The sequence below is a fragment of the Neolamprologus brichardi genome, chromosome 1, assembly GCF_056152115.1.
Source record: "Neolamprologus brichardi isolate AB-2024 chromosome 1, ASM5615211v1, whole genome shotgun sequence".
Classification (NCBI taxonomy): Eukaryota; Metazoa; Chordata; class Actinopteri; order Cichliformes; family Cichlidae; genus Neolamprologus; species Neolamprologus brichardi.
In genome coordinates, this window is record NC_142104.1 from 28,647,694 (window position 1) to 28,719,782 (window position 72,089).

General features: G+C 39.4%; 1 protein-coding gene across 2 annotated transcripts; it reads right to left on the reverse strand.

The window, feature by feature from the left end:
* Positions 1–2,242: 2,242 nt before the first annotated feature.
* On the reverse strand, positions 2,243–59,533 carry glceb (glucuronic acid epimerase b). 2 transcript variants are annotated; one of them, XM_035909115.2, is made up of 6 exons: positions 59,368–59,533; positions 35,098–35,204; positions 24,792–25,317; positions 13,898–14,143; positions 6,903–7,195; positions 2,243–6,467 (listed from the first exon to the last, which is right to left on the reverse strand). In XM_035909115.2, exons 3-6 carry the CDS (start codon positions 25,306–25,308, stop codon positions 5,736–5,738), a joined length of 1,788 nt encoding a protein of 595 aa, XP_035765008.1. In that variant the 5' UTR covers positions 25,309–25,317; positions 35,098–35,204; positions 59,368–59,533; the 3' UTR covers positions 2,243–5,735. The 2 variants fall into 2 exon arrangements, with proteins under 2 accessions (XP_035765008.1, XP_006793930.1); XM_006793867.3 differs by having other exon boundaries at positions 24,792–25,321.
* Positions 59,534–72,089: the final 12,556 nt, after the last annotated feature.

Here is a 72,089-nt window from a genome sequence, read left to right on the forward strand (position 1 = left end):
CGAAGCGTCAGTTGACATGTACAATCTGGCACTGGAGTATATCTGGAATAACTGGGAACTAGTTAAAAGCCACTCAACCCTCTCTGATGACGGCGAATCAGAAATTAGAGATGTTAATACAGAGGATGGCAGAGCAGGTGGTTTGATTATGAGGCGCACAATTAAATTATACAGAAGGGTTTGTCGTTAGACCCGAGCAGGCAGAAATGACATTAGTGGGGTGCAGGCTTGAGTGATGGACTAAATGGTTACACGGATGATCAAATCAATCCCGCTGGTCTGGTTTCACCTGAACAGAATTTTTCGTTGCGACGCAGTAATTCCAACTTAATTAGTTTCATGCTGGGATGCAGTGCTGTGAAAAAGTATTTGCCCACTTTCAGATTTCTTAGTTTTTTGTATATGTGCCACATTTACATGTTTCAGATCATCAAATTCATTTCAATATTGGATAAAAAAAAATAACCTACAAAAACACAAAATGCAGTTTTTAAATGATGATTTCATGTGTTAATGGAAAAAAGTTACCCAAACCTACTTGTCCCTATGTGACAAAGCAGTCGCCCCCTAAACCTGATAACTGGTTGCGCCAGCAAGAATTGCAATCAAGTGTTCAATTAACTGGCAACGAGTCTTTCATAATGATGTGGAGGAATTTTGTCCCACTTTTCTTTGCAGAATTGCTTTAATTCAGTCACTGTGGAGAGTTTTCAAACACGAGGGGCGTGTTTAAGGTTTGTGTCTTAATCTGGTTTAATTCTGGACTTCCTGACTTTTCCTTTTTGAGCCTTCCAGAGTTTCCAGTAAGTCGTTCAAGTCCTGAAGCAGCAAAGCAGCCTCAGACCATCGTACTTACCACCACCATGTTTGACTGGTGATATGATGTTCTTTTTATGAAATGCTGTGTTAATTTTAGACCAAATGTGCCAGGACTCATAGTTTCCAAAATATTTTCCCAGAGGATCATCAAGATTTTTTTGTCATTTTTGCTCAGTCTATTTCTTATTGTTGGATTATAAACTCTGACCTTAACTGGTTGAAGTGAGGCCTGCACTTCTTTAATGTTGTTCTGGGATCTTTTGTGACCTCGTGGATGAGTCATTGATGCACTCGAGGAGTATCTTTGATAGGCCACTTTTCCAAGTCTTTTTCTCTATTTGTGTATAATGGCTCTCACTATAATTCACTGGAGTCCCAAAGCCTTAGAAATGACTTTGTCACCCTTTCCACATGATAGAGGTCACTGACTTTGTTTTCTGAGCTGCTTCTTTAGATTGTGAGATGATGCGTTGCGTTTGAGGATCTTTTAACCTGCTTCGCTTTCGTCAGACAGGTTCTACTTGCGTTAGATTTGCGATTTCCCTGAGTTATCACAGTTAATCACTGTATTTGGCAACTTCACCCCTTTTATCCAGAAACCAATAGCAGACTGGCCCCAAATTATTGTGGTCACAATGCATCATATCCCCCCCAGTGTAGCTGTGGGATAATCAGTTGGAGTCATTGTTGTATGGACATGGAACCTCTCGGTGTGCGCTGGGCTTGTTTAGCACATACCGTCAATCAGACGTGCATCTGGTGGTTTTTTGTGTTCCCCGACCTGCTCCTGAGATTGTAAGAGACGGCACAGCGCACGAGCTTGCTGAGAAAGCTGCTGCTGTCGGGCAATCTTGTTGCTGTGGGTGTGCTAGTCTAGGCAACATGCCAAAATAACATGAATGTCAGCAAGTGTTTGCATTTTTCATTTTCTATTCCAAAATAATACTCCTTAGGATACAATTTAGATGTGTCCTTAAGATACAATTTCAATAATTGAATATTTATAATTATAATTTTTTTAAATATAATAACTATTAATTTATTTGCATCTCTACTGATTTCCATGGATCCACTGTTCTAATTTCTTGAAGTCCATGGTGCCATCTTTACGTTACAAATATATTCAGTTGTTAATCAAATATGAGGGAAAAAAATATAAAACTGTCAGAAATGAAAAGCTACAACCAATAAATGTTTTTATATTTTCTAGAAATCTGGAAACTGATAAATGGCTAAAACTGATCACCATTTATCGACAACTGATTGATAATTGCATAAATCTATGGCTTCATTAGACATATCTATTCTTTATTAGGCTGCTGTGTTCATGTCAAACCTCTGAAAAACAAAACATACCAGGAATTTAAGAAAAAAATGCTTTTATTTATTGATTTTTTTAATTATTATTTTTATTTTTTACACCTTTAAAAAGCAAAACCTTAAAGCACAAAGATTTACTCTGTATATAAACACCTCTCTTCATTGGACTAAAAAAATGGTAGCATTTGCACATTGTGCTTCGGTTGCAAAGTCTGTACAACAACTCTGGGTCTCTCGTGGTGTCACGACCCCAGTAAACATTTTATTGCATAAATCACATTTGACCTCAGTGGCCATTTGCTGACGTGTTGAAACAAAGAGTGTAGAGACAGAGGAGAGGGTGCCACTGAAATGAGGAGAAAGAAGCTCTCATACCTGTTACACAGTGAATAACAATAGCAGCTTTCTTAATGAAGGCGTTGCACATTGTCCTGAAAAGGAAAAAAGTAATCCATAAAAGAGAAATACAACTAAACTCATGTGACGATAACCGACAGTTGTGCTTTTGTCTAACTAGAAAAACTCTCTTATTCCTCTGCAGAGGAAAAAAAGAAATAAAATTAAATTAAAAAAAAAAAAAAAAAAATTCAAGGAGAACCTGCAGCTATTGGCTCATTTCCCTTTACACAGTAGCTTACTAAACACTAATCTCTAGTTGCACACAACCCCTTTTACAATAAGCATTTACATATCTACTCAACCTACATCTGAAAAAGTAGCATTTCTCAAAAGGCAGTGTCTCTCCATGACATCTCCGAGGAGACTTTACATCATTAAATGCTGAATGGAAGTCGGTTTTTGCACAAAAATATACAAATACACTCGAATCGATGACTTTGGTATAAACAACACGGAGCTCGTTATTCTCACACAAAGACTTCTATTCCTGAACGTTACCCCCCACCCCCGCCCTCAACGGACATATTTCTGCTCATCGTGTATAAATTATGCAAGTGTTTACAGGAAGAAAAAGCCAACAGGAAGTAAAGAAAACTAGAATCAGCAAAAACAACAACAACAAAAAGAAAAACCCTAACAGATTATCCAAAGATCTCAAACATCTTTTATGGTATAAACATTCCCACAACCTATAAAGGAGAAAAATGAATAAAAATGAATATAATCATCATTTAAAAAAAAAAGATTGATGGAAAATAAATGTTAAAAAGTTATAAGGTTCCCCCTTTATTGGACACAGTTGTAACTTTTCAATTATAAAACAAGAGTACAAAAACAATAAATGACAAAGCAGGGTTATATAAAAAATAGATTAGAGACATGCTTACACATTAGAACCATTATTTTGAGAACCAAACGGTTTTTTTTGTGATTAAACTTGATGTTTAAATGTGCATTATTGTGTTCTGCCTTTCTACTCAAGTCGGGATTTGTTAATCAGTTTGGAAAAAAGGAGCTTGGATGTTCAGTGTTCCTTTGATTTTTTTTCCTGCCAGTGCAAACTCAAATAACCTGAAAAACTGGCTTTGTGGGAAAACGATTTTTGTCTCAAAAAACTGGCGTTACATTTTTAAAAAAAAAACAGGATTCAGAAGAAAACAATCTGCTGCTTCTTTAAATCTTCAAAGCTGGATCAATGAAAGCCTCATTGTTGCTGAGGGCTCCGCTTTGTGTTGTTTGTGAGTACGATGCCGGTGAACGCTGACTCATCCGTGAGCAGCGACTGTACCGTGAACAGGCTCTCCAGCCTATTAGCCGGGTGAATTGTTAGAGCACAGGCAGGCCTCTTTCTCTGCGCTCGGCGGTCAACAGGGCAGCGCTCAGATTAAAAACGCCGAGTTCATGCACTCGCAGCGGCTGAGAGGAGCAACGAGAGCCTGCTGGGACCGAGCCTTTGCATGCTCGTCAGGAATTTACCTCCAGCTTTAGTACTTCCTGGCATTGTCTATTTAAATGGTGTGAATTAACATTGTAGTGAGATGCAGCTGTGCTTCTGCTGCCCACGTTCATCTCCTCCAATACACAACAGAGACATCTACACCACCTACGCTCGTATCCCGCAATTATCATGTTCCAAATATGAGTTACAGAAGAAAGGCTTTTCAGACGAGTTCCCGAGTAAACAACGAGCCGAAAAGGTCAAAAAGGAGGAGGGGAACGAGGGGGGTGGGCACAAGAATGAATTAAAATGTGGCTACGACTGACGGTGCTGATATTCACACCAAGCAAAAAACACAGATCTGAAATTATAACGATGACGGTTCCATGGGGAGCTGGAGTTTGGCATTTAAAAAGTTTTCACATTAGCATCACCTTTTAACTGATGCCTCTTGGTTAATCTAGTATTAAACGTTTAGCTTCGTTCAGGCGTGCGATCACGCGTGTAAGTAGGAAACAGAGTTTTTCTTTTTGAAACAAAACTTTAGATTGTGCAGCTGAAAAGAAGCGAGCATTTATTCTGGTCTTAAATTCAGCCAGCTGGGATTTCTCACATGGGACACACATGTTTTAATAAACACGCTGAACTCAAAGTTAATCATATGTGAAGCTGCAACCTTGAACAAAAACGGTTACCCAGTGGTATCACTGCCTGACCATCGGATACAGGTAGCAACATTACAGAAGCTACAGCTAATTATGAGAACTTCCTCATTTTTAAGCATTATTGCAGGACTGCATTGATTTATCTCAGTGAATACCACAGGAACAATCACATTGCTACTGAGAGCTAGCTTGATTATTACTCAGAACAGCTTTCAAGCAGCTTAACAGAAGCCTCATATTTTAGAGGGGAAAAGATAAATCTACTAAAGACGTAATACTATATTTATTGGCTAACATTAATCTGTGTTTAGAGAGAATCATAAAACTTTGATTTTCTAGCATTTCCACAAAGGGATGAATTCTCTAATAAACATCTCTAACCAAACATTAAATGTGAGACACTTAAAAAAAAAAAAGGTCCTGTGTTGTAATTTAAAACAGTTTAGTATTGAAGGGTTTGCATTAAAAATGTTGTTGTGGTGAAATATTCGAATGCTTCTTATATATTGAAAAGATGCGCTTTTTTTGTTTTTTGGCAACGTTCTCCTTCAAATAATTTATAATATATTCTGTTATATACAGTTTGTTTTAATAAACTTTAATCTGAAATGACGTTAAAAAAAATACAATTGCAGAAGAAAAATGTGCTGGATGCATCGAAGAATGTCTGAAATGTGATTCACAGAGTTTTTAATCTTTCACCAATGTCATATATTCTTTTTAAAAACGCACGCACACACACACACGCACGAACACATACACACTTCCTTCCTGAATGCAGACACTCTCACTTTGAAATGAGGTTTGTGCATAACTACAAACACTAACTCAAGAGAGGGAGGAAAAGAAAAGAAACAGGGAGAGGAGAGCTACAGTGGATGTTGCAGAAATTAAAAAACCTGCAACAGAGCACACGAGAGAGTATTGAGAGCTTCAGCTGATTAAACTCATACTTCAGATTTTGGACTTCAACCAGATCTGGGACGTGCACAGACACGCGACGCGAGCATAGGCCGCTCATTCATTCCTTCAGTCGCACAGAATAAATCGATCTTCTCATCTCAGCCTTTATAGTGTGTGGGTTGGAGTTTAGTCTAATTGTGCTTGGCACGAATCCCTTTTAAGTAGGTTTTCCAGCGCTTGACCACATCCTTGAAGATGGGGGAGTTGTCTATAGATGCCAGCAGCTGTAGCTGGTTAATGTGCGTGGTGTGATAGTCCCAGCGAGCCAAGTTGGGCGCAGTGCCCAACATGAAGTGACGCAGGTCATAAATGCTCCCGGACCCGGTGTCAAAGAGCGGCAGCATGGCCTTCAGTGACTCCATGCCGCGGCTGAACAGCTGCCCTGCCTCCCTGCCGAGCTTCTCTCCAGCTGTCTCAGTCAAGTCGTAAAGCCCCAGCAGGGAGTAGATGAAGCCGTTGAGCACAAAGGAGCTGGGTGTGGTGGGGTACTCTTCATACCAGTCATACTTGTTCATGAACACAGCTTTGACCCCATGCTGTGCTGAAGGCACCTTATAAGGTCCTACTGCCTTCAGGGCAGCGTTGAGGTACGCCTGGTCCTTGGTGAGGAGGTAGGCTCTCACAAGGGTGGACATGGCCTGGCCCTGAGCCATGGCAGAGTACCAGCCGGGCTCCAGAGGTCTGAAGCCTTCGCCTAGTTTACGGGTGACCATGATAGGCCATCCGCCTCGCTCATCCTGGTTGCGCAGCAGCCAGTCGCTGGCGGCAAAGAAGGCGGCCATGTGCGCAGTGGTGGAGATGGTGATGTTGTCAACAAATCCACGCCCATGCAGGACTAATCGCACCACACGTCTGGGCATAATCTGAAAAGAGACAGTAGATAAAGGGAGTTAGGACTTGGCATTCATGAGTTCTACATACTGCAGATTTAGTCTTCATAAAGCCAAATAATTACAGTATTTAGTTCACATACATGGAGTTAAATCTAGCACAAAGAAACCCTCTGACACAATACAAGTGGCAAAGACTTGTAAGTAGCTTTGATAATGAAATGCATACATCATCACCATAAATATAACTATACTTCCTTAATGGACTGTTTTCTATAAAATGTGAAAAAGTAGTGAAAAATGTACAAAAAGTACATTAAAGGTTTTTTTTGTGGAACTTTTGCTTTTAAAATGAGAGCTGCCAGTTCAACTAATCAACTAATTATCCAAGCTGCAAGTGCATCGTCACTAGACCACAAATATTTGAGCACAGGTGCTTTTTGAACCAGCGCTTTGAGTTGAACGGACCTTTGTGGCCTTAACAGCCTTGGTGTTGGACAGCCCGACGCCCTTCCTGAGGTCGGTGAGCAGATCCCGGGTCAGAGTGCTCCAAGCGGTTCGCGGTCCAATCCCGTAGGTGATGTCACGCTCTCTGAAGGCGATGAGCTGTGTGCTGGTCACGTAGTGGATTGTGAAGGGAGGGCCCTTCTCTGTGGTTTCAAGGATTACAGACACGCTGCCGTTGGAGATAAACTTGAGGTCCAAGCTGAGGATGAAGTCTTTGGAGTTGCCCATCTGGAGGGACACGCCTTCGGAGGAGTCTGTGGTAATGGGAAGTGAGTGGGGTGGGAGAAAAAACATTTAACAACATTTACTCAAAGACACTTGGTCTCATTTGACTGACTTCTTTAAGAACTTGATGATTACTGGCTGATAACGTGCTATTTTTAGTTTACTGGAAGCTTTTTAAATCTGTCTGTCTCTTAATACACTCCTCTGGTGGTCTGTTTATATAATGGCTCATCTTTTTTTCCCCTTTTTTAATGATCAATCACAATGAGCCTACTTTAAAATCAATCACTGGTCAGAAGCTTAACATTTTCACTACCCTGGATTTTGTATTATTACCTGTGTGATGTCCCTTGCTGTTTGTGTGTGTGAGAGAGACAGTACACACACACACACACACACACACACACACACACACACACACACACACACACACACACACACACACACACACACACACACACACACACACACACACACACACTAGGACGAGCTTCTCCTGGGATGTGCAGTACGGCTGTGTCTCTACACACTGAGCTTAATAAGGAGGACAGAGAGGAGAGGGAAGACAGTGTGGAAAGGAATAGAGGAGCAGCATGAAGGAACAACAGAGTGAAAGAAGAAGTTGATATATTGCACCAACTTCTCTATTTGCATCCCCACATCTCCTCCAGTCAGAGCTCAAAGTAGAAACTCGGATGATTTTCACTTTCCACACTGCCACCTCTCACAGTGGATCACCTTTGTGTCACTATAGTTCGGCTCCGACTTCATTTCAAGACCCCGAAGCAGCGAGCGGAATGATCTCTGCTTTTGCCTTACTCTTTGGTGTGCACAGCAGAAAAACAACAAAAAAACGAGGAGAATGTTTTCTAATCGAGGCTCCTCCAAGGATAAAGAAGAGAAAGGGTCAAAAAGTCAAGGAAAAGGAGAGTAATGGAGTGATGGCTCACACAAGAGCTCTTAGAGCCAGGCCTAGATGGGAGAGGGTGAAAATGAGCCAATAGTGAGGAGACAATTGAAATCAGAAGACGGAGAGATCTCACATCACATACGCTGAGAAAGCAGAAGCAGATGAGGCCTAGTGAGGCTCAAAGACAGTCGATCAGGAAGAGAATGAAGGAGAGAGACAGTCTGGCAGGGGCCTCTGGATGACTACGGCTCTTTAATGCACTCATAAATCCATTACTTAAGGCAATGCAGAGAGTAAGTGGATTTGTACTCTGGCCCTGTGATTACTCTGCCATCAATAAAGGATGGGCAGGGAATATAGACGAGATTCCACCTCCACCGCTCGGGCTCCCTAGCTGTTTAGCAATAAGTCTGGAGACGGGGATGACACGTGGCTAGAAATACGCCCGTGTAAATCACGCTTGCGTACATGACCGAGTGTGTGAGATGAACACTTGAAAGCGTGTACAGTGCCTGCAGTACATGTGCGGACAACAAAAGACCTGACAAGTGACGAGACAACAGTCGATGGAAGTGTGATTTTTCCATCACTACAGCACACGCTCAGCTACAACAGCAAATTTAATTAAAAAACAATAATAAGGGGTGGTTTTTTTTTTTATTTTTGGGGGGGGGGGGGGGTTTAATGTATTTAGGACTGCGAACTGTTTTTTTTTTTCGATATTGATTAATCAATCAGTTTTTTCCCCCCAAACCGTGAGAAAATTCCTCTTTGGTTACTTCAGTTTGTGCAGAAAGCTCTTCAGCAGCTTTACACCTAATGCTCTGCAATTCCCCCGCACCATTCTTCTTTGAAACTTTGTGTTATTTTGCACGGGGATTGTGAGCAAACAGCATTTTTCCAAGACCCTAGAAAATCTCGATAAATACTCAGCCACGACAGACACTGTTGACTTTGATATGAAAAGATACAATTCTAAAGACTTTTTTGAAAATCACACCTTTCTCTGCAGCACCACCTCAAAGTATTTACATGCAGGATAATCTCTCCATATAGTTGCAGTCTTTTTCCTGTGATGGGTTCAGATTGCTTAATAATCCACAAAGGATTCAAAGAAAGACGTTTCACGCCTGTGACCCGGCGCCACCGCTTTTGATGTCGAATCCACCGTTTACAGTTCAGTCTCCTTCACCTCTATCGGAGCCGTTTTAAGCTGCTCAAATGCAAACGCCACATCTCTTATCTCTGCAGCCTCACATTCAGCCATCAGACGAGAGGTGGGCGACTTCTCATCAAGAGCGCCCACAAAATAGGACTATAACAATTAAAATAAAAATAAAAAAACACCAAGATTTGCAAGGATGTAATGGAGCAAAGAGCAGCTGCTGGAAGGTAACCAACCTAAATGATCCCCGCTGATCTGGGAAAAACTACTTGTTCTGTTCGAAGCATGAAATCAGATTGTGGTAGCAGTTATTATTGACTGACATATTTAATAGATCACTGACTGGGTTTGGTTGAAAAAGGAAGAAAAATACTTTAAAGGATATTTTGTGTTCATACATTAAAAAAAAGACTAAGTAAGCCGACTGTGGTTCAGTATCATCACTAAACCTCATGTAGCTGATGTTAGCTGTTCTTCCACTCCATCTACATACATTATTATTAACTATTTACTAAAGTGAAACCATGGCTCTGTACTAATCTGAGACATGTCAACCATAACGCTTATTCTACAAGCAGTGTAGCTATTAGCCATTTCTCATGAGTAACACTGTTTCTGTAGCAAAACTAGTAAGTGTATGTAGTCGCTGCTCTTTTGCCGAGGGACTAGGCTGCTCTTTAACCGATCTCAACATGACAGTAATGATACAGTTTGGAAACTCAGACACAGAAGCAGGCGAACTCGCTTTTCCTCGATTGAACAAGTGGTGAAGGGTGACTCGTTGCGGTCACAAAGGATGGCACTGTTCATGCCAAAGTTGCCGTGCAGATGGTACTGCAGATACCCACGCAGGGTCGTCTGCACGCACCACAAAAGCCATTTTTCTTTGATAGCATGATTCCACCTTATCAGGGGAACAAAATGCATTTCTGAACTATCAACCAACCACAAGGGGATTGAGAAAATAAAGGTGCTCAGTGGCAGACAGCGTTTGGGCAGGATAGTGCAGATGGTGGATGGTAGGTTATTATCAGGGGACTGACGATTGATCCAGTTGTCAGAGGCTTGGAGAGATTGCTCAACACTCGTGCCCTAGATACAGTAAGGAGGAAAGAAAAAAAAAGGACTGCAACAGGAAGAAGGGAGTAGGAGGAGGAAGTGTAGGGAGGCAGAGACAGAAAGGAAAACTGACAGCAGAGGAAGAAAATGAGGAAAGTTTGATGAGAGACAAGAATAAGGCATCAGAATGGATTGGGGAAATATGACTGCAATGTTTAGGAAGCACAGGAGTGCTGAGGGGCGATAAGTGGGTGGAAATAAGTCAACAGAGGTGGAAGACTGACAGAAATCTGGAGTAGACAGGGAAGATTAATGGAGAATGAAGGCTACTTAGTGAGAAATGATCATGATAACATGAAGTTAAGGTAGGAAAGAGCAATAATGGTGAGCTGAGCTTTAAAGCAAAGTGAGCAAGCAGCAGGGAGAAAAAAGTGGAGGGTGGTGGGAAAAAAGAAATTGGTGATGATGAGAGGTTGAAAGTGGAAGAAGTGTGTGTGTGTGTGGGGGGGGGGGATTACTGTAGAGACAGGAGCTCAGCAGAGGACGGAGAGTGTGTCCTGGAAACATCAGCAGGAGATCAGAGGAGAATAAAGACAGCTCACAGTCAGCGCTGGGTATAAGATGTTGACTTCTTCCAATCCCCAAAATAACTCTGCCAGCTATCTCCTGGCCTCGGTCACTTTAAAGCTCTAAAACTAGGCCAAGATCTCCAATCTTTACTGTAACAACAAATCTGATGAGTAGAGCTTTAATTTACCACTCGAAAGATGCACAGTGGTGCTGCATTTCCTGTTTCACAACATAATAACAGAAAACACTGTGCACTGTCTAGAGCATAGGTGTCAAACTCTGGCCTGCGGGCTTGGTATGGTATTTGCCATACCAAATTACTATTAGAACTGGCCTACTGGTATTATACAGCTAATATATATATATTGTTTAGTATTAAGCTTTGCTAGTTCCATATTCAGTTTTTCAGCAAAACGTGTTTGAGTCCATAAGAAAAGATTCATTCTTATATCTGGAGGAATAAATATATTTCAATAAATATTAATGTTAGCCCGCGACTTTGTTCCAGTTTTGAATTTTGGCCCACTGTGTATTTGAGTTTGACAGCCCTGGTCTAGAGTCTGATCATGTGTTAACAATAGAGCCTGACCAGGTTTTGACACCATTACTGATATTAAAGTTTATCTTATCTTATATTTGGCGACTTAAAAATCTCCTATCAGCTGATGGTTTTTTCCCGTTTTAGACACATGAAATAAAACATTTATCAAGCTGGTAACAGTATTTATTTGAGCATCAGTGTGAATCCCAAGCAAAAGAACACGTTTGGAGTCCCCAGCCTTAGCTGAGACCACCGTTTCATGCTCTGCCACCTTACAGTTAACCTAAATGAACATTAGTCCGTGCAAATCCTACTTTTCCTGGGAATATTATTTGTGTCAGTGGTTGATGCTTTTATTATAGAGATACTCTGCAAATGTGACTTTTATAACAGCCAGTGCACAGCTGCCGTTTCACACTGTGTATTTTGTGCTTGTTGTTAGATCATTGTTGGAATAAGGTATGCTACAGAGTGAACATCTCAGGCGCAGTGCTGTCTTCGACAGTAAAGTATAGTGTCGAGAAAGACGCCCATATTGCAGCATTCCCAAGGGATCCTCTATATTTATCATCCCCAAGGATTCTCAGACTATTCTCACACTTCCAATTTTAAACTATAAACTCTGTTATTTTAGTTTTTTTACAAAACTGAAACAATTTGAAATAAATGTACGAACATATTTGTGACAAGTATTAAATCATAAGATTAATGGTTCTGTGGGAGCATCTGTGCTCACTAGTTTTCTTTACAGTGTTAAATCCAATAACTTTGTGCTACCTGCAAGCTTATCTGAAACAAACATAAGGACGTTTGTTAATGTTTGTACTTCTACAAAGAATCTAAAACTGAGTGTAAAGCTACACAGAAGAGCACATTAATCAAGCACCAGCCGAGTCTCCTTTTTTTCTTGATTTGCTGACTCACAGGATTAACACGACATGACAAGAGTTAAGTAAATACGTCACAGAGAGTTAATAAATCATAATACAAGCTACAGTCTAAGCACTCTTAGATCAACAATTTAAGTCTAAAAATGCATATATGCAATTATTCAAGCATACGCTGAAGCAGATGTAACAGCAATTTATTTCTCCCTAAATGGCACCGCGTCTCCTCCAAGTCAACCACTCGGTGAGAATAAGAGTCGCCTGTTCAAACTTGCAGTATCTTATCCATACCCACCACATGCTGCAGCCCTCAATACAACTCTGTTTGGAACAATGTAAAAACATGAAGTGGGAGACTTTTTCCTTTTTCTTTTTTTTTTTAACCCCTTTTTATAGATCAAATTTTAGATGCATAAGAGAGAAGGCCATATGAGTGAGTGAGCTGAATGAAATTAGATTCCTCATAGTTGAAACAGTGCGAAATGGCAGCAAGGACAGCCCCATTATTCAGTCTGTTTTATTACAAGTGATGACATTCTCCATTTTCTGAAGCCCTATTAACTAAGCACTTATGGAGAAATAGGCAGTATATGTTAATATTCATCAGTCTCTGCTGCGGTTCTTACAGCAACATTCAAATCTCACTGAAACCTCGACAACAAACAAAGAAAACGTCTTCGGTGGCCTTCACTTATCACGAGCCTTCATATATTATTAATAACACATTCTGTTATGATATTGCTAGTACTGTGTTACTAAAATACATTTTAATTAAGCGTTAAAAACTAATTGTTGATGAATAAACTCTGGGCAACAGTGATAAAATCATTAATACATCACTTCTGACAGTGTGACAGTTATCTGATGACCCCTCAGTGAGACTAGCTTGCCACTGCAGCATAGTGAACTACCATTAGCTTCACAGCTATTAATGCTGGTACTAATATAGTAGGCAAATCTGCATTAAAAACAATTTGCTTTAAAGGGTTAATCTATTCTACATATGTTTATTAACACATGCAATGAAAATACCCACATACAGTCTAGTAGAAATGTACTAAATAGGCTAAAACAGATACTTTTTATACTGACTGCTACAACAGGTCCCAGCAGGAAATTATAGCTCGTTTTTAAATGGTATAAGTACACATTTGTGACTCTTGTGTTAAAAAAAAGTGACATAAAACAAGTCCTTACAAAGAACACAATAACCTATAATGGCTTTATTTTGCCTGCGACTAATAAAGATGGTGAAGTTCCATTTCAACACCTACATTTACATACTTATGTTTTACCAGAGAGGGAAAATGAACTAATCTCAAAGTGTTTTTGTATCTAACACCAGCTGCAATTTCAGTGTCTGACTAATGGGACAAAACAGGATGAAACGTGTGCTTCTTTAACCATCACACTGTCTAAGAATATCATTATGCTGTGGGTCCACTGTCAGACCAGACAGCTTGTCAGCGTACTCTCCCTGTGGCGCTGACTCACTGCAGACTATCATCCTGTCCTCAGGGTATGCTTGCTACAGCCACAGTTAACACGAGATAAGCTTCTTGCCCAGAGGCCATCTGGGCTAATGGAAGGCTTAAATACCTGGAGCGCTGAACTGCCGCACGGAGGTAGCCCTGGTCTTGTCATAGACGTGGCTGAGCCCGCAACCCTTCGGTACACTCCAGGTCGCGGCGTTGGCTCGGCTGTCCCTCTCCTCGGCCGTGTCATAGACATCAACGTGGGGAGCGCGCTCGGTCAGGTTTTTGCTGTAATGGCTCAAACCGTACTGGGAAATCTGGATGGCGTAAAAGTAGCCCTGAGGGCCCCACTGAGTGGACAGAGGCACGCCTGGGTGGAAAGAAAGGAGGAAGAAAAGGAGGATATTAATGTTAAATAAATACTGGAAATAGCCTGATATGCAAGAAGTGCAGTCGCTTTAAAACTGGCTGGAACTTTTATGAAGCACAGCGATGGTTCTTAATCTTGGCTGACATGATAAGCTGGGTTTTCTTTTAAGCTCTTTGCAGTTTATTTCAAGCAGATGTTCTTTTTAAGATGGCACTTGTCATAACATTGCCTTACTTTTTTTTTTTACTTTGTTGAAGAATGACTAAATCTGTTAAGTGCAGCATGACACCGAGTCCATAACCACAGTATAAAAAGAAACTGGTCCAAATTTAAATATTAATACAAACACTATAAATTTTAGAACTTCTCATCTCCTGGAGACTAGAGGCCGACTAGGGCAATAAAAAAAATACTCCTTTAGTAAAACAAAAACAAAACAAAACAAAAATTGTTTAAGAGAAGAAGAAAAGGGTTAGAAAATAAATGCCACCAGCTACAATAAATGATTAGACGGTGTGGTGAAATTCAACCTAATCTATTGCATTTCACTGGAGGCGAGCTTCCATGTTCATGCAGCCAAAAATAGCTCAGCCAGGAGAATCACTCTGATTAACAGATAGCTCATTTTAAGACCTTGTGACAGGGAATGCACACGTGCTACCCAAACCTCATCCTTCTAAGAAGAATGTAATAAACTCAGATTAGGGCTGACAATACGCCGCCTCCTTCTAAACTAATCACCACCGCATACATAGCAAGTCCATTTTAGTATCTGCTCTTGTACAGTGTAGAAGTCCAGCTGCCCGACACAAACTCAGGAAGGAAGCTCAATCTTTTTATGACTGAAATGACTTTTTAGGACCCTGTGCACATAAAACTCAGCTCACAAATAAGAAGGAAAAAAAAAGAGCAGGCAATTTCAACAGCAGTTAAAAAGACAATGGAAGATTATTCACGCACATAGAAAGGAAAGAATCCATTTGCACACATACAGGCACACTCTGGTCAAAGTAGGATCATGCAGCAGTCTTTCAGTTCTTACCCCCATTAAATATACAAAGAAACTCTAATTATTCTCCTTTTATTCAACACACAATTCTGCCTTTTACTTGGCAGCAAGGAGATTTATCGAAACCTCTCCTCCTCGATTGATCCTCCGCACAGGGCGCCCAAACACTGCACCAGGAGTTAATGCAGCAACAAGGACTTATTGATGTTCTATTCAAAAACACAGGTATTAGTAACCAACGGCTGCCCATCCATTACGAAGCACACTCGCAGGGGTCTGACCACATGTTCTGTTTACAGTCTACTTCTGCACGGAGAAAACTTGACACAAATAGCTCTTAAGAGATTAATAGCTTACATTTCATGGGCTGCATGTGCGTAAGTGTGAAGAATTACTTCAGAGAGAATTCTTCTTCTTAACTGCAGACTGGCAGTCACACTGACAGGCAGAAAATGTGGCACAATTTTCAGCTGCTCCCCGCAGTGTTTCCAGCGCAGCCTAGCCGCACACATTCACTCCGATCCACAGAGGATTTTCCACGTGCCTGCACTCATGGTTTCCCTTTCAAAAGTCAACGTGACATAGAAGTGGCCATCAATAAGTTGTGTGAGCAGTCCGTCCTTGCTGCAGCAGGTCAAGCAGAGCTAAAGCTCTGCCGCCAACACCCCCACCCATACCACTCAATTACGTGCTTTGAACCCTGTGAGGCATGCTTAAATTAACAGTTATGCTTTATAACAGCTTTATCACGATGCACTTCATTTTTCTTGTGTTAAAAAGTTCACGCATTAGTGGGTCGCAACATGCACGACTAAAATATTTTTAATAGCTAACATTAATCGGGGGCACACGGCTTCAATAAATACGTGCCATCTGACTGCTCCAATTATCCTCCTTCTCTTAATTTTGGATGGAAGTAAAAACAAGTTAGGAGGCTCTGAACAAGTTCATGTGGTGTCTTTGACCCAACGATGCTCTGAACTCTGTTAATAACCTGTCAGGAACTTATTTTAATGTTTAGATTTCAAGAGACAAACACAAAGGATGCAGCGATGCCCCAAGAACTGATATTTCCCTATACTGTCCATAAATAAGAGCCCAGAAAGACAGCTTGCACGCATTTATACATTCCCACACACACTTCCATGCCTTAACTCCCTGCCTGGCTTGTTACTGGCATCTCCCCTGACAACTTAAGGAAAATGACTGTCAAAATCCTAACGCTGTGCTACCCACTGCATAACACCAAGTAATCCATATGGAAATGACTGTTAAGCCTCCATATATTTTGCTGACTCCAAAGAGCAGACTTTTCTAGAAAAAGATTGGTCTGTAAATTCCAGTAGGCTCTGAGGCTCGACGCCTACTGGAATTTACACGGAGAGGAAAACTGATACAAAATGTTTTCGTGATTTTTTTTCCCTCTCATTTAAAAAACCAAACAAAAGCTTTGTTTTTGACCTCTACCAGGTCAGGAATATGTAAGCTCCACTGAGCATTTCTTTAATATTAAACAGTGAACCACCGCCGGTAATTTGTAACTTGCTGTTGTGCTGAACTTAGAGGGATTTCAAGCACTTTTGCAGATTTTAGCTTTGTCTAAATGAAATATTTTTTTTTATAAAACACCTCAGAATAACTCACTGTCAAGACAGCCAAAGTACATTGATGGAGAACATTCAGCATGTAGGAGCTAAAGGTAAAGATGTTTTCCTCAGGAGTTGGTGGTTGCCAAAAGCGGAGCTAAAGAAAATAAATATATCTGAATATTCAAGTGCCTTCTTTGCCAGTTTGTCAAAAATATGATGCCAGTGGGATTTTCATGTTGCTCCTTTTCTGCTGGGAGCTTAAATAAAGCAGAAAACAGTTACTAACAACTTAATAAATGAATGATATATTAAGGTTGTGTTTCTGTGAGGTTTTGTTGCAATTCTACTGTATGATAACGAAAAAAGGCTTAATGCAGCTTTAACTTTTGCATCATGGCTGTGTATTTGAGCTGAATACATCAAGAAGCACTTAAGGGAAATGATTTTCTGTTTATTCACATGGACATTACAATTTCTGCAAGTGTGTATTAGAACCTGCTCTAAATGCAGCATATGCTGCAGGTGGAAGGCTGGTGGATAATTACACAGATCAAAAGAATGACTCTAAACTGTATTTTGATTTAATTTGTCAGGACACAGATCAAATTGTTCAGTCTACTTGACTGAATTAGATTGTGGCTTTTGTGGAGTAACTGCCTGATACATTACACTGGTTTGCACCAATGTCCTAGATTCTTTTCAGAGAAAATTCATCCAAGTAGTAGAAGTATCTATTAGTGAGTGTGCGCAGGTGCTAGGTAAAACAGATCACCTGTCACGTACGTATGGGCACAGTGTGTAAGTAATAAAATGGCTGTTTGAAAAGGGCATAAAACGTTTAGGAATGAATATATATATTATTTTTTTATTTTTTTTTTTAAGGGCTCTTTTCTTGTGCATATATTGGAGTGACGTTGGTCTGCACCAAAACAATCAACATAGGAGAGGATAGTGGAAGGTGGAAAAAACATACCAGACAAAAATTAGACAAAACGTGATTTAAGGTTGTGTTACTGCAGAGTATTATAACTACAGTGGTGTGAAAAATTTTTGCCCCCGTCCTGATTTCCAAGTATATTGAATATTTGCCACACTGAGGGTGGCTGTAGCTTAGGTGGCAGAGCAGGTCAGCCACTAATCAGAAGGTCGGTGGTTCGATCCCAGGCTGCCTCCTGGCTGCATGCCAAATATCCTTGTCAGTGCGCCCCAGGGCAGCTGTGGCTACAATGTAGCTTGCCATCGCCAGTGTGTGAATGTGAGTGTGAATGGGTGAATGACTGAATGTAGTGTAAAGCGCTTTGGGGTCCTTAAGGACTAGAAAAGCGCTATACAAATGCAGGCCATTTACCATTTACATGTTTGAGATGATCAAACAAATTTTAATATTAGACATCGATGACAAGAGTAAATACATATTGCAGTTTTTAAATGAAGATTTCACTGATTAAGGGAGAAAAGTTATCCAAACCTATCTGGTCTTGTTTGAAAAAGTAATCCCCCCTCTTGTTAAATCATGAATTAACTCTAATTACCCACATTTTTTGGAAAGCTGAGTTTAGTTTCACTAAAGACACTCAAACCTGATTAGTGAAAGACCTGCTGAATCAAGAAATCACTTAAACAGAACCTGTCTGACAAAGTGAAGATGGCTAAAAGATCGCAGAAAGCAGCACATCATGCCACGATCTAAAGAAACACCTGGGAAACAAAGTCACTGATATCTACCAGTTTGGAAAGGGTTACAAAGTCATTTCTAAGGTTTTGGGACTTCAGTGAACCATGGTGAGAGCCGTTATACACAAATGGAGAAAATCTGAAACAGTGGTGAAACGTCCTAGGAGTGAACAGCCAACCAAAATTACTCAAAGAGGACAATGACAACTCATCCAGGAGGTCACAAAAGACCCCAGAACATCATTAAAGAACCACAGGCTTTCAAATGTCTCAGTTAAGGTCAAAGTTCATGAATCAACAATAAGAAAGAGATTAGGAAAAAGGGCATCCATGGGAGAGTTCAAGGAGAAAAGCACTGCTGACCAAAAAGAACACAAAGACTCATCTCACATTTGCTGCCCCCCCCCCCAAAAAAAAAAAAAAGAATTCTTGACGATCCCTGAGAGATCTGGGAAAATACTCTGTGGACTGATGTGACAAAAGCTAATATTGTGATAAGATATTGTGGTGGTGGTAGTCTGGGCCTGTTTTGCTGCCTCAGGACTAGGGCTGTTCGATATAACGATATATATCGGATGACGATATAAAAACATCTATCGTTTCATTTTACACTATCATTTGTTTTGTCATGTTGCAAAATAAACTTTTTACGGCAATATGTTTTTCATTGTTTTGATGGTCACTGTAGTGGCTATATTAACTTCTTAAAGTTCTCTCTTTCTCTTATATTTAATATAACCACACTACAGACCGACAAGTGCCTGTTTTTATGCGTTGTCGTTAGCAACAACGACGGTAACACCATCGCGTGTCCGCTTGTTTATGTTCCACATAAACCTTTCACAATAAAACTCAAGATCCTGTTGAGACTTTTCAAAATAAACTGAATCACATGAAAGAGCAGATTATTTACAGATGAGAAGCAAAAAGAGCCGCCAGGTGCTAAAAAATAAACCTTAGACTCAAACGTTAGAACAGGCTTTTCCCCGCAGCACGCCGTGTAATAAATACTCACAAAGAAAACGGCAGCCGTTACAACTTATGTCTAAAAATGTTTGTTTCATGCATCGGTTAAAACACTCGACTCCAGGTACACGACACGCAGCTGGAAACACTTCCCACATATCGCACAGCCCTACTCAGGACCTGGTAATGGGAAATGGTACCATGAATTCTGGCTGTCTACCAAAACATCTTGAAGGAGAATATCCGGCCATCTGTTTATGACCAAAACACACCAGTAAAGGCTGAATGGCTTTAGAAAAACTAAATGAATACTTTGGAGCGACCTAGTTAAAGTTCTGACCTGAATCCAATTGAGGTGCTGTGGCACGACCTTAAAAAGGCAGATTATGCTTGAAAACCTTCCAATGTGGGTGAATTACAACAATTCTGCAAAGGTAAATGGGCCAAAATTCCTGTACAGTGGTCCCTCCCTTGCTATAATGCGGTTCACCTTTCGCCGTCTCGCTGTTTCACTGATTTTTTTTAGGGTGGAATTTTACATGCTTTTTTTTTTCTTTCTTACAGCGCTTTGTGTTCTGCGTCTTGATTGGCTGTAGACCATTGTCAATCAATCTCATGCAGTGTCTTCTGTACAGTACAGAATGAGTTCAGCTTGTCAAATTTACATAAATCTTCGGTCGCTAGCAGTGTGACTCTGAAGTGCTGCATTGTATGTTTGTAAGTTTTCTCCCCAACAAACAACAATGTTGATGAAACGTTTTGTACCATCAAAGACAACCTGCAGGTGTCTTTGGTTTCATTCTATAATACTGGACTTATTTTTCTATGAAGGTTTGAACTTTGAGAGAGTTTAAACAAGAGAGAAAAATGTGAAAATGTTCCTGCCTGTCTGAGAAAAGTGTATAAAGTGTGTAGTGAGGGGTTCTACAGCCTTAAAACATCTAGAATAATTGAAGAAAATAAAGTTGGCTACTTCGCTTATTCCACCTATTGCGGGTTATTTTTGGAATGTAACTCCCGCGATAAACGAGGGACCACTGTACAGCACTGTAAAAGACTCTTTGCTAGTTATCGCAAACGCCTGATTGCGGTTGTTGCTGCTAAGGGTGGACCAACCAGTCATTAGGTTTAGAAGAAGTCAGTTTTTCACACAGGGCCATGTGGGTTTGTATTTTTTTCCCCCTTAATTATAAACACCTTCCTTTAAAAACTGCATTTTGTGTTTACTATCTGTAAGCAAGTAAGCCAAAAAGAATTTCCACTTGCATGTCAGGATTTATTGACGCACAACATTTAAGCAGTCTCTGTATGCAAGCAACTAAATATTCAGTCTTGAGTAAAAAAACAAAGAAGATCAGTTAATGCCTTTTAAAATACGCCTGCATTCATAGTTGGACTGTAAAATTCACCAGCATATGAAACCGGACGTTTTGTCCCAGATAGTCGTTATCTGTCATTGGATGATCGCAATTGAAGCCCTGAAACACTGGCTGTTGTCCCTTGTGGCTAAATCATGAGAGGATAGCCAATGGGTTTTGTGACTGTGTACTCTGACAAATGCATTACTTATCAATATACTCAGCTGCGTCCTCTTTGTCTTGGGCTGCAGCTGGCGACGGCAGTCAGCCATCTCATCACAAGCTGAAAGTGATGTGCTGATCGCAGTAACATCCTCCGGCACTGCAGTTAATCAGCAGAGCGGGTGGGCCAGGTCATAAAAATTAACATGATTAATAGCATCTGATTAGCAGCAGATGAGTTGTGAGTGAAATAATACAACATTAATGAGGGGGGGAATCTTGACGAAGTTACTATTCTATAACATAACAAACCTCCTATTGATAAATAACGTTAATGTGTGAGGGTCTGTAAATGAAATTTGTTTTGTGTAGGGTGGTGAGCTCGGTGTGGTAGGCAAATCAACCAATGTCCTTTGTAATAATTTGCAGTGACTCTCTCCTCTAAGTCAGCGGTCCCCAACCTTTTTTGCGCCATGGACCGGTTTATGCCCGACAATATTTTCACGGACCAGCCTTTAAGGTGTCACGGATAAATACAACAAAATAAAACTAGTACCGGTACCGAAAAAAGAAGATTTATTCATAACACACGTGAAAAGACCAAGGAAAACAGAGTTAACGATAAAAACGATAACAAAATAACGCTGAAAACCGATAAAAACCCTGAAAACCATACATTTCACACCTGAGCCTCAACTCTCGCGGCCCGGTACCAAATGACTCACGGACCGGTACCGGTCCGAGGCCCGGGGGTTGGGGACCGCTGACCTAAGGCACCAAGAGGACCCAAACCATCAAGTAGACCCCACAGCATAAGAGAACCACTTTATCCCCCCACTTGCCCCCATGTATGTTTAAGGTCAGGTCAAGTTTCTCCTTTAGTTTTTCCACCTGTCTCACCTTTAAATAGTGGGGGAAAAAATTCCAGTCAGTACTGATAGTGTGGTGAGCTGCCTCCAATAAATCGATATAGGGGAAAAGACTAGATTGTGGATGGGCTCATTCACTGGGCCAGATTCTAAAATAAGAATAAAAAAAAAAGAAAAAATGCTAAAATAGGCCACTAAATATACTTGGTCAGGCCTGCCTGAGTAAAATCTCTATGAAAAAACTGGTGCTGTTAAATAACCTTTTCATGGTTAACAGGGCTGCGCTGAGGAAAAATCTTTCATGACCTTGTTTAAGCCCTGCAGTAAATCTAAATGTGACAGGCTAATTAATGAACGCCTATTTTCACCTGTAAAAAATGTTTAGTAGAACACTGGTGTTTATTCCTTCACATGTAAAAGCACAAACAGTAAGAAGCCTGGAGCTTCATTAAATGACCTTGGTAAATTGTGTGTGCAGTAAGTATGTGCTTGTCCTGCATATATCAAAATACGTACAGCTGAACAACTAACTTCAGGATTAGACAGATCAGACAGTAGCCAACTAAGTACTGCTTCTATAGGAAATGCTGATCAAATGAAGCTGATCAACTGATCGGCAAATGTGAGCCTTCTTTAAAAAAAAGTATTTATGTGGTTAACACAATGCCCCAATCTACCCAGGGGTGGATATCCCTTCAAATCTAGTGGACGGTTAGACTGTATAACGCTCAGAAAAACTGCAAAAACCCAAAAGCTACAACTCTGACTCTACAGGCCTCAGTTAACATGTTCAATTTTAAACTTCATGATGGTGCAGTTAGAAAAAATATTGAACAAGTATGACTTGTTTGCCAGGAGGAAGCCTCTTTTCTTTAAGAAGAGCATGGCAGCACAGCTTAGGTTTGCAGAGCTGCATCTGAAAAAACCCCACATTATTTCTGGAACAATGTCCTTTGGAAAAACAAAATGGAGACGTCCGACAAGAACGAACATCACCACATTTGGCAAAAACACAACCACCTTGGGCTTGTTTGCAGCCACAGGACCTGGGCACCCTGCAGACATTGGTATATAGAGGAGTTCCTCGTCAACTCAAAGTATTCCAGAGTCATCTGTCGGACAGCTATGGTTTGACTGAAATTAGGTCATACAGCAGATAATGATCCAAACAGTGGCTGAAAAAGAAAAGAATCAAGGTGTTGCAGTGATCCAGTCAAATTCCAGACTTTAATTGGGCTGAAGTGCTGCGGCGAGACCTTAAGAGAACTGTAAATGAATGCCCACAATGCATGTCAATGAACTTAAGGCAAAGCTGTAAGAAAAAAAAAAAACAGTAGACCAAAATTCTTCCACAACAATCTGAGAGATTTATCAAGTCATAAAGAAAATGATTCAAAATTATTGCTTCTAAAGGTGGTTTTGCAAGCCACTGAATCATTTTTTCCTCTCTCTTTTTTACATGACTGTATATAGGACACATAACCCATAATACTGAATGCACTGACTTATTTTTAGTACTTAAAAATTGGTTTCTATAACCCCCAGCCTGCATCGGTCAGGCTCTAAAAACAAGTGCTTTGAATGCAACTCACTGTGCTTTGTGGACAAACTGAGAAAATAATAAATAATTTAATTTGATAACTAAAATATTGCCAAGTTGCAGAACTAATAAAAGCAAAAGAGAAATTGCTGAAAACCAAATAAACATAACAGAATTATTGCTTTAAATGTGACCTTCTGACCTACCCAAGCCTTTTAATGTCATTATTCTCTACTGTTTTGCTTGAAACACAATCTTTTAAAGAGTTTATGAAGAATTTGAAATAAGAATTTAAAATAAGTCTCAATGAAAGATGGAAGGGGGGGAGGGGGAGACTTCAATCGTGATGTAAAAAAAATAAAATAAAATGTGGGAATTTGCACTTTCCATTTCAGCAGCTGCAGCCACAAGTTAAAAAAAAAACAAAAAACTAATTTGCTGCTGTGACACTGCTCTCACAGACCATCATTATTCATCAAGCTTACCTGACATTTTGCTACTGAACATTTCCTCCTTACATTTACCCGCCACCACAAGAGCTTTATTCTCAGATGGGTAAAGGACTCAAAACTGTGAATCCTCTACCTCCTGCCTCTGTCATTTCCAATAAGAACACTGATATGTCTGGATTTATAAGATTATGTTTTGGGGGAAAAACAAACAACATATTCTGTGTTCATAGCCGACACAATCTCCTTTCCCCCTTTTTTGTGCCTGTAGCTATTTGACAAAAGAAGAAAGATAATAAATATCTATTTTGTAATTTCAAGCAAGTACAAAGAGCCACTTCTTCAAGCAAGCGAGGAACAGAACTATATTGATGACCAAGTGGTTTCAACTAATAGCCTTTTAAAATGAGCTATTGATCTTTCCTGGCCATTATCTTAAAAGGAACCTTCAAAAGAAAACAGCTTTCAGGACAGACCAGAAGCATAGAGGAACATGGAGAGATACGGTCACTTAACAGACCCCCAGCTGCTTGTATCAATACAGACTAATACTGACAATGAGTGACGAAAAGAAACATTTTTAATGGATTCGACACAAATCCTATTTAACGGTGTTAGTGTTAAAGAAAGGCAAAAGATGTTTGGAACCGGATGGCAGAGAGTGAGAAGGTGCTCTGGAAATCTTTTTGAAATCTGGATCTTGCTAATCAAGTCTCAGCTCACTTTCTCACAGTTTAAACAGGTGATTTACAATGTGCCATTTTACGGCAATATGCTTAATTAAGCAAATCACACATTTCTCTAAGATTTTGGGTTTGTTTTTTTTAAAGAGTTTTTTGTCTGTTTTATTTTTTCTTATGAGATGAGCTTCTCATTTTGGCTGCACACATCAGACACTACTTATGCAAAGCCTTGGTTCAGTAGGATCTCAACAACAGAAAGAACATTAATATTCAGATGCATGAGCACTTCTATTAGGAATTGAAAACCTGAAACCTGCGTGCAATCGAAACCTAAACAAACAAGACTTACCTTCCACTCCACTGATACACTTGACCCGGTCACGGACCTCCACGTTGTATCCCTCAAACGACATGAAGACTCCGTTGGGGTGGTAGGGTTCTCGCTGGGCGTAAACCTTTGAATAGCTGTGCTGAAACTCAAAACGATCGTAGCCATCGTACTGCACTATTTTGCCGTACACCTCAAAGTACTTTTCCACCCAAGAGAAGGGCAGGTAGACTTCTCCCCCCTCTCGCCGGCCTTTGACAGTCGATTCATCATTGATTAAGCAGTCAATTTCTTCATACTTGATCCCCCCGACAACTCCGACAACAGGCGGGGGCTCGGGAGGTTGCGGGGGATGCTGCTGGCTGCTGATGCTAGCATCGCCGATCTGAGAACTCGTGGCCACCGGGGCAGCACGGGGCAGGAAGCGTATGGAGGTGTCACTAGAGCAGCGGTTCCACAGCAACACAGTGATGAGTGTGAAGAGGGCGCAGATAACGATGAGGGTCTTGTAGTTCACCCGAGCAGCCAGGCAGCGCATGGTCACAACCTGCCTGTACGGCACAAACAAAAACAACTCATTAGAAGACTCTCATTAGAGTCAGAGTAGCCTGCAAATACATTTATGCTTAACTTCTGCTATTATACACCAGCAGCCTGCTCTTTATGCTCTAGGTTAAAAAGCAACCACCTTGCACACACCTAAAATCTGCCTTTATAATAAAGCAGGACTGCATCAGACATCTTTTCTCCACCAAAGTTATAAAAAAAGGTGTTTTCATCTGAGCAACTGGAGGAAGAAGGAAAGAAACTGTGAGTTTGTTTTTCTTTTTGCAAGCATTTGAAATTTATAGACGGTGAAAAGTTTACCACAAGGATCGCACTGCTGTGTGAGCTTTCTTTTCATCCCGTGGTGCCAAACAAACGGCCGCGACATCAGCTGTGTGCAGGAGAAATCTGTAATCCCATACCGCCATCACTGAAACCTTGTTCCTCGTTTACAATCGCTTTAATGGAGAGAGCTGACTAAAGTGGTTACTTAAGTGCATGTGAGTAACATAACTGCTCTGATCTTTTACAATGACTTCAATTTTACAAATGAGTAAAGTCAGCTGATTCACATTAATAGCACTTGCACTTAGTAGATAAATGGAATGAGGTCATTATTGTACTAAAAAAAGCCAGAACGTAACCAAGAGAAACTAGTAAAAGATACAATCTAGCACATAACACTAAAGCTTTATGGTGAGCATCAGTTTGTAAGTGCCTGGAGAGTGTAAAGTGCTACTGTTCTCCAGTGATTCTCTCACCAGATCATCAAACTCCAGATAAACCTGAGTGAAAGCTGCTTGGAACAATTTTCCCTAAATAGATGACATGTTGTAATTTGTGTCCAACACAGAGTTTTGCCCACTTTTGTCTGGTGAGGAGGCCGTGTTGCCGTGGATGAGTCACGAGCACCTGAAGACAGAGCTGGTACATTCATGTTGTAATTAAGACTGAACAATGTGAAGAAAAAATCATTTTGTGTAGTCTAACCGATTTTTAATTTTCCCTTCTCTTTTGCATCGAGTCAATTGTGGTCTTCACTGCAACTTAAACTCCTCTAATCAGCACACCTGCATACGAAGGGGTAGTACAATATGTTGATCTTTTCGTGCAGCAAGAACCAGCTTAAGTCCACATCACGTCTGAAAACTGGGAAGTAGCTCGCCTGGCTCAGATCACAGAATCCACCAAGCAGAACCTTTAAATCTAACTAATAATAATGTTATAGCTTTTTAACTCCCACAAAAGCTTACATATATGCTGGGCTACTTCTTGGCCAGCAGCAGTTGCCAAGCAACCAGCGTGGAATCCAGAAAGTTATAGCTCCTGCCCAAGAAACAGTTACTACAATTACTATTATCCTAAAAAAAATTATAACCAAACTAAAAATAAATCTTGTATTTTAAACTGCAAATTTCTTTAATTTCTAAATATAATTGAACTAGTGAAGAGCAGACGGTCACTGGTAGCGGGTTAGTGCCAGGTGGGAGCTTTTTTTTCTTTTTTTTTAAGTCCATCTCATAATGGATGATATACACCTTCTGTATTTTTCATATGAAAGAAACTATACTGTGGTGGGGCTTGCTAATTTCTTGTTCTTGATTTATGTATGTTTTGTTTTGTTTTACTTTTGTTTCATATGTTGTTTGTTTAATTTAAGACTAAAAAAAAAAATTTAATGAATGAGAGGTAAAACTTGAGGGGGTAGGGACAAATAAGTAAATACTTCTGCCTACTCCTTTTCAAACAAATAATGGAATGATATTTTGTAATGATTGTGAAAGCACATGTTTGAAATGTTTGAAATAAAAATGAACTGAACTGAACCTGAGCTGAACTAAACCAAAGTCCTTTAGTAAACACCTCCAGGGACTTATCGAGCTTCAAAGGTCACGGAGTAAAAAAAAAAATGGATCTGTAGAATAAAAAGTCAAATCTGGTGAAGTCAAAACTTAAGCCAAAAAGTCGACCCCCCTTGAAGTAACACTTGTACAACAATATTTGCTGCAAAGTTCTCCCACAGATTTCACATCATCACTCTTTGACTGTCATACTTCTCCTTGAACGGTGTCTCTGCCTAAGCAGTGAGTGACCTTTAGGACTGGATAAAGAGCACAGATGTAACAGATGTGACTCTGAATTTATAATGAAACAAAATGAGGACAACGCTGCAAAAAACTCTTTTAAAAATCAAAGCCGCACCTTTATGATCACTTAACCTCAATACATCAGACATGCATTTCCCATCATGACAATGCTCAACTTCTCCTTGGATAAATACTAGAGGCAAAACAAACCATATCCTCCTGATGCTGGCTTACCATCAGTCGCTGCAGACAAAATTTAATTTAAGGTCATTTTGTTTAATTTTAAAGCATTGCATCCTGCTCAGGCCATATTGCAGGTCCCTTAGAGGCTCTCCTCAATTACCCTTTCAAAAGGTTTAAACCATCTCTCATGTCTTAAATTGACATTTTTGATTCCAGTCTTAAGAGATATTTTCCCCCCTAATTGAATCTACATAAAGGTTACTGTCACTATCATTTATATTCTGTATCAAATTATGTGCTCTGTGCATTTCCACCTTATGGATGTTAAATTTATTACAGTAAACTATCTGGGTGCACTTTGGTTGATATGCTGCTTTTCAGATTTTGAATTAAAAAGCAGCATGCAAATCAGACGTGTTGCTTTCTGCATCAGTCTTCTGTTTTCATGTCCTCTGTGTGTCTCTGACATTTTCGCCAAGCAAACAAGAAATCAATACACATCCTAAGGCCTCTCCTCTTCCTCCACACTAATTACAGCTTACTGCTGATAGAATTTACTATTACACTGATGACAGCGCCCCGTCCTCTGATGACAGAGGAGGGAGAGGGAGAAAATCATTATTCGCCAAGTTCATTTCACTATCTCAGCTTCAACTAGCCACAACTGAAGGTCAGCTCAATCAATGGGCATTAATTGGACAAAAGTAATCTTCTGTAGCGTTGCAAAGTCAAATAATCACAGTAGTGGCCTCTTAAGAAAGTTAAAGTGTTAGATTACTCGCAACGAAAAAATGCTTTGAAATACAAACACAGAAGGAACGCATGCTGTAGCAGATGAAGCTGCGGCTCCGTGCACGACAGGGGGGAGTATTTTCTCCATTACTGGATGGGAAAAGTTTTCAGCTGGATTTTATAAGAAAGAAAAGACTTTGGTGCATCTCTGCAGCTGGTTATTTACTGCCACACGTTAAAAACAATCACTGATATTTAGAGAAATGACAGCGTGGTGCAGTGATAAAAGATGAGGCTGATGGGAGCTTTGACAATGCTGAAAATGTGAGGTGGAAAGACTGGGGACTGCATCCTGAAAGATAAGTAGAAACGACCCTGTCAAGGATTCCAACTATAAATAAATGGCTCTTTTTATAGTGATTCGTTGCTAGCGTTGAGGCTTGGGCTAAAGGTGGATATACATGGGCTTTAAGCGTGGCAGCATGAGGAGTATCCTAAAACCTCTTGCTCACTTGGTTTACCTAAAGGCATGTCCCATTTCTCAAACGTAATTTACATCTTCACGCTAGAACAGTAGGCGCACTGGAAGAGAGGTTAATGTCACGGGTGAGCAAATTACAAGATGCGGTTTGTTTACGGATCACAAACCATGAATGTTCTGTCTGAGGAGATTTCGCACTCTGCCACGTCTTAGACCCAAATAAGCATTTGCAACGTTTCTCTAAGGTTGGGACTAGCTGTAGGAAGCCAAAATACCCCTAAAAACTGTAAATAACAGCAGAGATGGAGAAAACTGAGAGACTTAAAAACTGTTTATTCTTAGAAACTGGAAAGCATGCCCTCCTTAGAATCTAAAACTTAATTTCCATCAAATTCTGGGCAATAAATATAAACAGAAAAATGAGTAGACAATGTTGAAATTTTATCAGTGAAAGAGTGGTGTAGCACTTGCAACATCAAGCATGTTTAAATCAGAAAGTTAACCTTATGTAAGCCACGCCCATATGTTTTCTCTGTTGTCACCATGATTTTTCTTTTGTCATGATCACGGCAGAAATATAAAATGAGCGCATAATTTACAGACCAAATGTTTACCTTCTGCTTTGACATCTAGTTAATCTTTAAACAAAGAATCTGTTACTTTGTGTCAGAACACAGGACTGCTTTTTGTCCGAATCCCCGCTTAGTCAGAAGAAGCGTTATATTTATTTGAAAACACCGTCCAAATGAAAAATGTGAACTGTCTGTATTACAGTATGTAAACCAAGTTGACACAAAAAAATTAGTTTGATTTATTGTTCCCTAGACTCCGTTTCCAAAAATGAACTTCTTTGCAAATCATCTCTGCCGCTATGTTAATTACAAGGCAAAAACAACACTTCGTTATGCAGACACTAGCTGCATTGTCTCTGGTGTATTTTGACCCAAATTCACTTCTATCTATCAGCAATCTGTTTTCATCAGAAAAAACAAATAAACAAAAGACAGCAGTGTTGTTGTTTTTTTAATTATCATTGAAAAGACTTGTGTTTATGTCTTCCATATGAATTAATGTAAATGAATGGCTGCTATGACACAGCAGAACAGGCAGTAGTTGTATGGTATTGACGGGGGACAGCTGAGTAAATTCAGCACTATAAACTCCAGCGATTCTTTTTGATGGAGTTTATTTATTAAAGCATTACCTTAAAGATATAAAGGTAATGGTTAAGAAAGCCACATTTGTTACTTAGTTTATCATGCACAGGGCATGAAGGTGGAAGATCAGCAAAAGCCGTTCTGAGGACTTGTTTATACGATACACATCTGTGTAATCCACTGGTTATCAGATAAGCTCTGGAGGTTCTGCATAGATGCACTCCCTTTGGTGACAGTACCGCTGTGATCTGGAAGAAAACTACACCGTACACGACACTAAAACATATCTTTACAACAGGCAGATATAGCTGGACAGCAGGTGAAAGACAATCCTGTTGGAGGATAAAAGTCTTCCATGCCTGACAGATTAGGGAGAAAGGCACTGGAAAACAAAAGCAGCTTTTCAGCTTACAGGATCCCAGTGTTCTGGCTATGGAAAATGAGAAGCGACTGTAGGTACAGGTGAAGGCTTTTCTTCTATATTCTATAGTATAGCACGATGGCACTAGGAACTCACAACAGTAAATTGTTTTTGAAATTATGTTTTGTATATTTGCCCACATCAACTCTCATGTCAATCTGTATCCTTCATGCCAACAAGACCAAGAACAAAAATCTGTAGTTTTACGAAGTATTTTTCCCTTCACTCGACATGACTAGAAGAATGCTGCAATCACAAACACAGCACCCAATTAATGTACCGACAGCTCCCTGCAATACAAATGTGAGCAAACATGTGGTAGAGACTGAGCAGTGAATCTGCACAGATGCAACTCTCTGCACTTGAGTGCAAGAATATAATTAACTGAATCCTTTTCGTCTTCTTCTGACAGATGTGTCAAACACGCCAGCTTTTTTAGTGTCAGGCAGTGGCACTTTTATTTTTTAACTTGCAAAGATTGGAGTTTTCTGTTGGTGCCACAAAACCTCAAGAAACCTTACAGAAGTCTCTGATACAATCATGGGCTACTGGTGTTTTTTCACTCTTTCCTATTTTTTTCAGAGTCAAAGACTGACAACCCACACGTTGACATACGGGTATAATTAATATTGTTCTGTTGTTATTGTTAATTACCAGAATATTATAAAAAGCCACTGTATATGCAACTACATGTAAAATGAAAAGCTGGTGGTAAATCACATCTGACTTTACACCCAACTGAAAACTCCTAAATGATACTGCTGACAGTCGTCACTGTAGTAGGCTGAGAAAACATCTGCTTCACAAATACACAGGTCTAGCAAATTCACAGTCACGAGTCCCTGGGGTCACAGGGCACTCGTATGTCTAACAACACACAGATTCTCTGCTGCTAATGCAGATCAGAGGCTTGAAAATCTACCTTTAAAATGCCCATAAAAATCACATCTCTTCAATTCAAACTAACTACAAATCTCGGTCCAGGTCTCCAGTGCAGAATGTACAACATTTATACCGAGTGAAAACTGTTGTGGCGTTGGGCTTACGGATGGGTGAATGGAGTTGTTTTTCTTCTCCAGCTCCAGGGGTAACAGTCACAAGCAGTCATCACAGCAATAAAAGCTTGAGTGCTCATGAGATATCCTTGGGGAGCTGTTGGAGCAGAAGCCCAGAATGCGTGAGGTGCAGGTTTTTGTAGCCTCAACTAAACTCCTGGCATTTCACTGCCTTCCTCCAGGGGTAAAGTAAGGCAGGGGTTTGAGACTGCCTGTAAATTATCAGCTTATGCTGAAGCTCTGAGGCATGTTAGCTCCTGCAGAGATGTGATGGAGTTTGTGTATGTGTGTGTGTATGTGTGTGTTTTTAAGCCTGATTATGATAGCATAGGCAACAGAACAATTCAAGGCAACAACTGACAGGAAAAATAAACAACTTACATCTTTATCCATGAACCGCTGAGCATGCAGCAGAACTGCGTGTATCGCCCGTTATATGAGGCACAGTCTATACTGTGCATGCAAAATCAATTATACATTATAATATTCTGAGGATTAGCAAACATAAAACAATCTGTCATCAAGATATGTAAATACTTCCTCAGCAATGTAATCAATTGTATATTTAAGACAGGTTAAACTTATACAAGGTCAAAGCACTCATCATGCTACCACAAATGTAAAGGGGCATGACTGACTTAGTCAGATCAGACATTAAACAGCCTCTAACATGCCAACTCCCTAGTGCAAAGTCTTTGTTATGTCAGACTGCATCCACGTGAGAATACCCGGGTAGCTTCCATGGTGACCCCAGACGGCTGGTGAAATCCTCAAGCCTCAAGCTCAGACTCTTCTTTACATACAGTCTACAGCTTGATTTTAAGAGAGTATTTTTTTCGTTACCAAGAATGACAATATTTAAGGAAGTAGAAGTATAAAGTCACTTGAGTACAACACTTCATTTCACCTAAACCTATATCAATATCTCCAAAAAAGGTATGCCTATCACGGTCGCTTCAAATACTCAGTAATAGTAGATCGCAGCTATCGGTTCTAAACAGACACGAGAAACCTTGAAACCCTCATCACGCAAAATTATTCAGTTTTGTTTGGAGGCAGCGGAAAAGTGAGTGCACTGCTTTGAAGTTAATGCGCCTGTGTGTTTAATCTCTGCTTGGCGGATTAAGCAGGTCATTACTAAAAAGCTTATAACTGAGGTCTGCTGAGAGTTTTAGCCAACTCTTAATCAAATGGAGGGGAGACGAGAAAAATACAGGGTCATGCCTGGTGCTACAATACCATAGAAACAAAAGCAGGTTTACTAAACACAGAGAAGCAAAGGGATCTAAAATAAGGGAATGAAGTCTGACCTATGGTGTACAGTTGTAGCAGATTATTGGGGGTCAAGTAAATGTCAGCTGAATTTCAACTCAAAGTAAAAAATAAATAATCGCCTGAACATCGCCAGCATTTTTTTTTAAAGATCATTTATTTCTGTAATTTTATCCTGTTATTTAGTGGTCTTCTTCTTCAAGGAACAAATAACTTGACAGCAGTGATGGGGAGAAATGGTTTGTATGGCTTATATTAAGAAGAGATGCACTGATTGAAGTGTGACCTGCTGATCGCCAACTGTCATTTTCTTTTACCAGCACACAAAAACAAAAAAATCTACTTCTGTTTTACTTTTTCTCTTCTGTTCTAATAAATTAAACTTTAAATATTCCCTAAAACTGCTGTAATTAACAGGATTGGCTCTAGTTGAAACAACTAAAAATAAAGCGCTCTGTTCCTGAAAAAAGGCACAAATATCATAGAATTGGGTGGTATAAACGGTATAGAGTAGAAATGATGTGAATTTGGCCAACGGTAGAGATTTTTACTATACCGCTGCTATCAAGCTGCGCCTGGTCGAAATCATCGCAGTGGCTGCAAGCATGGAGCTTACACGTGGGGAGGAGGAGGAGGAGGAGGAGGTGCCCATGAAGAAGAATGTCGGTCACATGCACCTGGGTTTGGGTTTAAGCAGTTTGATGTTAAGCAGAAAAATATCATCTGCAAATTATGCCGGGCGACAGTAATAGCGAAGAGACGAAGCACGTTCTGGATTATGAGAAAAGCCAAAAACTGCGCCCTCCTCAAACGCCCAGTCAGTCAAGTGGAAAGAAAAAAGGTGGCCCTACACACCAGCAGACTGATCTTTTCCAAAGGCACATTTTATTTTAAACAACTTTAGTGTTTTACTGATATTCTACATGTATTTTTTATTCAAAGATTTTTGCGCATTTATCTTCATTTTTATTTGTTATTTAAGAATTTTGTGTTACATTGTTTGGAAAAAGATCTATTACATCTTAAAAATTATTTGAAAAGTTTTGTAATTAAAAAACAAACAAACAAAAAAAAACGTTTGCACAATAAATGTTCTTAAAATGGCATTTTATACTCTTCAGTCATTTTGACATATATCTATATACAGAAGAAAAGAATATATCGCAATATAGATCATTACAGCACATGCTTCAAATTATACCACCCAGCCCTAAAATATCATATAACATATTTTACCTTACCAAGCAAAAGCAGGTGCAAGAAATGTATGTAATTACACAAATGTGTGTTACTCACATAACTTTCCAGCATGTTTATAACTATAACACCATAACAAGACACCGACCCTTTGCCTTTTTTTACTCATCTCCATTATTTCCCTTGTAACCACTTTGATTCCTTGCTCATACCGAGGCTGCTGGCTAGCTTTAGCGTTGCCCACTTTGCCTTTCTTAGCTGGCTTTAGCTGGGTGAGGGTGATTTAACTAAATGCCTTCACTCATAGCATACTTCCATGCTAATGACATGTTAGCACGTGGCTGTGAGAATATGTGCAACTATATTACAAGATGTTCTTCATGTAAGTGTTTCATGTAGGTCTCTCAGTACTTCCTTAAATAACTGATTTAAATGGACACCGTGTACTGAATCAATTATTTAGCTTTAGCGTATTCTAAAGAGTAACACTTTTAAGATTTCACCAAAAATAAGGGCCAAAGAGAATAATTCAATCTCTAAAGAGAAACACTGCATAACTGGTTTAAAGTTCAAAAGCATACAAAAACATCTTACGCAGCACTACAATGTGATATAAGTTACAGCCTTAAACATCAGCCATGGATTGAAATGCTGTGCGATTATCTAGCACTTAAAGCAGGGCTGCATGGGGGTGTGTTTCAGTATCTCAAGGCCAGCACTTTATTCTCACACAGATGCACAATTACCTGTTACGCAAGCAAATGAACAGTTAGTTCCAAGAGCTCCGTCTTTCCCTATGCTATCAAAAATGTTTCAGAAGAGAAATGCAGCGCTTAAAGGGACTTGTAACAGATATGCCTAATAATTTCATCATACAAGCGAGACCAGGCCATTTTTCACAGTGGATATAAGAGCAGATTTAATTTGCCCGTGTAATGCAGTTAAGCACCAATCTGCATGTGGAAGAGGTTTTAGTGCACATCAAGTGTGTTGGTTAATTTCATTATTTATTTATTTATTTTTTAATATCGACGATGTTAAAACTTGTCACAGTCAAGGAGCGTGCATGAACCAAATATTTACACAAAATGTCATTTAAAGAACAATCTCTCCTCCGTCCGTGCTTCCTGGACCACAAATATAACTATCTCACTCTAAATCTTGACAGTGATGTCTGTAAGGACAGTGATACTAACCTCTTCTATTCATTTAGAAAGAGATAAACAACTGGCTGAACATCCTGTCGCACTTCACCCAGCGTCCTGTCCCGGCTTGCTCTTCTGGTACTTTTTGTCTGCAGTATCTGTAACACCAACAAAGGAGACACAAAACATGAAAAGTCACTATTGTCTCTCAAAGGTGACCTCATATTTTTTATATTTTGCGTGCATGATGAGGACAATGTATGTGTAGGTGTGTAAAAGAGCAAAATACACCACAGAAAAACATCTTTTTTACATGTTAAATGCAAGCTGACAGATTTCATGGGATGTACTGCTTTTTTTTTTAATATAACTGAATTGCTTTTATTTGAACTGAGCTCTTCACTCAATTCTAATAATTTGTCATTAATGTAGCCACAAAACCCCCCACAGCCTCATAAGCAGACCTTTTTTTGAAATTCATTTCCCAAAATCTGTTATTGCTATTAAGGCTCACATGAAAGCAAAAAAATGCACCAAGTGAAATGCACTAGGCAGCTGTTGGTTACAGGCCCACGTCAGACAGGTAAAAATACTCACATGTGAATGGGAAAGGTTCAGTTAGCATTAGCTGATAGAAGAATGAATTCCTCCTGTGCACTGGTTTAAGCAGGCTCTACATCCCTCAAATGAAATCCTTTAACTGGCTAAAAGCTTCCTGGGGTAAATTATGACTGATTGCTCCTAAGCAGCTTTTCAATACCACCTTTTCACAGAGCAGCAAAATTAGCCAGTGTATCTTTTATTTTTTTTCCCCTCAATGTGGCAAATTATAACTTTAAATCAATGCTACGAACACAGATGCACAATAAATTACGATAAGAAAACCGATGCATATTTGTAATTGCAGCTATTGCAGGGTCACTAATATACGCCAATCTATCAGTCCAAATATGCAGTTACATGGATACTTCACTCTGCAATTAATCTTACTAGTTTATTTCTAGCTGCTGCAGTGGCAAGCTATTAAATTAAAGAAGGTACTAAATCGCTACGTCAAAGAGAATATATTGATCTTTTTTATGAAAAGTGCTTATTGACAGAGCAATTAAATTAGATATTGAAGAAATTAAACCAGCAGAGCTTCATTCTGTCAGTGCACGGCCAACTGCAATGTGACAGAAGCAGAACGACTGGCAAAACTGGCAAATCAACAATAATTACAATATTTTAAAATATAATGGTATCCAGTTACATAAGAGTAAAATTGTCCCAGTGATGTTGAGGTATCTACGTAGATCCTTCTAGATCACTCAATCAGGAACATTTTAAACAAAACTATCTGATGGCTACCACTCCCTCAAACTAGTAGCAAGTATATTTTTGCTTTTTCCCTCTTTAGCTTTCGTCGTCGAGTATGCTGATGACCTGTTGTGCCACAATTCTGTCTATTCATGCTACAGCTGGTCTATAACAAGTTGCCATAAAAGATGTATCCTGGCTAAGAAACAACAGAAAATACGTTAATGAAGTATTTCAATGACACTCTGGATTCTTTAAAGGAGGACAGGACATGCGTGTTTGTGGCCTTTTATCTGAAAGAAAGCATACCTCTACCGAGCCTGAGTGAAAAGGAGACAGAAATGTCAGCAGTCTTAATCAATATTCTCCAGCTACTTTATGAGGATACTGATGTTTTTAGAGGCAGGTGTGCTGCAGGCAGATGGTAAGAAATGAGAGTAAACATCAGCCTGGAGCAGCTCATTTTTCCCAGAGCTAATCCTGCAACAGCCATGCCAGCATTTCATTCTATACACCTCTCTCTGAACATCTGGATAAAGTGTTGCTTTGCTTGAATAAGCATCTTTGTAGCTGGCCTAGTGCACATGCACTGTAACCCACACGGACAACCGCACACACGCGCTTGTACTAAATGCTTCAAGATGACTGTGAAGGTGCCTTTATGTTTCTCCATCTCTTCTCCTCAACCCTTCTGTCCAAAGCGGATAACCAGTTTCTTAAAAAATAAAACATCAAACAAACCTACAAACAAACACATGTTTCAAGCATCAAATGGAACCAAAAGCACAGTGTAAACTTGAGCTCAGAGGTGCCTTTAGTGGTGTTTTGAGAGTCTATAAACTTTATCTGTCCTTCTCAGATGGTTTATGATTGTGGCAAAAAAGGCTTGGCTGGAGGAAAAAAAAAAAATCCACGTATATAAGATGAAATTAATTAAAACATAGTATGAAGGATACTGAGCTTCAAGGAAAATGATCTGTGGCACTGCATCAACAGTAAAGGTCATGTATTTAACAACTGAGTGAGGTGACTACTACACTGAGAGATTAAATACTCTAGATCTGTCTGATTGGGCTCGGGGGGTGATTGAATACTAACACTAGTGACCGATTTCCTAGGGGAAATCCTGTGTATGCACAGATCTTATACAACAGGCTTTGAAGGACTTGATGAATGAGTTTATACTGTGTAAGAGAACAGACTGAAGGAGAGACAGATATTTTTCAAGAAACACCAATATTTGAAATTCTAAGAAGTTAAATGCTCAATCAGTATGAGTTCTAAAAATATATATATATAATCTCTTAAGGATGTGTAATCAAGAGCAGAGGAAGCTGAGCAGCACTCCAACTCCTCTTTAAGGTGGTTTAGCATGTCCCAGCTTTGCTATGTGCTGACACCGTTTTCACAGCCTTTACATACTGACCCATTCAATCGACCTCTCCTAAGCAAGGGGCTGACACCTTGCATATGAATCACGGACATCAACTTTATGGCTGTCTCCTGTGAATACATTTTGAACATTAGCCTGAGGATATTTCTTTTATGATGGTTTGACTGAGAATGATATTGGGCCATTAATTACTCAAGTCGCTACTCATTTGCTGGCGCCACCACACATGCAGCCATCTATCATGACTTGTGAGGGTGAAAAAGAAAAAAAAGAAAGAGAGAGAGAGATGGAGACCCATCTGTTGGGCATTCATAAATACATTCATTTTCTTTGGGGAGTCAATGGCTGGCCAAACATTGAATGATCGCACCACGGATGCCACCATCATTGACCATCTGATGCCCAGAGCAATTTCCAAGAATTCTGCGTCTGCAAAGTGAAGCGCTCAATTAGCTGAGATTTCTGCTTGCAGAGCTGGAGAGCGAACTGATTAAACGCGATTGCTTATCATACAAATAATCTACTTCATTCTGCCCACATATACACACAAACACACACAAGTCTGAAGTATTCGGACGCACAGTTAAAAAAATAAATAAATAAATAAAATCAATATGAGCTGGTGCCAAGGTCACTGGATAAAAATAGTCTGCATAGTATAATCTAAATGAATTGCTTGGGAGACGCATCTATATCCCAAAAATAAATAATAGTCTGAACCACTCTGCAATACTGCAGATGATTTAATCTCTGGTTGGACCGGAGTCAAAGGCTTCTCTTTTCAGGCAAATTTACACAATAACCTGTTATATACAAAACACTCCTTGAAAAGATAACTGAGAAAAATAGGACTGTGTACATCCTTATATGGTCTGCTATAACAGAAGAGAATGATTTTACTTGTAGCTGCTGTTACTTTTAAAAAATGAATAAATAAATGAATGAATAACTAAATCTGCATAGAGCAAACCTCAACAAAAAAAAAGACAAAAATCGTTACTTTTAGGGCTTTTCTATACAATCCTGGAGGCCCATGCTAGCCACCGTGTTAGCTGCATTCTCCCAAAGCACCAGTCCCATGCCAACCTCTCCCAACTCTCAAAACATTAGGGTAATTTTCATACTGGATTTAGCAAACAAAGAAGGTTTCAGAAGGCCTTCGTCACATGCTGAGAGATGCGTTGTGGTTGTCACAAGTGTTTAGGGATATAGATAGTAAAATGTGGTGTTATTTAGTGCTGCTTTGCATATATTTATGGGCTGTGTCACTCCCTTTTTTTGTGCTTGTAAAGAAATGCAGCTTTGTTGCACCAGCTTATTCCCAGATTGGGTGCAGCTGTTCTCCACTGTTTGCTCTCTCCCTTTTCTCATGCAGAAACAATTTTCCATTTGTGAATCCCCCCCCTAAAAAAAAAACTCCATACTTCTAGATTTCCCTTGGAGCGTCATGAGGTACTTACCCTTTAAATACACCTACACTCTGAGATGCTTTTTGCATTCAGTCGTGGGAATGTCAGTGTCAGAGTGACACAGTTAAAGGTTGAGGCAACAAGAACAGGCAGGCTCTGGAGAGGCAGGTGGAGTCACTGCGCAAGCCATACAAAACAGATACTTGGAAAACTCTGTGAGAGCCACTCCTGCTTTGCGTTCCAACTCTAAACTGAAGAAAACAGGATGAGAGGATAAGTCTCAGAGTGGGAGGCAGCAAAAACCAAGCTTGCAATAGGAAGCCAAGATGAAAGTAAATACAAGTTGGGAAGTTTTTAGAAGCACAGCAAATACCCTGGCTGCCTGTCAGGACTGTAGTGAACCCCATTTTTCATGCTAGCAGGCAAACGCTGCTTATAGTCAGAGCGGACCATTAGTTGCCAGCGATATGTTACGGAATGAGAGAGTAAACATACACAAACAACGTTAAGCAGCAGTAATTAACACAGCTCAAGTCTTCATTATCTCAGTATCTAGCACAACTGAACTGTTATGGTGTCCACGAGAGGTCACTGCAGATAGTGCTGCTCACTTAGAATCGACAGATTCAATAAATGAGCAAGATTGCAGCTAACAACACCTGCCAGATGACAGATGCACCTACAATGCCACAGCGAACAGCCATAGTTAGCATGCAGGCTGTAGTTGTAGGATGGCAAAGCTCTTACTTACAGTCTTCAGGTCATTTTACAGACTCTTTGTAGATTTCTGATATGTGGTATAAAGACAAATCACATGAGAACATTCCCTTCTGGGCTCTGTGCATCTGACGAACAGCTCTGAACTTGTTCGCAGCACAGACACCTCGGTGTGAGCTCTGTAAAAGAGGAGGGCTGTGCCCCAGCTGCCTTTCACATGAAGACAAGACTTGCATCTTCAGAACCTTGTTAGTTCTCTGAAAAGGCCACCGACTAGTTTGGAATATTAAGCAGCTCGTGCTGTCGGAAATCAAAAGGATTTTGGGAGAGAGTGGGAAGTTTCAAAAAGGCTTTGATGGTATATATCGCTCAATCTCCAGAAGATATGACAGGATGAAAAAATAAAGACAGGAGAACAAAGAGCCTCTCGGGGAGGAGGGAGGCAGAGGTTATTCTTCCCCTCTCTCTGTTCTGAATATGCATATATCATTATTCCACAATCAGAGCGTCTTGCTCTTAAAATGTCAAGACTTCTGACTGAAAAGACGAGAAAGCGAGAGACAGAAATAGAAACTAAAAATGGGGAAATGGGACACTAAATGTTTCAGGTCATCAGACACACTCAAGTAATATAGTCTCACTTTGAGGAATATACAAATGCAGAGCACAGTTAAATAATTCATAAATCTAAGGCCTGGTAGCACAGTTTGTTTAAAAATAATTAAAATAATGAAATGATTACTAGATGCCTGAATAATTACAGAAACAGTTACATCTTTCTGAAAATCTTTAAAGACGCGAATGTGCACAGCATGCTTCTTGGTGCGCTCTAAGACAAATATGCTGATTTAATAACAGCACCCTTTTGCATTGAGAGAATTGCCATCGCTTTGGGAGGAGATTAGATTAAGCATAATAACACGTCTCCTGCAATATGCCTTTCCTTCAGTCACAGTAAAACATAGGTTGTTGCCAATAAAAAGGGTTTTCTTTCAAGAATATATGCAAAATCTCACTTTTAAATTTTAAGGGAACAAAGTTGTTTGAGAACCGAAGAGAGAGTTAAGACGGTCAAGTCGGTGAGATTTGATATGTAAAGCACATTGGCTCACACAGCTAAAGAATTTGACAGAAATGCCAAGAGACTGCAAGCCATCCAGCAACAAGGTTGAACATGTGTGGCAATGAAGAAAAAAGCTGTTCAGAGGCAAAGTAAAAGCCCTGAGGTGATTTTTAAAAAATGTCTCTTTCGAGCTGACCTTGACTTTACCGTATCCTGCAGGTTTACCTTTAACTGGCCTTACCAAGCAAATTATTACCCCTGTCAAGGCTGCAGTGTCCTGCCAATCTTCTGCGTTCTCTGCCTTGAATGCAATTGCTCGTGGATATTTCTGCTCAATTTTCTTCTGCCGCTTTCAGGCAATTTAAATCTCTTTTAGTTCATTCGCACATGATATATGTGCCTATAGTGGTCCAGAAATATTTAAACTGAATAAGGGAGATAGTAATTCTGTTGGTTTTTAATTATGGGGATTAAGGAACGTAGTGTTCGAGCTTTACAGATTGCACAGCAAGGCCATGCCAGTTCTCTGACACTGCTCAGAAGTCTTTCATGTTGTAACTCAGTTTGTAACCCAGAATGTCCATGTGTGTGGCTATAACACTTCTGTCATGGTCCAAATGTCTACTGGAAGCATAGTATCTGCAGTGTCTCCACAATGTCTCCTTCTCTCACTGTGTATTTTAACACCTAGACAAGTTACGTATAAACACATGACATGTATGATGACATTACTTTTAGTTTAACTGCGAATGCGAGACATGAGCCAAACTGGTATATGTGCAAGTTAGATTGAGATTCATTGAAATGATCAAGGCGTGTGTATGCTTGTTTTTGCTTTTTCCAACTCAGTCAGGGTAACTGTCTGAATGTGTGTGGGGGCATCTTAGAACAGTCAGGTTTACATAAAAGGAAAAAACCAAATGTACTAATTGTGGGACATTGGCGAGGCTCTTTGACAATTCCAGAGCAGCTGTCATTACATATGAATGTGGTAATTTATAGCGCTGTTGCATACCATTTCATCCCCTTAGATGTATGCACACAATCAAACCATTCCCTCCTCCATATACAACAGAAGTCCTCCTCAACACAATCTAGGAATACAACCAAACTTTGCACTTCTTCCTCTCAGAAGGCTCCAAAAATCTCCACCATATTTTATAGCCTTAAAATAAACCCACACTGCTTGTGCAGTTACATCTGGGAGAGAAAGCTGTTTACTTTGCGTCTGCAGAGTTATATAAAAGCATGTTAATCAAACATGGTTTTGATGATAATTAAAATGTCAAAAGGCGATACCAACCATCCAGCATAAACAAGGAATTTTACCATGGTAGAAGCAGAAAGCTGTTCCATTTGTAATTACTGCCATTATTATCTACTAACCCTTTAGCACTGAATGAAAGCAAAATGAACATTAATGCAATACAACAAATCTTAGTTCATACCCCCTGAAGAAAAATAATGACTAGTAAGTGTTCAAAAATCTTACAGTGTTGCAAAACTACAGGTGAACTTGTAAAGAGGTAATCAGGGGAGTTTTTGACTTCTAAAAGCGCTCTACAGCTGCTTTTCTGAATGGTTCCCTGTTTGTCTGTCTTGTATATGTACGCAAAGTAAAGAGAGACAAGGTTGCAGATAATGACACAAAAAAAGAATAAAAACAAAAAAAAAACTACACAAAAAAGTCCATTAAACAACCCTTAGTCAACAAACTGTCTATTTATGATCATCCATACATGCAGTATCAATTAATTACACCATCACACACAAACAAGGCTGTTCCCTGGGTACTACTATCAGTGTCCCTTATAGATTAGATCTATACAGTCACTTGAAGATATGACGTTGAAAGAGCCAGGCTCCATCACATCCGTCACTGCTAACAGGGCTGTCAGAGCTGAGCTGAATAGCAAATATGCTAGTCAGGCATGTGGACAGATATAAAGTAGATAGAGGCACCAGAGAAGCAGGAGAGGAGACATGTCTGTACTGTAATGGTAAAGCCAAGCCTATTTATGCAGCTGCACTTCTTCATGTGTAGCTCTAGAGATGCAGTAAGCCTCCCTCTAACGTGCACTAGCCAGCACTGATTTGCAGTGTTCATCTGGGACTCTGTTGCCACAAGAAGGTAAGGTGAACTGCAGCAAACGAGAGGCCCCAGAAGGGTCCCACTCCTGGGGAGTGAAAAAAAAGAAACTATGCAGAAAGGCCAACAGATTTAAAACTTCTCGCTGTGAGGCAACAGTGCTCCGCACTCAGCTATTGTGCTGCCCCGTTGTGTGTTAAATGCCTTCCTAATTTTGTGGTAATAATTGGGGGGGGGGGGAAGCTGCCTGTACATGACTAGTTAGCCCAAGCTTAAATCCTTTTTGGCCTGCCAGTTTGCGCAGAAGCTCATTAGTGCAGAGGCTGCTGAAATTAGAAAAAAAATGTCCTGCTCATTTGTATGTGGGAAAATAGCAACAGAAAGTAAATCCGAAAGCCTAAAGCTTTGGTCTGTGCACCAGTGTACAAAGCATCTGGCTCTATCACGGTTCCTGGACATGCTGCCACATGTTATTCCAGCGCTTTCCGAAATTCACTTGTCAGCGTACATACTAGAGATGGCACAATACCACTTTTTTATGTCCGATACCAATAGGGCTGTGCGATATGAACAAAATCTCATATCCCGATATAAGAATTCTATCGTCCTGATAACGATATAAATCACAAAAATGTAACATTTTCTGTAAATTATGTGAATCTCGGGCAGCTCGACTTGCGGGAAGTGTTTCCAGCTGCGCATCGTGTTCCCTGGAGTCGAGTGTTTTAACCGATGCATGAAACTATAAATTTTTAGACATAAGTTGTAACGGCTGCCGTTTTCTTTGCGAGTATTTATTACACGGCGTGCTGCGGGGAAAAGCCTGTTCTAATGTTTAAGTCTAAGGTTTATTTTTTAGCACCTGACGGCTCTTTTTTACTTCTCATCCGTAAATAATCTGCTCTTTCACGTGATTCAGTTTATTTTGAAAAGTCTCAACAGGATCTTGAGCTTTATTGTGAAAGGTTTATGTGAAACATAAACAAGCGGACACGCGATGGTGTTACCGTCGTTGTTGCTAACCACAACGCATAAAACAGGCGCTTGTCTGGCCGTAGCGTTGTTATATTAAATATAAGAGAAAGAGAGAACTTTAAGAAATTAATATAGCCACTACAGTGACCATCAAAAGGATGAAAAAATATTGCTGTAAACAGTTTATTTTGCGACACCACGAAACACACGATAGCATAAAATGAAACGATAGACGTTTTTATATCGTCATCCGATATATATCGTTATATCGAACAGCCCTAGATACCGATATCATAAATTTGGATATCTGCCAATACCGATATGAATCCAATATAGTGTTTTTTTAATCAATAAAACAGTTTATTTAATATCTTGCTGCATTTTGTATAAGTTCATACTCAAGTTTAAATAAACAACAACACTAAAGCTATTCTGTTATACCTGTATGTAAAAAATGCACTGCACCCAAAATATTTCATAGTTCAGCAACACTGATCAATCTAATAAACTTAAACCTACTTCATCCTCCCTATTCTGGTATTTTAAAGAGTACTTAGCAGAAATATTAAGCAACCTAACTAATAGGGTTGTAAACTCCCAGCAAAAAAATAAAAATAAAAAAATAATAAAAAAAATAGGGAACTACCCTCCACCTCATGATGCTTAATCGACGTAATCAACTTTAATTTGATGCAGTGTGGGGAAATAAATGCACAGAAATAAATTATTTTTCAAGAATAATTAAATAGATTCAACATCTTTCTTCAACAGAATTGCAGACTGCACAGATGGTACCTTCCCAAAGGAAAAAGTAGTATAGCTTACTAGGGTATATTAGACTTAACGGTTACTATATACAGTAATGGACTTATATTTTACATCAGATTAAAGCTTTGGGTGTAAGATTCAGATAATTAATTATTAAAAACTAGGCATTTTAAATGAGAATAAGAAAGAAAAGTATGTCTTTCTGCCCCCCTTTTCCCTGTTCATGCCCTATCGGCCCCCCTGGCTAAACTTTGCTAGATACGCCCCTGCACAGTTACCAGCCATCAGCTACGTAGAAAAAGATCCTGGTGTAGAAAGTAATATTAAATAAATTCTAACAACAGCTTATCAAGGTTAAATGTGCTGCTGTTGTTCAGCCGCTGGTTTCCTCTTTCTGGCGCAAAGTGGGCCAAAAACAAACAAGAGAGACGGACTCACGACAGAAAAGCCGATCAGCTGATCATTAATCAGTTTCATGATTGAAGTAGCAACAGGAGAGAGAGAGAGAGAGGCAGTCGCTCCATATATCGGTTGTTAAGCTTAATGTGGGAATGCTTTACAAACATTCAGAGATGAACTTACACACTTGCTTTACTTCTCTCTGGGATCACTTACTTGGAGATGAAATGCTGGTTTGGTAGCGAGGCTACAAATACACACAGCCGCTCTATCACGTGATGCATACTGCTCCGACGTGCTACGGTTATGAGCCGAGTTACGCCGTGTAGCAAGCTTTGTGAGGTGCTTTTTTGATATTTAATGGATCGGATTACATTTTTTATTTCTCTCCTATATCCGATCCCGTAATTTACGTCAGTATCGGACCGATACCGATACGTAATATCGGATCGGTCCATCTCTAGTACATACATGCATATAATTGCAGAAAGCTGGAATACATGTTTCGTTTTTTTAAGTGAAGAATTTGTGACTGGCATTTCAAATAAAAAACATTAATGGCATTTCATTTAACTACTTTAGTTCTCATATCAAAAATATCTTCAGTGACTGCTCACATTTAAAAACACAGCAAAATTGGTGGATCAGTAGTTTGTAATTTGACTAATTGGGGGTCTTATGATCTTAAGTACTGAGTCTTGATCTGAAGTATTTGGCTGCTACCTGCTACCATGTGTTCAGACATGAGGCTCCAAAAGAGCCATGAAAATATGAAACAAGCGCTGATGAAGCAGGTCCAACTAAATTCTTCTGAGACGTCTTCTGAGCTTAGTATGTCCAGCCAATCCAATAAAGACTTAACAGGTCTCTCGGCCCAAGGTCGCACTTCCTACCCTAAAAGAAGGAAAACTTCATTTGCAGGCCTAATCAAGCGTGAACGTCACAGGGGCATAACGAAGGAAGGTCACGGAAGGCTAATTTTGCTCTGGGAAAATGAGACAGCTTTTGAGTCCCCCAGTTTTGCAATATTGGAGAGTGTCGAGTTGTAAAGATGGCTATTAAAACAATTAACTAAGACATTCTTTATCCACATTGGGTAGTTAGAGTGGATAGCTCTTATGAGAGTGAATGCAAAATGGTAGCCCAGGGAAATTTCACTACTCAAGCTTCATGCGCTGAGCCCTTCAATTATCGAGCTGGATGGAAAAGAATTTCTCACAAATACAATTGTAGCCTTAAATTATTCTTGCACTGCTTTGATAAGAGCCAGTGTAACGCTACACAGACTTTTGCTTGTTACTACAAGAGACAGCGCAAGAACTTGACTGTGAGGTCATTCACTCTGTCCATAAAAATCCTTTAAACAAGAAGAATAAATTACTCGAGAATATTAAACTACTTAACCACTTTCATTATTAAAAAATAAAATGCTAATATATTTAGTTTACTATGACACAAGTCAGGCAGGAAACATTTGGCATTTTTGCTTGAAAAATGTCTCAAACTTGTTGCAGTTTATCAGTTTTTTGCACATAAATAGCATTAAACAAGTCGAGTATGTTCAACTCTCAATATCAATCAAATACTAACACAAACAACACTTCCTGCAGATGCTTCTTGAGCAAGAGCCAAGTGAATCACTGCTTTATGTGTTGCCAATTATTATTCAAGCCATTTTCCTCAAGCTTGTGCATTTCTTTTATAACAAAATAAGGTAAAAGAATAGGCCATTCAAACTCTGTATGACTGAGTGCACAATTAACACAACCAAGTTATAAAGAAAGGGGATTTTGAAAAGCACACACACACACTGCCCTGGCACAAATACCACCAGCCCAGGGCAGCCTCCACAAACATGCTGTTTGTGCAGCTCGTGCCAAGTTATTTTTGCTCTGTTTGGTTTTTTTTAACCTCGGTTTCATTACAATTATTTGAACAAGTGAATGGCTGTAGTGAGTAAAAGTGAAGTGAGAAGCATTTGGACTGTTAGCATAACACAAAAGGCATTGTTAACATTTACTGCACAAAACACAAGCTGAGAGACAACACAATGGCATTGCTATGCAGTGCCACTGGAAAGGCACTTGGAGTAAGGCAAGAGACAAGAACAATGCTACATTGCTAGTTTAAATGTGTGATTAACTCATGACTATAAAAAAAAGTGGTGGAGGTGGGTTGTTTGGTTTGAGTATTGATAAAAGATGGGACAGAAGGCGAAGACACAAGCACACCACACAGAATCATGAGCCAGCCAACCAGAGCAACTCGCTCCCTGTAGAGTGTTACAATTCCTTGGAAAGCCTGGTTGAACCCACCAGCTTTTAATCAGCATCTATAATGCTAAATTAATGTTAGACAGTTCAAAAGTAAAGTGCAGAAGATGACCGGACTGTGTCCCTTTTTCAGGCCCACTTTCTTTAGCTCTGCAGGGTGGTACTTGGTGGGACGGAGGGATATAGCAGAAAGTGCCCAAGGGAGGGTTACGGCTCCAAAGAATGCAAATATAAGCTGTCTGCGTGTTGCCTTTGAAGCAGGCTATGGTTGGGTGTACTGTGGAGGTCACAGGGCAAAGCAACAGCGGTGTCCCACAGAGAGACTGGGCCAACCCAACCCCCTCAACCCACTGTTAAAACGAACAAAGAGCAAAGGCTACAAAAACATAAACATGAATGCTGAATACTCACAGAAACTGTCATTGTAAATTGCAATTAAAACAAAACAGTTTAACATAATTTACAGAATTTGCAACAAGGCGTTACACCAAAAAACTTGCACGCCCAAATGGCTTGCCTTTTCTAACAAGGTTCAACAAACTCATCTCAGAGCACTGATCCAGAGGGACAGAGAGCACCAAGTGGCTTCACTGCTCAAGTGTAACTATGGCAAAGCAGTAAAAGGATGAATCTCAGTGCTGTCAGGTGGAACGCTGAGATCAGTCCCTGGCACTTCCGCAACAGTAAACTATGACAGGCAGGGGTCCACTGTGGAGTCTGCCGAGTCTCTTGGCCTGATCACTGCAAGAATTTGTGACTGATTGCTTAATCTGACTGTGCTGATCTGAAAATTGGAGATTATTACATACAATCATATAATCAGGGGGGCTTTCTTTCAACTTTATTGCGCTGAATACCCAAACATGAACTGCACAAAAGAGACAAATGATCCTCCACCTTCCAGCGTGCAATCATCAGTCAGCCACTTATCAGAGGATTGGATCCCAGTGACGAGGGTAGATTTTACACGTTAGGGATTAGAGTTTTCGGAAGCATCAACCATGCATCCAGCACAGAGAAGACCTTTGTGTGTTAGCCCATTATTAAACACTGTGGGAAAACCCAGCTTTGCCTGCATTGGAGACAAAAATCCCAGCGGGAGATAGTAGCTAGAGCAGCGGGAAAGACCCTTTTAGACATGTGCTCCTTGCCCTTATTCTGACTGCATATAAACCTCAGCTTTAAAGCCTTTTCTATGAAGGTAATGAGGGTGAGCTTACTACACAGTTCTTACACACTTTAACAGCACAGTTTCATGACTATTCTTTAACTTTGTCATAGCATGCAAGATTTCCAGACAACACATTCTGAAGTATCTGTAAATGTCAGCAAATAAAACGACTCTCTTCTCCCTTTTCAGGGTAGAAATCATGGTCCACATTCATGATACACATTTATTTTTCTAGCTCCTTAGATTAAAATCAAGCTCTTTATTTAATCCTGCTATCTTGGTGAATCCTGGTATTGCAGCTCCACTGAGCATGACGTTTTTCCTCCATTAACGCCATACAAGTTTAGATCACAGTCATCATAGTAAGCCGATTAAACTGATTATGGCTAAAATTATCATCATAATTTGGATCAATACTGAGATCATGATAATCTGTCACAATTGTGATTAACTGATTTTAAATAAAATATATTTTTATTGCACTCACACAGAACTCTGCTTTCACATTTGTACAAATCTCTGCATCAAAATAAAATATAATTAAAAAGAAAAACAAATTTAAATCAACAGGGTGCCACTTTCACCTTTACACTATGTTACATTCCTGTAATTTCATCTTTATAAAATAATCTTGACCTTGACCCAACGGCATCTCCTAAAAGCAAAATGCAAATTCTTCATTTCCTCCATTTATTGTGCATGAATGAAGATCTGAATGACACTGGCAGCAAAGTACTCGACAGCCATGACACCCCTCTCCGTTTCCTCTGCGTTGTTTTACATACGGCACAGGTTTTTCCACTCTGGAACAGAAACAGTACAAGGTGACGACCCCCTTTTGTCCAGTATGCTGACAGTCTTCCTGAAGCTCTTTAAGTTTAGTGAAAACACATCTTTGGCCAAATGAAATGTGTCCGTTTTGGTGATACCTCAGCCAGATTTCAGTGCGTCTTTGCGTGAGCTCAATGTGGATATGAAATGTTGGGACACTTCATGTTAGCGATCATTCCATTGTTTTTCTTGGACTTCATGAATTAATTATATTACAGTTTGAAGTGTGGTTTTTTTTTTGTGGATGAATGAGTTATTTGTGCTTCTTTGTAGCGAGGACACAGCTCTACAGCACTCTTTGCATACGATTTACTCCTAGTTAACATACCTTGTGCTAAGTCTTATGCATTTCCAAACAACAGATCCAACGTCAAGGGACAATCTGTTCACCTTGTGCTGTGCCAAACATGAATTTTGTTCCAAAAATGTGTCTTTTATTGTAGTGTTACTCTTCCAGAGAAGTCTGTGGAACTTAAAGATGCATGATGCAAGTAACAGCTAGGTATGGATACGCAGACACGCAGTCAAGAGCGGACCACTTGATTTCCTTTTGCCTTGTGTTCGACTGGTGGAGCCCGCATTTTTTAGTATCACATGATCATGTTCAGTGACCAAAGTCACTAAAGGTAGCTATTTATTTCTGTTTCTGGACATGATGGCAGATGGCAAGAAAACACGGCTAGTGATGAAGACGAGAGTCTGTCTGTGCAGAGCTGCAATATGGGAAAGGCTTCTTGATCATGGCTAGCTGGCCATATTTGAAATGTCAAACCTTTTTACTTCCACAATTTACCAATTGTCTATCCTGGAATTAAATCCATACCCATGAAGCCAGACATTTTTAAATCTGCATTTCCATGGTCCACATCTCCTTAAAAGTGCAGGCTACAACTCACATTGAAGTCTGACACACAAGACTACTTAACGTCAAGACACACAATTAATCTCCACAAAAAGTTATGACTAGTATAAAAATATATAAATATATAATCACTTATATTACTTAAATGCAAATTTCCATGACTTTTTCAGCAATTTATGTTTTTTGAAACAACTATAGTCTGAGTCAAAACTCCATGCAGTTACCTTAACAGATAGACATGTAGATCACAACTACACAAGGCTCATATGTTAGTGGGTGGCTGTGGCTCAGTATTTAAAGGGGTCATACACTAATCAGGAAGGTCAGCGGTTTGAGCCCCAGCAACTGCTGCAGATATATCCAGTGGTGTGTGGGTAGAACCTGTATGCACAGAATAAAGTGCTATGTGAATGGGTGAATGTGGCTTGAGATGTGAAGTGCTTTGAATGGTCAATAAACACCACAGAAGCATGCTATAAATACTTAAATTTTTTAAATTGCTAAGCTTAAAAGACAGGACTGTTCTGGAGACAAGTTATCTCACCAACTCAGTTTTTAATTTGCAAAAAAGAAAAAAAGCACTGCACAAACACCGATTTTACTGGCAATTATAGAGAATTAAATGTTCAAAGTGTGGCTGCACTTCACTAGAGGCTATGCTGACAATGATAGTTGCCATAAGCATAAGAAGTCTTTTATACATGTGGCAAATATTTCCCCATCTGCGCTGGCTTTCCTCATTACTTGTGTTTCTGACAGAAACCATGAGAAACGTGTAAGACTGACTCATCACACTCACTGTTGCTATAATCAAGCCAAAAGAAAAAAAATTACAATGACTTGCCATGCTGTAGGGAGGACTTGTGTGGAAGTCTGAAATCAAATGTTGCTCAGACAGCAGCGATTTTTGAAGAAATGCCACACAACCAGCTCTAAATAGTCAGGTTGATGACTGTTATACAGTTAAACACCTAAATATTACATGGATGTGTGGTCTGAGTGAGCTGCATATTTGATGGAAAAATATCACCTTAACACCACACATGCTACAGAGAACTGAATTATTGCTGTTAAGCAGAGCAAGGAATTTTAACAGAGTTTTCCTAACATCTTAAGTTTTATTTTGCTTACACTATTTTGCACAGAGAAACAAAATTTCACAAAAACCAAAAACTACCAGAGTCAAACTCATAAGCTGATGCTAACAGTCATTCGCGTATCCTTGTTGCTGGATAACAGCCTGCAGTCATCTATTGTAGTTTTCAACAAGTCCTACACACGTTTCCTGAGCATTTGCTGCCCATTCAAATCTCTAGCTCCTCCGGATTCGATGGTCTGGCATGGACCTTAGTCTATAGTTCACCTCAAAGATTTTTAATGGGATTCAAATAAGGGTTTTGACAGTCTAGTCAATAACATTTCCTTTGGTCTTCTTGACGTAGTTCTTGACCAGGGCTGACACATGTTTGGGGTTTATGTCGTGTTGGAAGACAAAGTAACAACACAGACCCAATTTTGTTACTATTTGTGGTTCTCTTTCAAAATCTTACATATCCTTCTTTATTGATTTATTCCTTTCACCTTGACGAGATTCCCAGTTCCAGATGCACTGAAGCACCTACATATCATAATACTCCCTCCACCAAGTTTCACTTTGGGGTCGATGTTCTTTGGATAGTGCACCGCTCCCTTTTTTCCCCTTCAAACATAAGCAGCCTTTCTTTGGGAAAACAGCTCTAGTGGCATCTCATCTGACCAAAGGATGAGCTTCCAGTATGCATAATCTTTCTCCAGGTTGCCCTCAGTATACTTCATTCAGGGTTGAAGGTGTCTCTTCTTGCAGAAGTAGAGTTTTTCTTGGTATGCAACCTCACAGTACATTCCTTTTTAGGATTTTTAGTAACCGCCTTCTTTGAGACTACAACTCCTGTTTGCCGAAGTCTTTCACTCAAGTCTTGGCAGTTGTTCTGGTCTCTTTAGACACATCTCTAATTAGTTTTCTCTCCAGAGTATTTGAAATCATTCCTTTCATACCTCAGCCAGGCTTGTTCTGTACTGTGTGGCTTAATTTGAATTTCTTGATGATACTTCTATCTCTCCAGTTCTTGACATTTTGAAATGATGTGATAACTTTGCATATCTATCTCCTGCTTCGTGAGCATCAACAATTGTTTTTTCTCAAGTCTAAACTGATTTGTTTCCGCCATGATGCCTTCTCAAGTGACAGCTCAAGTTTTTTACTGTGTGTAAATTGAAAGATAACCCCCAGTTTTAGTTTTAACTTGATATTGTGTGCAAAGACTAATAAATTATGCTTTGTGTTAAAAAAAAAATCTGTGCTCTGTTAAAATAAAGAAAAAAAAGAAATTTGACAGAAACTAGAAATTTTGGAGTGGAGATGAAGAAAAAGCTGCTTGGACCTTTGAATCCAGCCCTCTTTCCTCACTCACCACACCGGCACATATCACACGCATGTTTCTCTAGAGCAACTGCCTGGAAATGCCCACCATCACGGCTGTTTTTGAACAATATCTAATCTCCACAACCCTCCCCCTTCTGTATGACTCACAACTATAAACACTTGATTTTCAATGAGGCTGGACCACATATCCTAATAAGAGGTTCTGGGAGATACTACCCAGCCTTTAGATCTTAGCTGCTGCCGTCTTTCGTAGAGATAGACATGCTTGGATTTGAACTAGTAAAATAATGTAGAATTTTAATTATTTACATGCAACAGCAAAATACAAACAGCAGATAGATCGAACACAAGTAGTCTCAGATTGGTCTCAATTTTAAGCATAATGATGACTGTATCATAGATATCTGGTTTCCACTTTACTCCCTCTCTGTGAAACCCCTACCACAAAAAAAGAATGACAAATGAGTAGAGTTCAGTATAAAACATTGTTATCATTTAACAGCCTTCTGCACTTTTCTACTTCAGCCACAAGGACACTTGACAGTTCCAGGCAGTGTGGTAAAATGTGCTGATTAAGGGCACTCATCAGAGAAGAGACCGAAATGGCTGTGGAAGGACAGACGTCAACAATAAATCAAAGCACAATGACATAAAATTGCAGGGTACCGAATTCAGCAGATAGCCCTAGACGGGACACTGTGTTTAATATTTACTGGAGACAAGGGACTAAATGGTGGCATGTGGGTTCAACAAAGAGTCCAAAAAGAATTTGTTGCAAGTGCAGTAGATTAGCATATGAACAACAGCTCTGGTGTTCTGTGGGCTGGGTGAGTAGGCTCTGTCAGAGGACACCAGAAACTGGAGAAAACGCGAACATGCTAATAGATCAGAGGGTGCATGCATATCTGAATATTTTAGTGGAAAAGTGGATAAAACACAATCATGCTGAAGGAGTGACTTATGAGAAGGTGCATTTTGCGTCACATCAAGAAAAAGCAATAATGCATCTAAGACAGCCAGGTAAAGCTGTCTGATCAACACAAGCGACTAAAGGATTATTTTGAAAGTGCTTCATGGATTTTAACCCAATAATTTTTTTTGCATATGAAACCAGATGAGTTGTACTTACATCTTATGCCATCAGCTTGTCCTAGGTCACGGTTTTCTTCCACATAAAGCTTTGCAAAAATTGCATAAAAAGCGCTTGCAGGAACAAAAACATAATATTCCAGAAACGGGCTTTGCCGATCCGATCAGCTGTTCGGAACACTTCCTACATTGAAATAGACGTCAGTGCGAACTATCGCATGTCCGCAATTACCTCCCCGAAACCGGAAGTGACGTCATTTTCGCGGAAAATATAATTTTTTACTTGTAGGCTTTATAAGCCTTTACTGGTGTTTTTAAAAGTCATGTTTGACTCTATGCTTTTCTGAATAGTTTCTAGGATGCTTAGAACTCAAATTGCACTGCTTTAAATAGTTTATTTTTAAGCACATGCTGTTTTCTCTGCAAATTTGCATTATAGGATTGTTTTTCGATTTTCTGCAGTATATAAAAATTGGTGTATCTCAAAAATAAAACCATGAAGACACTCAAAATAAATTTCCTGTTGTTGTGAACTATTTTTTGCAACTTTTTTGTATTTAAAGTTTTGAGGGATAAACCTCTTAAATTTCTCTAAGTAGAAATATATGTAAAAAAAAAAAAAAAAAAAAAAACGTAGTTTTTTTTGTAGTTTATTGCACATTTTTGCAATTTATGTAGTTACTATGGACTTAATGCATACATATTATTAAAATTTGGGCTATAATGGTTGTATTGATGTATAGCAACTTGAAATGCTGCCAAAAATGGCTCCACAGCATGTAAAAATATAAAGTAAGCTCTGGCGGACTTGGTTCTATGGTAGGTCTTAAAGGGTTAAATAATTACATTGTAAATTTCATTCACAGTGATCACATATTTGCACAAATATTAGTATATACACCATCTTCTGTCTTCTATAGGATTTTTTTTAAATCAGCTCTCTGTTCTGATTGGCTGACTGTAATCAGCACATTGGCAGTTTTTGCCAGCGTTACTGCAATCTGCCACAGCTCAAAAATAGTATGAATTCACGCTCCACAGAATATGGTTTTATTTCTTTAACCATGTAGGCACATTTCTACACACCCTCGCTGGCTTTTAAACAACAATATACAAACTACTTCTTTTCTATTAATTGGCACCATTTCACATTTGTTTGCTTACTCCCACCAGCTGGCTGGCACAGACTGAGGCACCGTTAACGTTTAAGCAGCTTTAGTCACTAAATGAGTTTTCACGCATATGCAGCAGCCCTGAAGTTTTCCAGATATCACCCAGAGGTGTACATAAGAACGCAAATGTTTGAATCAGTCAGACTGGACACTAAACACACTTTTAACCCTGCCAGCTTCTGATTGCAGAGTGTGTGTAACGGAGCCTAATAGTGCAGGCAACTATCCAAAAACTTCACAGTGAATCAGTGAGATTCATGTGTTGTACATCCTCGATGCCCCACTGAAGAACCACTATAATCCAAATGCTCAATTTCCATTCATGAGATTGTGTCTGAGAATAATCTCTTGACACTATCCAGAATTCATGTGGAAAAACTGCCTTTGTTGAAAACATCTATAATTCGGAATAAGCAAGCTTTAATTTCTGTTGAAAATGTACCAACACTAATACTGCTTTACTGTATGTAAAATCAGAGCACCAAGTGGAACCACGTAGCCCCCAAGCTTTAGAAGGGGATGAATGTCAATTGGCAAAGTTGACAGAATAGCTGCCACAATGAGGTGATAAAGTTTCTTCAGTTTAGGTTTGAACTATAACTTTGCATTTTCAGGGGCTTCCACTGCATCTGTGTCATGTCAACATTTTCAGTGCCAGAACTGAAAGTGCACTCAAATCAACAACAACATAAAGGGTAAATTTTTACTATGATGAATTTCCTGCTTCTGCAAATGCTTTTAAATGGATTTCCAGCATCTCATTTTTATGTGGCGTCCACACTTTACATTTACTGACTGAAAAAAAAGAAGATAAGTCCTCTATGTAGACATTTCAACAAAGTATGAAATTCAAAGATTTTTAACCCATATAAAATGGGTAAGGGCATTCATCACTGAACATGAGCTGCAAATACGGCTGTGCGATATGACAAAATATATCGGATGACAAAATTAAAACATCTATCGTTTGTTTCGTAGTGTCGCAAAATACACCGTTTACTGCAATATTTTTTCATCATTTGGATGGTCACCACGTGGAACCAAGGTTTGGTTATGAAAACTCTGACACGGACCAGAAAACTGTGCTATGCAAACTATGCCGCAAACCGGTCCCCACCTCAGACGCAAACACGACAAACCTGTTCTACCACATACACAACAATCACGTGAAAGAGTATGTACAGAGTTTATGGATGAGAAGCAAAAAAGAGCCATCAGGTGCTCAAAATAAACCTTACACTCAAACGTTAGAACAAGCTTTTCCCTCCAGCACGCCGTGTAATAAGCACTCTCAAAGAAAATGGCAGCCATTACAACTTATATCTAAAATATAAGAAAAAAATAAACTCCAGGTACACAACACCCAGCTGAAAATACTTCACATAAGTCTAGTTGCCCAGGATTGATATATATCTCGTTATCGGGATGAGAAACGTCTTATATCGGGATATGAGATTATGGTCATATCGCGCAGCCCTAGTTGCAAATCTATCGTGTAAAAAAAGAAAAATCGTGCCACACAAATGTCCTCTGATGTGTTCACAACCTCAAACAAACAAACAACACTCATGGGAATAAACATAGTATAGGGGCCATCGATCTAAATGTAAATCAGGTTGTATGCCATAAGTCTGGTTTACATTTAGATAAGTGGATTTTAATTTCCTTTAGAGAAAAATCCTCATTTTCACACAAATGAATCGATATGCAGTATGACTGCATGCTAGATCAATAAGACTAAAGCTAGAGCCATAAATCAGCTAGGAAGATATACTGGCAGGATTTAGTTTAGGAATGATAGTATTGCTGTGTACAACGGAGAATATACAACAGGGTGCAAAGTATACAAGAGAGTTACCTTCACTTTCAGAGGAATAACCACAAGTGACCAGTAATAACAGAGTTTCAAATAGCTATCTACTCCTCCTCCAACAATTACAAAAAAAAACGTACAAATCAATATGAATTTTTATTAATTTCTGAAGACAGTAGGTCTCACTTCCCTTAATATTCATTCTTAATGGAAGTGCCATCAGCTCCTATTATTTGTGCCAGGATTCACTTTAAACTGCTTGCAAAGTCGTAGTCCCTGCTAACAAGTGACAACTGGTAGTACAAATTCAGTGTCAAACACACATGAGCTAAAACATTATGACATCTCACAGGTGAAGAAAATAATTCTGATTATTTCAACACAATAGCGCATGTCAAGGTCTGTGACATGCTAGGCATTAAGTGATCAATTAATCCAGTAGGCCTTGAGGGGTACAACCAGTGACAACTGAGAAGAACCTCCCGGCAGTAGTTCAAGGAGGGATAAATAACCTACACAGTCTGAACCGCTGCAGCTCTCTCTGTTATACTTAAAAACAATGTCCTGCTGTCTCATTGCCAAATGCCAAATGATGATTTCCAAGATCTTACACTTAGTGTACGCCTAGGTAGCTCAAACTGCTTTGGCAACACAGGACTGACCATGATCATATTCGGAGTGTTGGTTCATAATTCTACACAGTGACCCGGGAGCAGAGAACGGTACGGCATGAACAAAACACACATGACAACTGCTGTTTCACTTACGATTTTCTCAGAAACATCCTTTTTTGAACTTACATATTATATAAGTCTACTAAACATCAGTCCCTATTCTAACACTTAGAGTGCAGAAAACTCTTCAAAAATGGAGTAGACTGGTATTGGCTGACTCTTTCTTGGCATCATATCAAACAGAAAGGAAGAGACACACCCAAAGTGGGCAGAGATTTTTAGTAGGAGATCCTGAATACTGGCACACACTTGCATAAACACATGCAGTACACCATGTAGGCAGAGTCTGCACACCATTTAAAGAGGCAGCTGGTGCATATGCCAGATTCCATGCTCAGTTCAACAGGCATATGTGCCTTTCTTGACCATATCATGCAAACACAACAGACTAAGTCTTAATGCTAAGCAACAATGCAACCACCATTTAACAAATAAATGCATCTTAAAATTTACTTATTTAAAAATTTCCCTGAACAACCAGACATTTATTACAGGAATAACTGTTCCTCTGGGCAATCACAAAAAACATTAAAATACAAAAACAAAATATAAGAGATTCTCCTTCCATCCTCTTCATCATTCCGGGATACATGACTAGCACGTTAAGGAGAAAAACAGGCACACCCAGGGTCTTACATATAACACGGTCACTGCTATATTATAGCTTATTTTATGTTAGTGTGTTTGGTTTTACAATGAATGTGTACTTTGTAGAGCCTGGCCAAACCTATAAATTTGGTGACAATGATCTCAAAATCAGCACAGATGAAAATAATGCCCATATAGAAATGTTTTAAGTGTTCAATTTTAAAACTGTGGCCAAATAATCTGCAGACCTTTTTCCTTTCCTCCGACAGCTTTGTCTGGCTCATAATTTTTCTTGCCTGGAGTAAACACATTTGTAAGAGTATGTAGAAAAACCAACAACATGAACATATCATTTCCCTAAAAACACCCCATGCCATTTAAAGAAGATCCATAACAAAGGCACACAGTTAACAGCTGTGTAGTTACCACAGCAGAGAGCTCAGGCTGTTTAAATTAAATCTCTGATTATTCTCTACTCCTCAAAAGGCTTTTTACACATAGCTGGTTTTTTATCTTTATTGTACAATAAACTCACAGCTAGAGGTATGTGTGGAGTAAAATCCTCTCTGTAGATAAGTTTGTGCACAAAAAGATGCCTTCCTTTGAACCTTAAGAGGTACTAGCATTAAAAGTCGCTATTCTGTTGCAAAGACTTTTGGGTTTAAAATTATTCAAGGTACTATAAACCAAGAGCAGAACTGTCGCTTTAAGTATCAATGCATGCAGGTTAGCTAACCGGTGAACAAGTTAAGTTTGTCAGTTTCATTCACAAAAAGCTTGCCATGGCTCCCTCGCCTCGCCACCTCACCACCGCCTCATCGACAGGACAGTAACCCAGAACTATTATCACTGTGTCGAGTTGGCAAGCGAATTAGCCAGCTAGCTAGTGAGCAAGCCAAGCCACTTTATACTAAGCAGATGTATCGTTAGCATACAAGCTAACAGGGATATCCATTCCAGAGACAGAGTCGACAGTGAGCTTTGAAGTTGCTGCTTGCTCCCCCCCCCCCCCTCCACTCTGGTTCCGTTAACACACGCCGACCAGCTGGAGGCTTTCTTCATGACTTATCGACAAAGTGCTTTACGAGGATCTTTACGAGAACTTAAAATGTGACAGAAGAGGACGCGAAGATTGGTGGGGGGGTTAAATGTTGCTTTGCTGGTGTAAAACTCAACTGTGAAAATATCAGCTAGCCCTGCATATGAGTGTCTGGACAGCGGGAGCCAACAGGACGATAAAGGTAGCAACCTTACCTGGAGGATGAAAGGTGTCGTGCAAAGTCGGAGTTTGGCCAGACACGTCAGTAGCTTCTTTTCTCTTTGTCGGTCAGTTTAAAAGACTCCTGCTTTACCTTTGGCTGGATCACGGTCAACCAAAGATACTGCCTGACTCTGCTGCCTCCCAGCCACAACAGCGACTGAATACAGTTCAGCGTCTGCTTCTCACTGGGAAGAATCCTTGGCATCGCGAGATAGGGCGAGAACTCGGGGGTGTCTACGGACCAATCACAGTAGCCGGCTGGAGCGAAGCGTTTGTTTTTGTTAGGGTTTGTGTGAAAGTCTGAGAGACAGTCTGCTTCTCTATAAAATAAAATAAAATAAAATAAAATAAAATAAAATAAAATAAAATAAAATAAAATAAAATAAAATAAAATTAGCATTTTTATTTTTCTAAAGTTAATATACCTTTTAACTAACTTGAAACCCATTTTACATATTATTATTATTATTATTATTATTATTATTATTATTATTATTATTATTATTATTATTATTAATGCAACTAACATTAGGCAAGTCATTTTTTAAAAACTACCTGAAATAAAATACTAAAACATGAACATAAGTGACCAAGTGATTATTATTATTAAGGCAACACTGCATTAATCAAAAGCCTAACTGCTACAATCTGCACATACCTCTGCCTTAAGAAAAATGTGGAGAACTGCATCAGTTGATAGCTAAAACAGCCTCAGGTTGCCTATAAGGTGTGTGCAATGCAGAGAAAGGACACAGAATTATAAAGCAACTGTTCTACATAATGTAAATGACAGAGGCAGAATGCACTGCAGTATTTTTGACTAGAATGAGGAAACACTGATGAAATTCTCAGATGTGTTACATTAGATGAGATTATTTAAGTTTTCTTAGACCTCTAATATCTTTTACAAGAGACTGCATGAGGGTATTTCAGTAAAGCATTAAATAAATGAGAAATCCAGTCATCTTCACTATATCCCATGTCTTATGAAGTACAACGTGAGAAAGAATAAAAGAAGATGATATCATCATAGGCAAAAGGAACCCAGAGCGCAGCACATGCATGATGCAAGACTGCACCACTCTCTGATGGGGGGGACGACAACATCTGAGCATTCTCACATTTTCTCTGTGAGTGTCGCATATCCTCGCAGTTAACTTAACGGGCACTAATGCAGTCTCAGTAGCTTTAGCTGGCCTAGTTGTGGATGCTCATTAAAATCAGGTATAGATTCTCCAGTCCACTGGTGCTTAATAGTTTAGTGGACTCAAAGGAATCCAGATTTCTTTTATTTTAAATTCTTCCTATTTTTTTAAATTTACTTTTAAGATTAGCAAGCCAGCATCTTCAGCCCTTCTTTCATCTAAAAATATGTTTAAAATTCAGTCAGCTCCGTTTTTTTTAACATGTAGAAAGATCCTGTATGTTTTTCTTTCATTATGGTTTGAATACTGAAATGATTTTGTTTTGGTGAATTAGAAGTCAATGAACAGGATCATCTAAAGTAAGCAAACCACAACCAGCACATCACATTGCATTACAACACTTTAAGCTGCACAATTAATTAATGGCATTTGCCTTTGTTGATGAGGTGTTCTTTTTTCACAAAGGCAAAGTTGCTGTGTCCCCTACGTTGGTCTATAGTGCAGAATTCTCTTGGCTGATGACTTTCTTTGTGCTGATATTCATGTTCCCAGAAGATGAATATCATCCTTGCCAAACCAACAATCTGGTGCATTCATAAAAAAGAAGCAATCCACCAGTTAGCTCACAAACAGCAAAATTCCTGGGAGCCCACAGAAGACAACTGCAGTGGATGACTGCAGAGTTATTTCACTGGTTTAAAAAGTGTTCATACTTTCTAGTCAATAAGTCAAGTGTAGTCAAGAACACTCTCAAGGAGATATTGTGAAACTACAATCAAGAGAGACCTTTAAGAATGGAAAAGATTAAGTGTTTACACCAACATGCAAACCACTGACTACACTGAGGATCAAGAAGGCCCGGTTGTTTTTCCACAATTCTGAAAAAATAGAATAGTTGAGATTAATCTATACCATAATGATGGGAAGAGAAAGGAAGAGAACCTCTCGTGATCAAATCCATACCACATCATCTGTCAAACAGGGTGCAGGCAGTGTTATGGCATAGGCATTTAACTAGATCACTAGCACTGATGATGTGACTGCAGAGTGTACAGAGAGGAACAGCAGAATGTATTCTGAAGTTTACAGGGCTATACTTTCTGCTGAGATTCAGATAAATACTGCTTCACAGTGCAAATGGATAATGATCCAAAACAAACTGCAAAATCAACCCAGCAGTTTCTCTGGGCAAAGAAATGGGAAATTCTTCAATGGCCAAGTCAGTCATCTGATCTCAACCCAGCAGAGCATGAGTTTCAGTAACTGAAGACAAAACTGGAGGGACCCACAAATAAAGGTGTCTACAGTAAAATCCTAGCAGAGCATCTCAAAAGAGGAAAGACAGCATTTGGTGGTGTCTGGTTCTAGACATCAGGCAGTCATTGACTGCAAAGCATATTGTCACAAAGCAGCCCAAAGGTCAGACAAAGGGAGGGAGATCACACATATAAATTTGTCTTAGAGGAATAAAAATGTAAATTAAAAGAAATAAAAATGTAGTGGCTAGATCAGTCACGTGAAGAGTGTGAATTCACATATGTTGCAAAGGTCTCTAAAAGAAAAATGAAGTTAATCCAAAGCCAAACCCAAACCAGCTGTTCTCCTGCCTGCTGGAAAGAAGTGAAAACATTAGCGTCAAGCCGTTTTAAACCATTAGCCAAGTGCCAACAGATGTGCCGTCTCTCAGTATCTGCCTTTCACAACCTGCTGCCTTCAACACAAGACCAGAAAGAGGCAGAACAGAGAAGGCTGAGTGGGTAGGGTCATCATAGTATTCATCACATTATTATAAACAATGATATTTGAAATTATTTTAGGTTGCTCGTTTTATTTTGATCCTCTGAAAACTTTGGACCATGTTGAAAAATGGCTGTAACTGCTAAACAGATGATACAACATTTTTGTTGAATCCCTTTAATCAAAGCTGAAAATCTGCACTTCAATCACATATTGACCGCTTGATTTAAATTCCACTGTGGTGGTGTGTAAAGGCAAAGCTACCATTGTCTAAAAACAAATGGACCAAATTATACATGGTAACACCAACATATTTTTTTTCCTTCTTTTAAAATTTTTATCTAGGACTGCCATTACTTAAAAAATGTATCTAATCTAATCTAATAAAAATTCTATTGACTATTATATAGTTTTAGCTATATGATCGTTTTAGTGCTACTTGGAGAATGTTAGCAAAGATAGACCGTTAAACCAAGATAAAATAGCACGGTTGTATTTAGCTACAAGAAAAGGAAATGATAGGTTTTCTCTGAGTGAATGTCACATGTCATGATTCCTATTATTTGTTCGAGCTAGTTGCTTTACCCTTGCTAAACTGCTTAAATATAATATCCATTTGCTTTTAACGTCTAACATTGTGGACAAAGGTAAAGCTTTTTTTATGTTACATCTCTCAAATAGTTTTAATGGGTTGTTCCAGCCCTTGAATTGAACACATCCTTGGGGGCTATTTGCTGGTCACTAACGTTTAACCTAGCAATTTTTCCAAGTGCAAGGATCAATGAGGAGAGCTACTGTTAGCGGGTGTGGCAGCTGATTGCACTCAAGGTTTGCTAGTAAGTTGCATCATTAGAGTTTTAGTGGGATTGGCATTTGGATATAGGCGTTAGAGCTAGGCCAGTCTCTTCAACACCGATCTCTATCAGCTTCTATTAACCTATTAGGGAAAAGGACCAGACTCTGACCTTCAGATGGAAAGCCGGTCCAGACTTCCTTTCCTTTCTTCACTTGCTTTAGACTTTCCTTGTAACTGGGATCTAATGATAAATAATAATGATAATAGCAATGATAAACCACCAAACTAAGAATGATAGCTTGGTTGCATTTATTGCTCCAAAGGGCATACTACAGCAACACAGAGCTAGAAGCAAAAATGTAACTATCATCAAAATCAGCCCGGAAGATGGAGATAATTCTATACTCACAGAGGTATTTATGTGTTTCTTTGAGCACCAATTTTTAGTCCAGAGTTTGATTATTTTCCATTCCTTTTAAAATGTTGTTTTTCTATAAGTTTTCTAATATTCCTTTATTACAAAACCAAAGGAAAAATGCACACACTCACACACAAATCATTGTGATGTTTCTCCTAAAACGTTATACAAAGCTGCGGGGGAGGGGGCGTTATTGTCATTATGAACAACTTGGCAATAGAAACTTCATATTACATCTTCTTTTATAGTTAAAGTAATTACCTCTCAGAGAGGTTTTATGAGAGACAATATTACCAAATAAATGAAGAAAGAGGATATTTGAGTGTATCGTACAAAAAAGCTATTTGATTTTGTGCTGTGTATTTGTGTCCCTGTACTGTGATGAGTACTCTGATAAACTTTATTGATTCAAATCAGAAAACAAATTTGGATCAAAAGGGACATTATTAACTGTCAAAACTCAAAAAGACAATAATGGGACTGGTAACGGACTGAAATGTAAAGGAAACATGTGGTTTTATAGCCCATTTGTCAGCATGCACAGATGATATTCAGTCATTCATTCTGTGCAGAGCGACATTGTGCACGTTCACTGCTGAAAAGAAGAGAAACACACGCACACACACACACACACACATACCCAAGAATTTGAATGTGGTAGTAAATATAGGCAATTCAAAAGAGATCGTTTTCTCCTTTCATTTCTTCAACTGTTGAACCCAAGGAGCAAGGCTGAAATGTGAGTTGCTTTTGGTGAACACTCAACAAGGGTCGTTCAGTCAGCAGAGACTATTTCAGAGCTTAATCATATTTCTGACAAGCAGCAGCAACCTTCTCGATCAAACCCCACTTGGTGAGAACCATTGCCCCATCCCATGACTAAATTCTATGGAAATTAAAAGCTTTTTTTTGTTCTTTGTTTTTTTTAAAAAAAAAATTTAATTCAAAGGCTGATTAAACACATCGCAGCTGAGGAGATTTCTGAGTGTGTTTTTGTGGCTCAAACACTCAAAGTCTAAACTAACCTCACCACTGAAATGTGGACTCACTGAAGCTGCTGAAAAGAACTTCAAACACCAGTCCTACTTTTAATACCTGTCAGAAACCGTTCCAGAGCAACGGCAGCATAAATTGGGGATTAGCAGGCTTAACGCCCTGTCTTAAAAATCAAAATCCTTTCTTACAAATGATGCACAAAGTGAAGTCTCAGAGGCTCAACTTTTCTCTGGATTTCCCAAAAGCAAAGGGAGGCCGAAATATGGCAAACATATGGTATCAGTAGCAAAAGCATGAGCAGAAAAATAGCTTCTTTGAAGAAACTGTCAAAAATATAATAACAATGTTGAAGGAAAAATTGAAAGCGATATGTGTGTAAGATGTCCCTGTTTGCGCTGCAGCCAGAGGGCTTGCTGAGAGAACCTCTGAGCCCATAGTCTCTCCTTTTGGTGTCTGGGCTCCAAAATGACTGACTGAGTGAGATAAGGAGCTCAAAATCCCTACCATTCATTTGATCTGTGGCTATTTGTATTCCAAGTCTGTTTCTCATTTTAACTTTTGGAAAAGGAGGGTAGCGGCATCACTTTAATGCGCTGCTCTCTGTATCTGATATCAACCTCAGGCACAAGAAAGAGATATAAACTGACTGACAGCTCTGTGTGGACAGAGATAGTGGGTGGAGGGGAGGTCTTCCTGTGGATGAAGGCGTTCAAAACACATTTCTTTCTTCAGTCCGACAACATAATTTTCTTTTTCAGAGGTTTTGCCACCAGTTATTTCCCACAATTGCTGAACGTAATACAATTTGCACAAATGAAGAGTGGTTTCGCCGCCGCATAAAAGATGGCAAAACCCACAGAGACCATTCAGACTGATAACAGTTTGTTAGTTACACAGCTAATTTGCATTCTCAGTCCTTGAGAACAGTAAAGTTGTGTTGCTAATGGAAGAAGAGAGCAAAGGGAAATAATCAAATGCTAATTTTCACACAAGGCACCCTGGGACGTGTCTAATACAGGCCTGGCTGCAGCAAGCTTTACAAATTAATATGCCTGGAAGCTTTTCTGTATTATATTTATAAGATGCACAGAGACAGATTTATCAAGAGCAAGTAAAAAAGAAAGATTGAAGGAGTCGGTTAATGTTGCTGAAAAGGACGTCTGTGGCAGGGTGCAGATGCTCGAGTTAAAATGAAACTGAGCCTGAACAGCAACCATAATGTTGCAACGACAAAACATCTGAAGGTGAAGAACATACAGCTTTGTACTTAACAATATATCAGTCCAATTTGAATCGATCCGTATATATGTATAAACATGGTATCAGTAGCATTGATTGTGTTAAATGAATAACATTTTTTGGAAATGGCAAAAATATACCACAAATATGGACGATGAAAAATGTCTGAATCATTCGAACTGTGTTGACTGTCACATCTATTTTCTTTATAGCAGGGGAGGAGAACTCAAGACCTCAAGGGCTGGTGTCCTGCAGGTATTAGATCTCACCCTGGGTCAACACACCTGAATCAGATGTGAATCAAATGATGAGTTCATTACCCAGCCTCTGGAGAACTTCAAGACATGTTGATTAGGAATTTAGCCATTTAAATCAGCTGTGTTGGATAAAACTTGCTGCACACCGGCCCTTGAGGCCTGGAGTTCGCCCACCCCTAATTTATAGTTTATAGCACATCAACCAAAGTTGAACCCAGAGTGCTTTGGAGACAAGCACGTTTACATTCCAGGTCTTGGGGGCGAAAAAATTCAGTTTCAAAATACATGAAAAGCTGAAAGTTGTGTTTTGTTGTGTTAACTATTTATTGAGGAGAGTAAGAATGGCTGATTTAGTGTTGAGATTATGCAGATTAATGACAATTCATCTCAGCACCGGTGTCAGTATTGGTATCTGCAATACTGACTGTGTATTTACTTGATATTGGATTGATACCAACGCTATCAGCTACACCTGCTTCTGCAGCTGTAGCTGATTTATCTGAGGCTCCACCATAAGGGCGCATTACAAAACTCAAAACAATTGGATTTCCAGTTTGTCCAAAACAATAAGGCTATCTTTCACTGCAGAGATAGCACATGTCAGTTTTACTCTGAGCGTCTTTTTATGTTCCACTCTTCACACCTACCTCCCCTTATCACCCCATCCATCCTCCACATGTTCTGTCCAGTCACATGTCTGTCACACCCACACCCTCAATCATCTGCTGTCTGTGTATACCTGCTCTTTTCATCCAACATCTCATAGCATATTTTGTGCAGGTCTGAACTCTACCGTCTTTCTACTGTGCCTGTTGGCTTAGATTGCTCGTGCTATTTTTGGCACATAAGCGCATTCGTGTTGTCAAGTAGGGCTACATGAAATGCTCTGTGAGTGCCTGTATGGTTTTACATTCAAAAAGTTAAATGTGAATCACGCTATACGTGCTCCTCATTTTCAGCCAGTAGACCTCAACATCATTAGTGTTGATCCCAGTGCTGGCCAGCTAATAAACAGCATTTTTTTTTGTTCACTGCGTTCACATGAACAACAAGTTGGATGAGTTTCACTTGGTAGTGCCACAAACATAGTCAAACTTTGCAAACATCGTTTTCAGAAAGAGCTCAACTCAATCTGAGAAAATCCTATCTTAATAAAACTCATGCAATAGATCACAAAGTATGGTGTGCGAATAGTAACCAACAACATGTAAGTGCACTAATGGAAGATCTGAATGAAAACACTATCTGTGTCACACTTTTGTCCCACATAAACATTACGTTCCACGCAGGGAACATTTTTCACCAGGCGTGTGCTGCTTTGTTGGCTTCGCTCATGTATGACCACAGAGACATGTAGTTCATTTATCATGCTATTCCTTTGATTGTCATTATATTAGAAAATATATATATATGTAGTGAGATAGCAGGGACAGCAATTCTTCTTCCTCTTTGCAAACCACAGATTCATTGTATAAGATCAAGTGATCAATTACAGACACTGTTTGATTAACACTTATTTATAGATATGCGACACATTCCAGCGACCCCAAAGTGCCACTGCACTAAAAAGTGCTTGGCAAAAAGTATGTAACGTACACGTAATGTTTTGAGATCAGCTACTATGGATAATATATATATAATTTGTAAAGATTTGAGTGTCTAGGAAGAGTTGGGGAACAGACATAGACAGATACATACACTCGCTATGATAATCATTCTGTAAAAATGTACTTTTAGGAGTCAGGTTAGAAATACGAGTACACAAGTACATCAATATAGCAACACTTTGTGCAGTATAAGTGTTAAATCTTCAGTGCAGCACTGTCATCTGTCATAGTTTATATATAGTTTATATCCCTTTGCATAGAACAACAGCTCTTTAAAAGTTGAGGCTCGCCTCAAAGGCACACTCTCTCAGATTAAGATTCCACGCAGAGGTGAGTCTGTCTGACTGACATTTGATTGATCTCGGCGTCCGGAGTGCACTGTGAGCAGAGCTTCTTTTTGTCTTCCACTTTATCTGCTGTCTCAGGGTCATAAAAGATTCATGTACTATGTCTTCCAATGTTAGTTCACTTATATTAAGTAGCGTAAAACAGAGAGCCACAAAGACAGAACAGAAGCGAGCTGATTTTATATATTATATATTTTTGACAAATCCTCCATCCACAAAAAAAGGTCTGTTAAGCTGATTAATGTTAAAGGTAATGTAATAAAGTTGATGAACGAGGAAACACAAGATTTTTGAACTAAACTTTCCAAGTAACATTGCCAGTTTTGAATCTTTATATGCAAATTGACTCCCACTCGATCAGCTCTAACTTTAAATTACTGCAAATAGGCTCACTCGCTGTGTTGAGGACTGTTTTTACCAACTCCAGTGGAGTTAATTGTACAACAGATTCAGAGATGAGGCAAAAGAAGTGTAAGCATCTAAATTTAAATTAAATGCAAATTATACATTCTTCAACAAAGACATTGTAAAACGCATCCTTGAGCAGGATGAAATTCTGAAAAGCGTCACGGAAAGACTCAACAATTATAATGTGACTGTGCTCTTACCCCACCTGATTTGAATACAACTGATTGCTTTGGCTGAAACACTTGCAACACTTCCTTTTTGTTATTTACGACTTTTTTTTAGCCATTACCATAAAGCCGTTCATTTTTTAAAAGGTTATAGAACTGCTGAAGCTGGCAGCTCCTCCTGACAGCCAAATGAAAGCTCAGCTTTTTCACTTACAATCTATCATGGAGCCAAGGCATACTTTGACAAATCTGAGTCTGTGCACTTTTCAGAGGGTGCACACATTGTATCTTTCAGAGTTACACTGAAAGCAAACCTGTCGTGACTTTTTAAGAGGTAATCCAAAGTCAGAGACGGCTGGCGTAAATCGTGCTCGCTGTTTACATTCTGCCATTTTACTTTTAGTAGTGGATTAAAAATATATCACGTTCTACCAGGACTTGTGGGAAATATTTGGATCACTGAGGTAGAATGGACTGCACCTTTGTAAAAAGTTAGCGTTAATATAGTAATAAAAATGTAGCTGGTCATTAATGAGCTTTTGGTTGCCTCCTGGGTTTTAAAAGAAAAGAGCTTTAAGCTTCTCTTACTTAATTTCTTATCTAGAACGTAAAGGCATTTTAAGCATAGTAGTTTCAGATAACTATTTCTGGGAATGGATTTCATAAAACCCTGACTTTAAGCCTATTGCAAATATGTGGGCTGTGCTTAAAAGGTGTGTCTGTGCAAGGAAACCAACTAATTCAAATAAATGTTACCAATTCTGTAAGGTGACAGTTGCTAGGGAGAATTTAACCAAATATTAGTGGGAGTGTATGTATATATTTGAGCCTGCATGTATAGTTTTCACACAAAATCCAAAATAAATTCAAAACTGTGGATCCAAGTAATTAAAAATGTACTCTGTACAATCAAAGGAGCTTGTAAAGAAAAGCGTCTGGACTTATTTAAGTTGCTTGAAGACGTTTCACCTCTCATCCGAGAAGCTTCTTCAGTTCTAAAGTCAAATGGCAGAGAGTCCCAGATATAAACCCAGTGGGGGTATCCCCCCCAAAGACGGACAAAAGGACCCCCTGATGATCCTCTAATCACCTGAGCCAAGGTGTGAAAGCGGGTGTGGGTCCCAATCAGCCAGGGTTTCTGGTGAGCTCATTGTGAAACCTGGCCCCACCAGTCCCAAATTATCATGACATTTATGCCCATAACAAGTGGATGAAAAATTTTGACAAGAGCTTTAAATTTCAATACTTTGACTATTGCAAGAGAAAGTGACTAAGTGATATTAGTTTTATTGGTAAAGATCACCTAATGGAAGCCTTTATACCAGGGGTCGGCAACCTTTATGATGATGAGTGCCATCTCAATGTGCCATATCAACCATTGCATTAGCAATACATTTAATAACGCTCTATATGAACAGTTACACACTATATAGAACAACTTTATAGAACTATATTTGTTCGCAGATGTTGGCATAGTGCAGTATTGCATTTGTGTGTATTTCCGTGGTGCTGGTCCTGCGCTGAGTGGGGAGCTCCTGAAGCATTTCAAGTAGCGGAACGTGGAAATTTCAACATCACTTAAAAAACTGTCAGCTAGCAACGTCTCTCTCACCGGTAGGCTAAGTGATTTTTAGCCAATTACAAGTGGAATCCAGTAGTTGGGGTTGTTAGCTAAGATACCGTTTTAAGAAGCGGCACAACTAATGTGTCTATGCGAGCTAATTTGCGATGTGCACTGGTGGCCCGGCCACCTTTACTTTTAATGCACCTTCTCAGATTAATTCCCTGCGTGTCGTGCCATTAGTTAACCCTTCGCGGGCCAGCTGTGGCACACAAGTGCCCAGGGTTGCCGACCCCAGCTTTATACTAATGCAGTCATTATTTCCACAACACGTGACATGTTAGTCTATAACAGGATCTCTGTAAATGTAATTCAATCTAAGCTTGTCTTTATGGTTTATTTCTCAGTTTATTCGAGGGGCCACACTCTGGCCCATGCTTAGTTTACTCAGCATGTTAATGAAAGGTGTCCATTGGTTGTTATTCTTATATGGCTGAACAGGCGGTTGGTGACTCTTTGTTCTGTTACTGTGATAATAATTTCCATTTTTCAGTCCAGTTTTCCACCGGTGAGAAAACAGTCATGCTCGCATGTTTATCTACCAACGGCTGCCTGTTTCTTTACCTCCTACAGGCGAGAAGAGACAGCATAAAGTAGATAGGAGGCTACAGCTGTGTCATCAGATCAGCGCTGCCATTGTTACAGCTATGCAAACACTCTGGAATAAGTACTGGAAAATTAAAATGGCAATGCTTTAGGATAGATAACGCTTTTCAGACACATAACAATAAAACTGGCTGTTGCTGTGTAGTGTTTTCATTGGCAGCTGGTCACGATTCAGAGAAAATCCACTGCAGTTTTTAAAGTAAAATTCATGTTCGTGTCACGTTCACTGAAGAAAGATGAGGGATATCCACAAGTGAGGGGTATAAAAGATAAAAACATACTGCACAAATAACTACAGATGCATTGGTAAGACTTTCTTGATATGGAATTTTTCCCTCATAAAAACTACAATGCTGATTTTTCTTGTAAAATTAGCCGAGCTGACAAATTTTCTACAACACAGCTAGAACTAACTGCTACAAGCAGGGATGGAGAGCAGCTTTATGAAGCTGGGGCCGCTTCTTATGGGATAATGAAAATTATGCAAATGAGGACTAAACTTTGAAAAAACACTAAGAAGTCATGCAAATTACAAAAGTTCTTGATACCGGAAAAATTATAACTGACTAATCGCTCTGCACTGCAGTGATTTTTAAGGAGTAGTTTAGCTGAAATTGTTTTATTTTTTTTCTTTCTCGGCACACTAAAGAAATTGTGCACGATGCCTTCCTGTTCCTGACATACAGGCTGTATGACAGGAACAAGTGGCTGTGTTTAAATGTCAATCAAAGGGTGCTTCAGTGCAAGATTATCACATCTCTGCAAAAAAGTCAAAGTAAAGAGCGTCTGTGAGACAAACTGGCGAAACATCTGTGTGCAAGATACGTAATGATTTATTATGTTGCTTTAAGATGCTTTGCGCCGCAGCTGTGGTTGACAGAGTGCCGTTTTCATACACGGACATTAAATTGGACCAAAACACAAACACTGCTGTGAGAGATGGAAATAATTTTGACATTACTAGCTGCAGTACACTGAAAGTAGCAAAGCTAGATTGTCAAAGCACGGTACACCAGGGCAGGAGCTTGTTATCTATGACTGAGTTATATGGTTGTGATTGTGCTTTTGTCGTATTACAAAATGTACTTTAATTAGGAAGCAACAAACTGTCAATCGCAGCTGACACGAGTCCAGCGTAGCTTTTTTTTTTACTTTAGTTCAGTTATATATCTAATTAGTGCAAATGTGCTTCTTCTTCTTGCTTTTCTTCTTTTTTATTTCAGCTGGTCCCTTCAGGTGTCACCACAGCAGATCATCACCCTATCTCTGGCTTCCTCTTCTGTCAGTACAACCCTCTGCATGTCCTCTTTCTCTGCATCCATGAATCTTCTTTTCCTCCTGCCTGGCAGCTCCATCTTCAACACCCTTCGT

Bases quoted from the DNA above. Each gene is read 5' to 3' on its own strand.
- glceb (XM_035909115.2), bottom strand. From the start codon at position 25,308: ATGCGCTGCCTGGCTGCTCGGGTGAACTACAAGACCCTCATCGTTATC. The intron at 14,144-24,791 runs GTAAGTCTTGTT...CTTTCCACCCAG, and splicing joins GTGTATCAGTGGAGTGGAAG to GCGTGCCTCTGTCCACTCAG. The intron at 6,468-6,902 runs GTCCGTTCAACT...GTCTCTTTTCAG, and splicing joins AGGCTGTTAAGGCCACAAAG to ATTATGCCCAGACGTGTGGT.